This window comes from Elaeis guineensis, chromosome 1 (genome assembly GCF_000442705.2).
Source record: "Elaeis guineensis isolate ETL-2024a chromosome 1, EG11, whole genome shotgun sequence".
Taxonomy (NCBI): Eukaryota; Viridiplantae; Streptophyta; class Magnoliopsida; order Arecales; family Arecaceae; genus Elaeis; species Elaeis guineensis.
Window position 1 is genome coordinate 177,079,098 of NC_025993.2, and position 72,089 is coordinate 177,151,186.

The following is a 72,089-nucleotide window of genomic DNA, read 5'->3' on the forward strand; positions in this document are numbered from 1 at the left end:
CAAATTTAGCTTTATCTATATATATGAAACCGATGGAGCACCTTCTCAATATACTTCTCTTGGGACAACCACAACTTCTTGGACTTTCTGTCATAAATGATTCTTATACCAAGAATCTGCTTTGCTGGTCCTAAGTCTTTCATAGCAAATGACGTACTAAGCTCTTTCTTCAACCTGTCAATCCTAAAAGAGTTATGACTAATAATAAGTATGTCATCAATATAAAGTAAAAAAATGATGAAGTCATTATCAGAGAATCTCCACACAAAAATACAGTGATCAGAAGTAGTCTTCTTATAGCCTTATTAAACCATAACAGACTCAAATTTTTTGAACCACTGCCTGAGAGTTTGTTTCAAACCATACAAGCTCTTTTTCAACTTGCAAACATAGTTCTCTTTTCCTTTGACCTCAAAACCCTCGGACTGCTCTATGTAAATTTTTTCCTTCAAGTCACCATGAAGAAAGATCGTTTTCACATCCATCTGCTCAACCTCTAAATCAAGACTGACGACCAAATCCAAAATAACTTGGATGGAAGATATTTTCATAATTGGTGAGAAGATCTCCTTAAAGTCAATCTCCTTTTTCTGACAGAAGCCTTCAACAACTAATCTAGCTTTGTATCGTGGATGTGAAGTATTCTCTTCATTCTTCACCCTATAAACCCATCAATTTTTTAAAGCTCTCTTGCTCTTAGGCAACTTAACCAACTCAAAGGTATGGTTGTTAAGCAAAGACTTCATTTCATCTTTCATAGTTGCGACCCATTCTACCTTCTGTTCACTATCTATAGTCTCTTCATTGCATTCGGATTCTCCACCATCAGTCAAGAGTATATACTCATTAGGTGAGTAATGAGTAGAAGGAACTTAATCTCTGGTCGACCTCCTAAGTGGAGCTGTAGGTTGCTCATCAAGAACTTCTTGTTGATCATCAACAATCTCATTTGCTGGAGCATCTATCCCATCTACAACTTCATGGTCACCCAGAACTTGATCACTTTCAACATCATTCTGCACATCATTTTGAATGCCAATCTCAGCTACATCAGACGTATGTGTTACTGTAACTGGGTCCAAATCAATCAAACCACCATTACTTGAAGACTCTGACTTTTCTACTTTGTCAATATCTTCAATGGTTTGGTCCTCCATGAAAATTATATCATGACTTCTAATAAGTTTCTTTTCAACTGGATCATAAAACCTGTAGCCAAACTGATCTTGACTATAACCAATGAATATACACTATTTTATCTTAGCATCTAACTTGGACCTTTCATTTTTTAGCACATGTACAAAAGGTTTGCAGCCAAATACATGCAGGCGATCATAGGAAACATCCTTGCTATATCAAACTCTATTTGAAACATCAGCCTGCAATGCAACAGTAGGAGATAAATTAATCACATGTGCAACAGTATATAAAGCCTCACCCCAAAAAGATCTAAAAGCAACTTAACTTCTGAAAGAAAACATCTGACTCTCTCCATCAATGTCCTATGCATCCTTTCTACCAAGCCATTCAACTGAGGAGTCTTAAGAGGTGTCTTCTAATGTCTGATACTATGTTGTTTTCAATACTCATCAAATGGTCCAAGATATTCACCACTATTATCTGGATGGATGCATTTCAACTTTTTTTTTATTTATTTCTCAACAGAAACATGAAATTCTTTAAACACATCAAGTACTTGATCTTTTGATTTCAAGGCATAAACCCAAAGCTTCCTTGAATGATCATTAACAAAAATCACAAAGTAAAGTGCATCACCAAGTGACCTTATCTTTAATGGACCACAAATATCTGAGTGTACCAATTTAAGCAAATCTGACTTTCTGGAAGAAGGATGACTCTTGAAAGAGATCTTTTTCTATTTTCCAGCCAAGCAGTGGCTGCATTTTTTTAACTTTGCACCTTTCAACCCTGAGAGCAAATTCTTCTTGGCTAAACAATTAAGTCCGTTCTCACTCATATGGCTCAGTCTCTTGTACCGTAATTCTGACGAGCTATCACTCTCGACAACATTCATAGAATTAGTAGAAATTAAAATCTATATCAAGTACAATCTTGAACACTTCTTTTCCCGTGCCATAACTAAAGAGCATTTAGTGAGTTTCCAATGTCCATCACTAAAAGTATTACAATATCTATCATCATCAAGCCTTACTGCTGAAATCAAATGCAAACGAATATCTGGTATATGCCTGACATCTTTAAGTACCAACCTTGTTCCACTGTTGGTCTCCAAACTGACAGTTTCGATGCCTACTACCTTTGACAAGTCATTATTACCCATCTTCAAGTTCTCAAAATCACTGGGAGTATAAGATGAGAAGAATTCCTTCCTTGATGTTATATGAAAAGAGACACTGCTATCAATCACCCAATTTATCTCATGACAAGCAAGATTGATCGCATTTTTATCATAAATAATAAGAAGTTCATTTGAAGTGGTGGTGGCAACACGATCATCTTTGTCATTGTCATTCTTCTCCCTTTCCTATTTATAGCAATATTTCTTGATATGTCCTATTTTGCCACAATGGTGACATTCAAGATTCTTATATCTCGACTTTGATTTACTCCTGATTTTGCCTCTACCGTTCTGTTCTTAGCTCTTATTCTTGCTTCTCCCTCTATTTTCAGTAATCAAGATCTCAGATTGTGATGATGACATACCTTGAGTTCTCCATCTTATCTCCTCATCGAAGACATCATTTTTGACATATTCTATGGTCACAACACCATTAGGAGTAGAATTGGTTGAAGACATACGAAAATTTTTTCAAGAATCAAGTAGAGTATTCAGCAGCCAAAGTTTCTGAATTTCATCATCAAACTTCACACCCATTTCGGACAACTGATCAAAGCACCCTTGAATTTTATTCAAGTGATCAAATATGGAGCTCCCTTCCTTGTACCTCAATTGTATTGCTTGTTTAAGCAGAAATAATTTATTAGAAAGCTCCCTTCTTTATACCTCAACTGCAATGCTTGTTTAAGCAGAAATAATTTATTGATTCTAGTCTTCGAAGCATACAAGGTTTCTAGCTTCTCCCACAGAGTTTTAGCATGTGTCTCATTAACAATATGATTCAAGACATTATCTTCTACCCATTGCCAAATAAAGCCACATACTTGTTGATGCTCAAATTTTCATTCTTCATCATATTTAGACTCGGATTTTTAAGTCATGAACACCGATAGATGTAGCTTTTTTACAAATAGAAGATCTTTCATTTTTTTCTTTCACTTATGATAATTTATCCTATTCAAGCAAACTATTTTACTCAAATTCACCTCCATCTTTCAAACAAGCTCCACCCACAATAAATAAATGAACTACTCTAATACCAGACTATTGGAAAAGGAGGCGATGACAACCAAGATGGGCAACCATTTTCCACTTGAGTGAATCTGTGAGGAGTGAAAAAAATTTTTCAGCAACTAAAGTAAATATCCAACACACAAATATATCCAAAAATGCATAAAAAATCCACAAAAGAGAGCACATGATTTTTAATGTGAAAACATGCCCCCCCCTCCCCAATGTGAAGGATAAAAATCACGGGATCAAAGGTCCACCCAAAAAAGCTTCACTATAATTAATATAATATTTGCAACAGCCATAAATAACTACAAATAGCTCACAAACTTAGAGCTAAACTGCAATTCTAATAACTATGGAATAATAAAAAAGAAATAATAAGAGAGTGGAGAAAAGTCACCAAAATACAGCCTCTGTTTCAAGTCCTAAAAATCAGGTTTTCAGTTATCCAAATTACGATCAGCACCGTTGAAGTTTAAGAACCATGTCTTCTACGTGTTATCCAAAAATTAGCTCAATCAGACCATGAATGACCTTCCGATTATCAACTAGATCAGAACTATGCAGAGCTATCCAAAACCTATGAGATTATTTTTTTTTGTTCTCCCTTTCTCTCTCTTTTTCTTTCTTCAAGTGGCTGAACGCTCTCTCTCAAAATTAGGACAACAAGAGTTATATTTATATGATTCATAGTAGACTTAAGTATGGATCATATCCGCGAATGGACCTCAACCAAAATAAACTAAACTTTGGATTTTTCTCCGCATAAGAAGGGAACCTAAAAGCCCAATAAAAAGAATGACCGAGGGCAAGAACAGAGCAAGGAAATCGCGTAACCTCCTATAGCCTCCGATCCAACTGAAATAGAGAGAAAGGGGATGAGTGAGCCGCCCCCACCCCACCAAAAAAAACAAAAAAAATAAAACCTAAACCTGATCACACAAAGAGTACTTCGGCAGGCCAGAGAAGGAGCTGCATTGCAGATGGTAGCATCGCCATTCAGAACCCTAAGTGGGTGGTGCAGTAGAGGATAATGAGGCATGGGATGTTCAGAAAACTAGAGAAAGATTGAGAAAGAGAGAGGGGACTTGCTGGGGTTCTCGAGGGTTTGGGGGTGGGTAAAATCTGGTAACCCGTTCACCCAGCAGGAGCTGGATATATATATATATAGAGGGAGAGTATTAAAGGAGTATTGTTAGGATGAACCGCCTTATTAACAAAAAAAAAGAAGAAAAAGAGAGAGAGAGAGAGAGGGAAAAAGAATAGAGTATCGAGGGAGAGAGGATATTAGAGTACAAAATGCTTGAATTTTAAATATAAAAGGTCCAAAACAACTATAGCAAGACTTGAATTAGATTTGAACTTAGATCCAATCAAGTCAAAATATTATAATAAAGAACCTACATCAATAATCCAAGCCATTGAATATAATCTACTATCTCAAAACTGCTTGCACATAAAAAATCATATAATTTTAAGTTTCCTAGTCTATGCATCAAATAGTAAAAAATTAGATAGTCTTAATAAAATTGAATTTGATATATTTTTTGATCACTTGATGCAAAGACTAAGGATCTTCAAATCATATAATTTTTTATGTGTAAGTAGTTTTGAAGTAGTAGATTGCATCCAATAGCTTGCATCATCGATATAGGATCCCTATTGTCTAGTTTTAACTTGGTCGGATCTGAGCTCAAATATAGTTAATCTTATCCAAATCTATCCTATTTTAGAGCTGACATTAATTAAGTTCGATTTTCTTATATCTTGAATAATACTATTTACATATTATCTATGATAATGATAAAAAAAAATTGTAAGCATAATTATCATGGCCTTCCTTGCATATGTCCTGATTTTGTAGCCGATCTGAATCTTTAATACTTTATTTTTCATGCAAAAAGGTTATATAAAAATTAATTGATTTGAGTTTCATTATTCTTCTTTAATTATTTTATTTACTTTAATCTCTTTTGTCTTTATTATAATGAAATAATAAAGAAAATTTTTTTTCTATTGATCTCCTACATTTACCTATACCAGCAATACAACACATGCATAATGCATGCTGATGAAAACTAATAAGTTATAAAAATAATATTTATAAAAATTTTATATTTTCTTTATATGTTATCCGCAAACAAATGGATTAGGTTCCATATGAATTTGAATTAGAGAGAAAAAGACGATGCATGAAACTCACCAAAGTAGGGCTAAGGATCCAATTATTTTTCTTTCCTTGTCCAGAGAGTTTGGATTTTGTTTCTTTCTCCCTAGATTAGGAGAATTTATTTAAATAACTAAATTATTTAGATAGGTATTAGAATATTCATTAAAAAAAACTTGTAACAAAAATGGGAAAATATTTTCAATCAAAACATAAGAGACAGGCCAAAATAATACTCTTTGATATTCAAAGCTGTCACTTTGTTAATATAGTATAGATGATAAAAATATTAAGTTAGTGGGATAAAATTACTAGTCCATAAGCACATACAAGAGAAACTAATTTGAAAAGATAAATTTTATTAAAAATATAAAGTAATAATATATAAATAGAAATTATACATTAAAAAATATTTGGAGAAGGGGCTAAAATGACTATTTAATCCTCATCTTGCTGACATTTAAAATTCAAAAAATTTCTAAACCTGTTTACTTAATTATAAATTCGCATAACTAGGAAAGATTACATCAAGATCCATCAAATATAGGAAACTCCAAATTACTAAATCATTAAGAATGACTCCAACATCCGAAGGTATAATTTGAAACCAGTTGATCAACAATAAAATATTTAATGTCATGACAAAAATTAAGGTCTCAAGACATGAAAGCATGAATCATTTTTCTATATTTGGAGAACCATCATTAATTTTTCTCTTTCTATTTTTTTTAAAAAAATAGTTAGTCATTAATATCATTTAAGGTCTTCCTTTCTATTTGTAGTCCAATCAATAACATTAATTTCAAGATCTTTTTTGATGCCAAATCATATACATTACAAAGTATGAGAAGAAAACAAAGAATGTGCAGCTTTAACAAGCTATTTAGCTTTACGGCCGCACTGACACTAGCTTGATAGAACAAGGCACGCCCATTTCTAATGCCAGAAGAGGATTATGAACAGAATATGCCAAGCTACGATAACTTTCTGCTTAGCCTTCGGAAGAACAGAGCACTCTTCAATAAAATAGAATCAAAATTTTGAAGGAGCTAACACAATTCTCCATTCCAAAGTACTTCAGCCAGTTTTACATAAATAGAAACAGCAAACAGAGTAAGAATTCTTGGAGAAAAGAAAATTGGAAATGCAATTGAGAGTGTTCCGGTCCGCCAAAAGAAAACTGCCTCAGGCATTCAAATCTGCCTGTTATTGCATGAGGGTTTCACAAGAAGAAAATAATTTAACTCCAAAGTGAATAGGTATGTAGACCCCATTGTGCATGAAAGCCCCAAAAAGTCCTCACAGAACGGGAAATAATTCTGCATCATCCAAAACAACATTTGTTAGGGAATCTATCACAGGAGCTGCCGAGCTGGCATGCTGTCCTAATTTTAATCTATCCAGAAGTGTCATGATGTACCACCAACGTGGGGGCCTTCTCTCGAATGAATTTTAAAATACAATTTACACACATTTCAAGACTAGGTATCAGAAGAAATTTTGCTTCATGATCAGGTTAGAGAGCAAATATGAGAGTGGCGAACCAGAGCGCATGCTTGCGTTTGTGTTCATCAGAGAAAAGGTCAGTATTAGATATAAAATAGGTGATTGGAAAGAGAGCTGATTATTATTTTGGTCTCTTGAAGGTTTATTGTTATTTGTAACTACCATATGTTTTGGGGAAATCTGATCAAAATCACAGATTGCAAATTAATAAAGCTCAAGATATATGGGAACAGACCGTTTGATGTATTTCTCATAATCTTGAAATGATATTGCGCATCAGGCTTTCAGGGGCTGCACAGGAACAATAAGCAGGCAAAGTTATTTAAAGACAACGGACAATACAAGCTATCACACAGTTGTGGCAACAACTTACCTGCCAAACCTGTGAACAACTCAAATTGTCCCATTGCTTGCCTAATGAACATCTCCAGTCCACTAACAACAGCGGCTCCAGATTCTTCGGCTTCTCGCAAAAGTCTGGTCACTTTTGGCGTGTAGACCGCATCAAACACCACTGCATAAGACCTCAGAGCTTGCTGCAATTTTTTTACATGTTATGTCAATCAGTAAGGTTCAGTGCACCAAATACCAAAAATTAGAGTCATGCAGTAAACAACGGGAAAATATTATACAGAGTCATATAGTTGAAGGTTATATATGCTGTCTGATAGATCATGAGCAAATACCAACATATAGAGAGACTGTTTCCAGCTCCATGTAAAGTGAAAGGCATCATGATGCCCCAAAATGCTAGATATTCATTTACGACGTTAACAGAAAGTCAAGAGCAGTGCATCATAATGAGAATTTACTAAGCTGATTTGATCAAATAGAAGTAGAAAAATGAAGGTATACTTTCCACAGAAAGAAGCCCATTTAGGGTTTTTTTGTTGAGTACTACATAAGATTTAATTAGCATAAGCACTTTTTTCTTTTTTGTTTTTTTTTTTGAGAAATAGACTTGAAATCCACCTTCTGTGCACCTCGCTGCAGTGCATGTGCTGAAGAGATAGGCGCCAACCCGTGGACCCAGGTCCTGGTGGCAAGATTACTGCACATGTTGGGGTAGAACCCGATAATTTTGAGGTTTAAATTTTTCCCAAGGGTTGAACCAACACTCAGTTGCAGAAATTTGGAAATAAAGGCTTCTTTGTCATAACACAATGCTAATTGTATGCTATCATAAATATCACAAGAGTACCACAAACCTTAGACAAAGGGGTATCAATAACATTTGGATGCATTCCTATAGATGTTGTGTTTGCGAGAATCATCCCCTCCTCGGGATGGAAACTTTCCAATTCAGCAAGTGTAAGAGCACGTCCACCTATTAAGTTGGCAAGCTCTCTAGCTCGTTCTGGCAGTCAGAGAAGCACAAAATTTACAAGCTGCACAGTGATCTCTAGAAACATTCTTCATAAAAAAATAAGAAAACACTGAATTATTGGCAAATACGATGGGATAGTGAAAGGAAACTAAAAGCCATATGCAGAATATAGATTCAGATATATCTAGTGCATTACATGTCTTCAAATGAAAGATTGCTAAACTCAGCAAAGATGATCCTATCATTTGTTCCTCATTTTCATACAGAAATTTCTAATTGAAGCACTCAGAACTTTAAAATTTTATTTTTCAGGGTAAAGAAAAACTGAAGAATTTGCTGCCCAGGCAACTTGCTAATATCAAAGACAATATCATAAATCCAACAAGTTATGTAATTCACAGCACATGAACAGTGAATCACATGGACTGAATAGCAAGACATGAGTCCATCTGCAAACTCTAAATATCAGAGTAGACAAATTACTTTTGCTATTTTGTAAAATATGCACCTTCTCTGGTTCTTTTCATATCTAGACAATACACTGCCTAAAAAGTTTGGAAAGATCAAGAAGTTATGAGATTGAGCGCTACCATAAGTACGGTTTGCAATTACAATTCTTGCTCCCTTCTCCTTAGCACCATAAGCAAGAGCCTTGCCAGCGCCACCAGCACCAATGACAACAAAAAGTTTTCCAGCAAGAGGTGAAACAGCTGCGTCCTTTGCCCGTGAACCTGTTGAAAGTTACACCAAACACTTGAATGGAATTACAGATCTAAAAATACAAGCAATCTATTTCATTTAGATAAATCTTTAAACCAAAAGCTATTGAATATGCAATGCACCTCTTATCCCATCTTCAATAGCAGAAATTGCACCAATATAGTCAGTGTTGTAACCAACTAATTTTCCATCAGCTGGCCTCCTAATGATTGTATTTACGGCTCCTATAGACTGCAAAGATACAGAGAAGACAAAATAATATAGATCTTGAATTTTTAATATTATAGCATTTTTAAAGCTTGCGGTGGCTAAAAAGGCCCTATAGAACTAACTGAAAGAATGTTCTGATTTTATCATTTACCTTAGCAATGGGATCGACCTCATCACAACATCTAACTGCAGCCTCCTTGTGGGGAATTGTACAACTGCAACCCAGGTCAAAAAAAGGGATGTCTAACAGTTCAGAGAAAGTTGTCCAAAAGTCGTCCAGATAACCATCATAACTAAGGTTTTGAAAAGACTAGCATTTTGTTGTTTCAAGAAAAACAATGAACCTATAAAATTTAAAAGTCCTGTAAATGGGGTAGATAAAGAACATGTAGGCTGCAACATTTGCAGAATGACCATCAAAAAGAATAATTTCTTACAAGATGGCATACCAGCATTTCCATAATGTCATAACCATCCAATAATCAATGGATAACATGTGAATGTGGATCAACCAAACACATGACTAACCTGATAATCTACTTATTTTCAATGAGTGCCTTATAGAAAATATTATAGTAAGGTAGAAATTTACTAGGTGTTTTTTTTTTTTTTTTAAAATCTCAAATTACAATTGAGGGGCATTATTCCACATGAAATGAATAGGTGGCAATAGAAATTCACACAATTCACAATTTCACACATTCCTATCCTTCCTTTGGTTGGTGCCTGCCATCTTATGTGCACTTGCATGAAATGTTTGCAATCTGTGAGATCCATTAGAGAAAGGGAGATCCATCTTCTTTCTTGAGAAATTTAGGTCCATTTACAAGATGCAATATTTTAACATTTCAAGAGATAACCAGTGTCCTATTCCTGTACCAGTCCTGTTTTCCAGTTGGAAAGGTGTGGTACCAGCAGTACTATATTGAAGTGGCAATGTCTAAATCCTTGCTTTGGTGACATTCTATTTGTAGTTAACCAAAAAACCCTAAACTATTTCTCTACTACCATAACAATTGAAACGAGAGTCAGGCAGAGCTTCAGGATGCATAAAACTAGTGACAAGAGCAATACATAGCAAACAGGATTCGCCTCAGATGCTCCGGCTACTTAGATAAGGGCAGTGACTTGTTACACAAGGGTACACATAAATGTATGGCCACCAGATCAAAAGCCTGGAATAATGAGTATACTAATGATGTGCTGCCAAATTGGTTCAGAACTGTACACCTTCTGGTTAAAGAACATGACATAGGTTCACCAACATGTGTAGTTTAAGATAAACGGAAAAGTATCTCCATATTATGAAGACAATCAACTCGACTACTGTCATTGAGATCAAAGAACCCCTTAACTTCTGATGCTCCTCAGGGTGAACTTTAAAGTGTTCTTAAAAATTACAGTATTTAAAGTAACTATAAAAAAAAATACAATGGTAAGACAAACATCACTAAAACACATCCACCGTCTACTAAGCTATCCTTAAGAACAAGACGTACCTGAAACCAGCAAAATCTGGAGAACTGTAGGCACTGAGAAAATTAGCAAGGTCATCCACCAAAAGTGGAACATAAACAGCATTGAGGCCAACAGACTTAAATGCTGCATTATGTAGAATAGGACCTTTACTGTGGCCAACTGGCTTTCCAATAATCCCATAAACTTTTGTGTCTGCTGTGATCTTTCTGATATTGTAGACATTCAACAAATCTGATATAGTTGGCTGCCCAGGAGCCGATTCTTTTCCCACATCAAGTGAACCAAAAGTAAGATATCCACCAAACTTGGGGCAAAGCAACCGAAAGATCATTCCCCGCTCCCCCATAACCAATCCTATCACTGGGACCTGCTTTTCCTATCCATTAGTCAAATGCAGTATAACTCAAAATAGGTTTGATCCTATAGCAATCAAAAAAAATTCTGGATCATGTAGCTCACAACAAGTAACGTACAATAGTTAGCTCAAGTAAGAAAACACTCTGATACAGAACAAAAATAAAGAAAACAAGATGTGGTTCTAGCAGAAACTTATAAAATGTAACTTGTGACTTTCCTTTATTATCATGAGGTGTTAGTTTTCTGCTCTCAATTACCCATACTGTGATGTTAATCTAAGAGTTGATTAGTGATGTGCCCAGGCCTAAATAACTATCTTGTGTAGGTAAGAATAAAGGTTGGAGCACAGAAAAAGAGAAAAAAAAAAAAGAAACCTTTGAAATCTGATTGATAAGAAAATCGCCACAATCAGATCACAAAGAGGTAGAACGCCACACTCAAGAAAAGAAGAATGTGAGTGATAAGTTCTAGGATTTATAACTCGCCACTAACACACAGGGGTTAGATAAGAGAAATCAGCAACACTCATTTTCATTCATTGAAATCTGATTGAATACATAGGTCGCCTCCCTTTATATAGATAAAAGAGGGAACATAAGACATTCAGTAAATGAAAGGAAATAACAGAATTTGACTATCATAGAAATGATGATGGCTATATCTTGCTACAAAGAAAATGATAGTGGCCGTATCTTGTTACTATGGAAATGATGGTGGTTGGAGATCATGGTGAATTAGGAAGAACAAAATAACTTTGGCTGCATCTTGCTACTATGGAAATGATGGTGGCTGGAGATCATGGTGAATTAGGAAAAACAAAACAACCTTGATTACGTCTTGCTATTATGGAAATGATAGTGGCTGGAGATCATGGTGAATTAGGAAGAACAAAACAAGCTTCTAAACTCGACCCTTTTTTCAAGCAATAATTTCTTTCAAATTCTTGCCAAATCTGATTCGCACCGCATCATGCTTCTACGCACGTGAGCAAAATCATCAATTTGGCTCTTGGATCCATATATGGCATGTGATCATCTCTTTCTTCATGATGGTGCACATCATTTCCCCCTTGTTGAATAGGATTTGCCCTCAAATCCAAGTCTTCCTCATCATCCAAACTATCCTCCAAGTAAGGAGAAAGATCTCGAACATTGAATGTAGCGGACACATTGTAGTCACCAGGCAATTCAATTTTGTAAGCATTGTCATTCACTTTCTCAACAACTCGGAATGGACCATCAGCACGTGGCATGAGCTTAGATTTTCTTTGGTTTGAAAATCGTTCTTTGCGAAGATGTATCCAAACAAGATCACCTGGAGCCAAGCGAACTTATTTTCTTCCTCTGTTGGCTGCCTTCTCATAAGCCGCATTCTTCCTCTCAATCTGCTCCTTGATGCTCTTATGCATGGACTTAACCAACTCAGCTTTCTTCTTCCCATCCATACAAACTCTTTCGCTGATTGGAAGTGGTGCCAAATCAAGTGGGGTGATAGGATTAAACCCATAAACCACTTCAAAAGGAGAATGCTTAATAGTGCTATGAATACTACGATTGTAAGCAAACTCAACATAAGCCAAACACTCATCCCAATTCTTCATATTCTTGTTAACAACAGTGCGAAGCAAAGAAGAGAGGGTACGATTTACCACTTCGGTCTGATCATCGGTTTGCGGGTGGCAAGTGCTGAAAAGCAATCTAGTACCAAGCTTCTTCCACAAGGTCTTCCAAAAGTAACTCAAGAACTTGACATCTCGATCAGACACAATGCTCTTTGGTATATCATGCAGACGTACTATCTCTTTGAAAAATAATTCTGCAACATGTGAAGCATCATCGGTTCTGTGGCATGGCACAAAATGAGACATTTTTGAGAATCGATGCACAACCACCAAAATCGAATCCTTCCCCCTTTGTGTTCTTGACAGTCCAAGCACAAAATCCATACTCAAATCTATCCATGGTTGATCTGGTACAGATAGCGGCATATACAACCCTTGTGAAGTCTTTTTGCTCTTCGCCTTCTTACAGGTAACGCACCTCTTAATGACGTGATGCACATCACGAATCATAGCTGGCCAATAAAAGTGCTCTTTCACCATCTCCAATGTTTTCTTCTCTCCAAAATGACCCGTCAATCCGCCACCATGAGCTTCTCTCACCAAAAGCTCTCGAATAGAACTGTTAGGAATGCACAGCCGACCTGACTTAAACAAGTATCCGTCATGCCTGTAATAGCCATTTACAGCTCCTTTCTTGCACTCTTCATAAATATTTACAAATTTTGGATCGTCCTTGTATCGATCTATAATCAACTCAAATCCCATTAGTTTAGCATTAAGCAATGAAATCAAAGCATACCTCCTGGAAAGTGCATCAGCCACGATATTGACATTTCCTTTTTTGTATTTGATCACATAAGGAAAGGTTTCCAAGAATTCCATCCACTTGGCATGTCTACGATTCAGCTTGCTTTGTCCTTTCAAGTGCTTCAAAGACTCATGATCAGTATGGATGACGAACTCCTTTGGCAATAAATAATGTTGCCAAGTCTCCAAAGCCCAAATCAGAGCGTAGAACTCCTTGTCATAGACAGAGTAGCTCAAGCTTGCACCATTCAACTTCTCACTGAAATATGCTATGGGACGCCCTTCTTGCATCAGAACAGCTCCAATGCCCACACCGGAGGTATCACATTCTACCTCAAAAGTCTTGAAAAAGTCGGGTAGAGCTAGAATGGGTGCTGAACTCAACTTCTCCTTGATTAACTCGAAGCTCCTTTGGGCTGCTTCAGTCCATTTGAATTCTCCTCCTTTCTTGATGCATTCAGTGATAGGAGCAAGAATAGTGCTGAAGTTCCTCACAAACCTTCGATAAAAGGATGCTAGACCATGAAAACTTTTTACTTCAGATACATTAGTAGGAACAGGCCACTCCTTGATCGCTTTCACCTTTTCCTCATCAACTTCCACTCCATGTTGTGACACAACATAGCCAAGAAAGACTATGCGATCCTGACAAAAATGACACTTTTTGAGGTTGCCATATAGCTTCTCTTGTCGCAGAACCTCAAAAACACCCCTGAGGTGCTCCATATGCTCTTCCTGATTTCTACTAAAAATTAGAATATCATCAAAATATACAACCACAAAATCACCAATAAACTTACGTAGCACATGATTCATCAATCTCATGAATGTGCTTGGTGCGTTGGACAATCCAAATGGCATGACCGTCCACTCATACAATCCGAACTTGATCTTGAATGCGGTCTTCCATTCATCACCTTCCTTCATGCAAATCTGATGGTATCCGCTCCTCAGGTCTATTTTTGAGAAGACCTTAGCTCCATGCAACTCATCAAGCATATCGTCCAGTCGCGGGATTGGATAGCGATATTTTATTGTGATCTTGTTTATCGCCCTACTATCCACGCACATCCACATAGATCCATCCTTCTTTGGTACCAACAGAGCTGGTACTGAACATGGGCTCATAGACTCCCTCACATACCCTTCTCCAAAAGATCCGCAACTTGCCGCTGCAACTCCTTGGCCTCCTCGGGATTACATCTATAGGCTGGTCTATTTGGTAGGGCAAACCCTGGAATGAGATCAATCTGATGCTCGATCCCTCTGATTGGTGGCAATCTTTTTGGTAATTCTTTCGGAAACACATCTGTAAATTCCTCCAAGATCTCCTTCATTTGCGGTGGAAGGGAGATTTCTTCACTTGGAATCTGCTTAGCTACAAGAACAAAAATAATTTCATGGTTAGTCAAAACTCGCTTCACTTCCCCCTTGTTGGCAAATAAGTTCTCTTTCTTGCCCTTTTCAATCACAAGCTGATCCTTCTGGACCTGTTACGGGCTAAGTGGTGCCAACACTATATTCTTTCCATTCTTGGCAAATGAATAGGTGTTTTTGAAGCCGTCATGAATAGTCTTTCGATCGTACTGCCAAGGTCTTCCCAAAAGAAGATGGCTGGCTTTCATAGGAACCACATCACAAACAACCTCATCTTTGTAGGACTTGCCAATAGAGAAAGGTACTACAATCTGCTTTGTAACCTTCACATCACCATCGTCAGTAAGCCATTGCAATCTATAGGGACGGGGATGCTTCATAGTCACCAAATTAAATTTTTCTACCAAAATAGTAGAAGCCACATTAGTACAGCTACCTCCATCAATGATAACACCACATACCTTATCATGGATGGTGCACCTGGTATGGAAGATATTTTCGCGCTGCTCATCATCCACTTTGGCTTGTAGGTTCAGGTTGCGACGAATAACCAATAGCTCTCCTTCATCTGCAAACTCCACATAATCTTCTTTTACCTCTTCCAAAATAGCCTCATCTTCACTTTCAATTTCTTCTTGTGACTCCCGAATGAGCATCACCCTCTTGTTTGGACATTCAGAGGCTATATGACCGTAACCAAGACACTTGAAACACTTGATATCTCGACTTCGTCTGGAAGGTGAATTTCTCACCTCTTTTTCTTTGGCCGCATCTGTGACTTGCTTGCTAGAATCATCTTTTTCTACTTGTTTTGGCACCGCCTTAGGGACGGACCATGGTGATAAGGAAGATGAGTTGGTAGTCTTACTTGACTTACTTGCACCATGCTTGCGCTGTCTCTCCACCTTAACAGCAAGTTTGATCACATCGTCAAGGAACACATAAGATTGCAACTCCACCGTATCAGCAATCTCCTTATTCAAGCCTCCTAAGAACCTTGCAATGGTCTGTTCTTGAGGTTCTCGCAAATCGCATCTCATCATCAGCATCTCAAATTCTTTGACATAATCCTCAACACATCCCCCCTTGTCTCAAGCTTTGTAACTTGATGTACAGCTCCTGCTTATAATATTGAGGGACATCGCTTCTCCATGATCCGCTTCATAAGCCTCCAGTTTCGGATCTCCTCTTCTCCATCCCTCTTACGCTGAGCTTTCACATTCTCCCACCAAAGATTAGCATAATCAGTGAATTCAAGGGCAGCAAGTTTACATTTTTTTACCTCAGAATAGTCTTGACATTCAAAGACCTTCTCCACATGTTGCACCCATTCCAGATATTCTTCGGGTGAGCTAGTTCCTTTAAAGGATGGGATCCTCATCTTAATATTGTCTCCCAAACTTCTTTGCTGCCGCCTTTGCCATGGGTGTTCTTCTACACCATCATCATCCCGGGGTTCGTCATACTCCTCTTCATCATTGTGATCAACTCGTTGTGGTGCTGGATGGCCATGCCGCTGTGGTGGTGGGGGAAGTGTTGCCAACCGCTCAAACGCTTGTGTTAGACGATTGAGTTGCTCCATCATCTCTTCTTGACGCCGCTGGAGTCCTATAATCTGAGCTTGTTCCAAACTCATGCCTCTAGGAATGACAGGGGCCTCGTCTCCTCCAGACATGATTTGGATGTCAAACACTCCTTCAGGCTCTGATACCAAACTGATGTGCCCAGGCCTAAATAACTATCTTGTGTAGGTAAGAATAAAGGTTGGAGCACAGAAAAAGAGAAAAAAAAAGAAACCTTTGAAATCTGATTGATAAGAAAATCGCCACAATCAGATCACAAAGGGGTAAAACGCCACACTAAAGAAAAGAAGAATGTGAGTGATAAGTCCTAGAGTTTATAACTCGCCACTAACACACAGGGGTTAGATAAGAGAAATCAGCAACACTCATTTTCATTCATTGAAATCTGATTGAATACATAGGTCGCCTCCCTTTATATAGATAAGAGAGGGAACATAAGACATTCAGTAAATGGAAGGAAATAATAGAATTTGACTATCATAGAAATGATGGTGGCTATATCTTACTACAAAGAAAATGATAGTGGCCGTATCTTGCTACTATGGAAATGATGGTGGCTGGAGATCATGGTGAATTAGGAAGAACAAAATAACTTTGGCTGCATCTTGCTACTATGGAAATGATGGTGGCTGGAGATCATGGTGAATTAGGAAGAACAAAACAACCTTGATTACGTCTTGCTATTATGGAAATGATAGTGGCTGGAGATCATGATGAATTAGGAAGAACAAAACAAGCTTCTAAACTCGACCCTTTTTTCAAGCAATAATTTCTTTCAAATTCTTGCCAAATCTGATTCGCACCGCATCATGCTTCTACGCATGTGAGCAAAATCATCAATTTGGCTCTTGGATCCATATATGGCATGTGATCATCTCTTTCTTCATGATGGTGCACATCATTTAGTCCCTGACCGGGGAAAAAAATTAATATCTCTACAAGTCTCATTGTTTTAAGTCTGCTACACAAGATTAAAAGGCCCACCTTTACCTAAAATAAGTTATAACTACAAAGGTTTTTTCCCATGCCATTTACTACATCATTTCCTTATCTATACATTTATTAAGTCACTTAGGTTGAAAAAACAAAAATCACCTAAATAGTACTTCTAATCCAACAATGGCCGTGTCATCTTCAACCATCCAAGAGCTAAGACCTCATCAAACAATAAGATTCATCTGAATACAAATTTCACATGCAAGAACTATAATAGCTTTCTCCTTAACCATTAACTCACAAGTTAAGAGGTCCCTTTTTGTGGTTGGCCACTACAAGCACATATAAGAAGGTATGCATATGTGCACCTGCATGCATAAAAAGGAAACGAACCATTCCTGAAATCAACTTTTTATATAATATACAGCAAAAGATCCATATCTTGTAACTCAAAAAAGTGTATGTGACCAACACAACATTGTTAGTTGAAAAGGCTCTCTCTCTCTCTCTCTCTCACACACACACACACACAGTGACACGCACACTTGCGCATACACATTAAATAGAAAGAAAATAAAACAGGTATACATATACATAATACAAACAATACCAAATGTATCTTTGATGGAGTGATGAATTGATCATGAAAAGTAAAGGTGGACAAAGTTACCACCATTTGAAACTTTGAAAATTGCACTCAGAAAACTGCTCTAAAACATATATAGCTCCAAAGAACTATTAAACTTCAACCTCTCGATGTAACACGATAATATTTATCACTCACTTGACAATGGACGATCACTTGCAACATTCGTGTCACATCAACAATGTCCACAGCAGTTGTTACAATCTTCACAATATCAGCTCCAACGGCTTGTATTCTTGCCACAAGGCTACCAAGCTCCTCACTGGATGGAGTGCTCTGATAGTTATGAGAAGAAACAATGAGCTTAAAGTTCTCCGGTTTTTTTCCAGATATGAGTCTCACAAATTCCTCAGCCACCTGCAATTGAGAAGTGTCCAGGAACATGTCAAGAAAAGCAAACAAATTGATGGCTTATAAAAAATCCAAAGAAACCAATCTATGCATAAACTGAGACTAAAGCAGTTTTCAACGACTCAATTGGTAAGTATCACTTCTAGCAACTACAGAATTCTTCATAATAAAGCATGTCTGTTACTAGTCTTAAACTAGAAGATTGTTTTTCTTTCAGTAGCTGTCGAAAATAAATAGCATGCAACATACCCTATAACAACTGGACTCCAAAATCATGTTCGTTTGGTGAAAGTTCTGCTTCAGACCTGATAAGAAGAGTGTATGTTCACTATAACAGCTACTCCACAAGTTTCATGTTGTTTGAGTTTGGGTAAATGTCTTTTTCAAATAGGAATATCATTGAAGTGTTGGAGACATTGTGCGACTTGACAATCCCAGTGTACTGACTATTGAAAGCATTGATTTTAATAAGTGTGTCATGTTGGGTATCACTTGCCTTGACCTACAAATTTGTCTCATTGTGATTGAGTTAAAATGACCAATTATTAGCTGATGTTGAAAATGTCACTTGATTCCAAACAATACACAAGATTTGCACACAGTTTTCGTATAGGAGACAGAATATGATCATCATCGATAGTATCAAAGCCAAAATTGCTCGAATCATCTCCTGTGTCATCTTGATGGTGAATGATACAGTAGATTATTTGAAGTCATCCAAATTCAATCTCAGACATATTTCTCCTGAAGGCTACCAATAAAAGGTCCCTTTGGACCTTGCCCTTTTTGCAGTTGCCCCCAAGGACCTCATGACTTGGTATCAACTTTTATTATTGATTGTGTGACTGCAACCTCCCCTTCTCTTAAGCTCTTTCTTTTTTCTTAAGTTCTTTCCTCTGATTCTTGCTCCTTACTATACCATTCCTCTACTTCTTTTTCTACTATTCTTTTTTCTCTGTTGTTTACTTTTTTTTTTGGGTTAATAACTAAGATCACATCTAATAATGTTTGGACTTATCCTCGACCTTTTTTTGCACCCGTTTGATCAGTTAAGACTTTTAGAAGCCTTGTCATCAACTATTAACCCAGATAACCACTTTTGCCTTGTTCCCAGTTCATTATTTTCACTAGAAAATTTAGGTATCAATAAACAGTGACAGAGATTTGTGAACATATTTTTTTCAAATTTCTGATGACAAATCCCTTATAAATCCCTTCACAAGCCTTTACATTATTCATGGAAATTAATGTTCCAAAGAAGAATGATAAGGATGTTTAAAGATGGCAAAAACATGTAGGGATGTGTTTCCACAAAGAACAACATAAGTTCTATATTAGATTGGATTGCCACACATATCACCAAAAGAAAAGTCAAAATCTTGATCATAGAAAATAAACAGTATTCATTTTTTATATATTTGACCACCCGAACAATCAATGAATAAAGCTGATCATTCCGCTAGCATTAAGGATAATCATCATGGACTTAATGCAATTGCACAGAACATGTTATAGTAGTCCTTCATACACCAACCTTAAGTTCAATATCAACATATTCAGCTCCTAAATCCATTGCAATGCGAAGTGCCTCGAACCGCCGGTTATCATCACCTTCATATTCACCTCCTTCCCACTTTGGTCTATTAAGACAGTAGAAGTCAAAAGTAAAACATGTAAGCACTGCATAATCCCAAATAGCTAACATCATTAAACCAAAAAAAGGGAAAGAGTGAAGATATAGATATTTTGAAGAAAAAGCCTCAGCTTCAGTTATTGATGTCTTCAGTCATTTCAAGATACATAAGACCAAATTGTTGCTCTAAATCAAATTGATGACTGATAATAAGCATGATATTGCTACTTATGGTCCATTCCATGGTGATGTTGGTATGGTCAACTTGCAACCAGATTCTATACTAACAGTTGGTCTCTATACCACCTAGTGAACCATACCAAGTTTGTAAATACTATGGGACGGGAGGGTGTCCCACCATCCGAGTGCCAGGATAGGGGATAAGTCGGACAAGGATAGGATGGGATATCCACTGTCCAGAGTGTTAATATGCTGGGTGTCCTGTTCCACAAAAAAGGAGGTCCCACCTCATGGTATCTAAAATCTCGAACCATAAAACAAGCAACACATATCAAAATGCAGCTATGCTTTCTTTGACCTTAAGTGACTCATGGAGCATAGATTTTCATAAAATACATTTCTGCTCTTACACGAGATCACAGTTCATCAAGTGTCTATAACATGACCTGCTCCCCCTATATAAAGCAATAAACAACAGCAAAAATTCCTCGACTGCAAGAAGAAAGCATACCTAAACTTCTGTTTCAGTCGTGGAGATAACAAATTTATATATGCCACTCCCATTCTCACCCATCAGATACATCATCAATGCGAAGGAAAACAGTACAATCATTATTTTTCCTTGTTATTTAAATCTTGCATCATTGACTAATATAAGAAAGTTGAGGATGAAAACAGTGAGGTCTAAATAACCAAAATGGTGGAAAGTAGTACGATTCCTTGGAAATTGCTAATGGGCAAATGGCAATGCGGCAAGTGACCAAACTCAAAGATGACATTTCAGATAGAATGAGTAGATAAAATATATCCTCTTCATATATTCTATGTTTCAAGCAAAGAAGCCAATTGCACATACCTGCATTCTAACATCTAAAGAAGATTAAGATTTTTCCTTTTTTTTTTTTTTTTTTTTTCAGTGGTGGTGGGGGGTAGAGAAAAGAGGGTTATATAACTGAAAGGCAAAATGTAGTGGATCTACTGTTAACAAAAAAATCGAATGGGCTGCCCAAAAACACTCGGATGCAGCAAGTGGATTATCAGATCGCTCGCAGCTGCTGCTTTCTGAACACGAATTGATTAACCAATTGTTCAAAATCTTTCCTTTCCCACTAACCCTTCTAACTCCACATAAAGAAGAGACTAGTGATAGAATCCAAGGATACAGGATGGCTTCAAGGAAGAACGTTAAAAAAATTCTTCCTTGCTCACCAACCCTTCTAATTCCACAATAACAAAAGACTAGTGAACAAATCGCAAAAATATGGAGCATCAAAGAAGAGACGAATCAAAGCCAATAACTATTTCGCACTGAATCAGATGAAAAGATTGGGCGTTGGGGGTGAAGAGAGGGGAAAAATCCTTGGCATAAGACGTACCGGTAGGTGACGATAGCAGGCAGCGGGCGGCCTTTGAGCAAGAACTCGAGGTCCTCCCGGGGACGGAAGGTAGAAAGGTGGTCGACGCGGATCTCGACTAGGTCGGCGCCGGCGGCCTTCGCCGCTGCCATATCCGCTGCCATCTGCTCCACCGTCTTCGCCACCAGCGGCACGCACAGCAGCGTCGACCCCTCCATCGCCATCTCCCTCTCTCTCGCTCTCGCTCAGAGGAAGGAATATAGAAAGCGAAACGGGATAGCTCGGGGGGTTGTTGGCCGAGAGGTCCGTACCTACAGCAGCCGTGAACATCGACCCGTTGGATCGATATCGGACGGATGTAGACTCGGGAGTCCGTATGTGAGTTGACCCCGCCTGCCGGCCGGGGGAACGCTGGGGGTTGCAAGACAGATGTGCTAGAAGACAACTCCACCTGCTCTGGGAACCCAGAGTTGAACCTGGTGAGATGACAAGGAGCCCACGCTAAACTCTACTCTCGTTGAAGAGAGAGGGTGGCGTGCGGGTGCGAAACAGGGTGGTGGATCCGCAATTGAAGTGTCCCACCAAACCCCCCTGCTCAAAATCGGGCTACCATTTTAGAAATTAAAAAAAAAAACAAAAAGGGAAATTAAAATAGTTGGACCACGTGGGTGAACATGGACGTTTGGGTGGTAGGTGCCGGACCACCCCATTGTGCCCGAGATTCTGGCCGTTATCCTAATTCACGTTGGTGAAGTGTTATTAATATTGTCTGCCCAAATCTTGTTCCATTTCCTGCATCGATCTCAATCAGTGGATGATATCTAGATGGTATCATTAGGAGTACAAATTTTTACAAACTACTTGCAACAAACTCCTATGGCAATCTACATGGTAGACAAATTTTAATTGATTGTGAAACTTGGACCTGCATCTATTACACTGGGATGGTTGATTTTAAATTCAGAGAAAATTTTCACAAAAATCCCTTGGAACAAGTGACCTAGTTCATCTAAGCATTGTAACCGGGGCAATCAGTTTAACCTTCAAGTTTTCTGTCATCTCCTACATTTATTCAAAGGTCAACCCCACATTAATTCAAAGGTCAACCCGACAGATGATTAAATTGGATCGCGCTGTTGAAGCTAGCGTTAAAGGCAGGCAATGCTTTTGTTGTCTGCGGGCATCTCAGAGCAGCAAGAACTTTCCGCACGGTCCATAGATTGCAGGCGATACCTCGACAATTATTTCATAGCATAATTAACATCGCAATGCCCAATCTTTAAGAAATATGGCAAGTAATACGTCATAGCTATGGATCGCAAACTTTTGATAGCAGATCTGAGGACAACTTTATAATTTCAGACCTCCATCCATGATGATCAATAATTATTAAGCATGATTAAACCACGGAGAATGTATAGGTTTTAGGATTGACATCATTGCTGTATTTGCCCTCCATGCTACCAAGTTTCAATCTACTCACTTTACATGCTGAATGATGAATGGTGTTGTTAGCAATTCAGTATCTTAAACCACAAGACTGAAGATAATTTCTCATAACATACACACTAGAGACGCCATGATGACCAGATCTTGGCAAACTAAGCTACAATGAGGAACCAAAGAACAGATTCCTCAGCAGGCAAGGGATGAACCTCTTTTCACCTAAAAAGGTTCAGTACGTCCAGTTTACAATTTGAATTTCCCCATCTGTCTCATCACACCACAACAATCAAAACAATTCATGAAAATGATAAAATAGCAGTAGGTTTCATACAGACAAAATAATGTATCTGGCTACTTGCTCTCATAATGCCCAAGGGAAGAAAAAGAAACAGAAGCTTCCATTTCAACTTGCAACATTATATGCGCAAGATGTCTTCTTGCCTGCAGTTAATTCTTCTAGTTGTGTAGTGCTCAACTTCTTGACCTCTTCTTTGGGGTAAATGTACATCTTACGCACCATGGAGCAAAATTTCCTGCTTTCCAATGACAACTTAATCAGATTTCACAACATAATAATAATTAGAAAAAAACAGCATTTCTAAAAAGCTCAGCATACTTGGTACTCCAACAAACAGCCCTTTTTTCAATAATGTACTATACTAGAAGAATAAAGAAAAAATTGGCCCTGCAAAACCTGAAAATGGACTCAACATCATCCATTATCAATTTTTATTACCACTTCTGATGTAATGATCTAAGGATTGGGCATCTCTCTTTTTTATAGTAAAATCTAAGGATTGGTAATGATGACTTGGAAGACCTCAGACAAAATAAGTATACAAAATTGGCATAAATTTTAAAATATATAGGCCATGTTGTAAGAGAGAAAAACAGTAAGATACTTAACAGCCAAGGATAATCTCCAATCATCATGATGTCCCCTTCATCGTCTGCATAAATGACCTGCCAACCGCTGCTGCGGTCTGCCAAACCGCCCTGGAACTCAAACATCTGGTCAAGCTCAACAATTAGGCTCTCATAGCCGTCAAATCTTGATAGGTCAACAGATCTCCCAAGAGCAGTTCCCAGCTTGTGAACCTGAAAAGCAAAAAAAAAAATCAACCACTAGTAACAGCAACTAATACATCACCACAATATTAGAGGCATCGTTTCTGTAAAAACTTGTCATCAACCAAACAATTACCTTCGTGCAACTTCGAGCAGTAACAGGTTGACTTGTGGATGATTGTGCCAGGAAGCCATCAGAAACACTACATTCAGATGGCTTTGTACTCTTTGAGGGCTCAGAAAGCACGTAAGGTTCACTTAAAGCCATGTGTGGTACAGTAACAGGAAGTGCATTGTATGAGATTGGAAGCTCATCAGAATAGGCAACATGGGACAACATGGGACCAACATGGTTCTCAAATAGTTCAACACCAAAAAGCTTAATCATGGAAACCGGTTTTACTCCTGAAGGCTCTCCTGTTTCCAGGCACATACTTTGTTCCACTTCCTTGAACCTATTTGGAACATTATGTTCCTTGCGAAGGCTATTGGAGATTGGTATTGGTTCAGTTGTCGGATTATCTACTGTATCCCTGGACTTACAAATCTCCATTTCCTGAAATCTATTGGATTTGACTTGTGTTGCCCCGAGGTCAATCACAGTGGGAAGCCTTCGTTGCCAATAGCTATCAAGCCAGGAAGTCTCTGAGATTCCACTGGTTGCATAAGTATCATGATAACAAGGCCGAGGCCTCAGAGAGCATGTCCACTCCTCTAATCCCATCTTTCTCCGAGAATTGATCAATTCATTGCTTCTTCTAGCATCAGGACTGGATGGAGGCATTCGTTGGGAAGACAGAAGATTGTGAGCCGTCCCTTGTTCAAGATAGTCACTAATGGATCCTAGTGTTGGTACCATGTTTTCTTGACCTTGCAAGACCTCACATAATCTAGGAGCAGGTTCATTGGAGACTTTTAGCGGGCCTGGAGTATAGAATCAGTACAAGCAATTCAGATAATTGAATCGCATTGAGAAAGTGGATGAAGCATAAGCATTACTAGTCTGTGCACTGATAAAACAAATCAATGGAATATGGAAGTCATCACCAAAATTTTTTTGATAAAATAACAAAAAAAAATATATATAGAAAATTTAAAATCCTAATCCATTAAGAACTGTTATGGATAATGTTGCATTTTCAACACATTTCACATGATTCTGAGATAGAATAAAGATCCATCAGATTGTAACATTCTCAAGACATAACAGAGAAGAATAGTAGCCATCATTCCAGAAATATGTAATATTCAGAGGATAGATGACTAACTGACCATCCCTAACTGGGGCAGATGGATCAGGAGGTGATGACAGAGGTGTAGCACGCCTCTTGGGTGGCGGTATGAATGAAGGTGGTGCTGCTGCTGCTACAAATGGAAAAACATTCCATGGGGACACTCTCTGTGGGCGCATAATAGTGGAGGTGTCGTCCCAGTGGACCTAGTATTGAGATAACAAAGTTATCAGCTGTTGAGTTCAGCTCAAGAAATTAACTGTTCAAAAATTTACAGATTTTTGACAAATGTATTAAAAGAGTAATAAGAGACTTTTGAAGGGATGTGAAAACTCTTTTCAATCCTAAAAGCCAATTTTAGTGTCATTTATTTCTAAAATCTACTGGAAAAAAATCGATTATTTTGGAAGGCTCTTTTTTCAAACATAACAAAAGGGCTGCATTTAATTAATGGGCACCAGAACTTCTAGTCAATGTTATGCTAGCCATATAATGATCAGGCCCTCTGACAAAAAATTGAGTACCCACTTCCTTATTTTTATGGCAATCTAATTTTCAGAGGTTTTGTGTTTGAAAACAATAAAAATGCATATTGAAAGTACCACAAAACAAAGCTCAAGTGTGCATAATATTGAACTATAGATTGAAAAACATTTAATCAAAACATGCCGTGGCCCTGATCATTAAATGGCTGTCAACCATGGGGCCTGGGATTAATTTTCCCTTGACTAGTCCAACCACATCACTAAAAGGGAGAATCAATCAAATGCCTAAAAGCAAGCTGACAAAAGCAGACACATCCCATATGAAGCTAAAGGAATGAGCCGGCAAATATATGCATATTAAAAAAAAAAAGTCAAAAGCATCCAATATGATAAGAAATGATGTAGCTTTCAAGTCTGATTAACGATAAGTTAATAGGCGCAACACATGATAAAATTAAATGAAAGCACCAATACACCAGCTGTGCACCTGTTTGAAAGAAGAACCAACTCTGAGCAGACAACAATCTTTGGAAAGATAAGGCGTCCCAGAAGCACTTCAGCCTTAGGCATTAAAATACCTTCTAAAATAACAGTAGTAAACACTAATGTAATTTTTGTTACCTTGAAACACCTCCACTCTGAACCAGGCCACGTTGCTGGATCTGCATCTTCTATACTGATTATCGTCCCTGTAAATCTGGATAGCAAAAATATGTGATCAACAGAAACAGAGACAGATAGTGATGCAAGTAAAATGTTGGCTATCATGTAGGTTTCTAGGAAAAAAGGGAAAGAAAAAGAAAATACTCATCATGTCTAGATATCATGAGCAATCACCTTTCTTCTTGACCTTCTTCTCCTTCAAACTTCATTCGGACTTTCATTCCAATTGAATAGTTGTTCTTTGTAGATTCCACATACTGATTGTAGGGAATTATGAACTCTGGACTACGCCTGAGGAACAATTATAAATGGACATATTGGACATAAATTAAATAACCAGAAGCAAATGATAAAGCACTAGATGAAAAAAGAGAATTTAAAATTCAGAGAAGACCGAACTACATTCATCTCCAGAACCGGTGGGATTTAAGCTCAGATAAGAATACATGTGCAGGCTATGTGTAGTAACATGGAGCGGATTACAAAAAAGCCAAAAGGCCCAAAACATGGATGATTAATTTGTTAATATGGATATATTGAGTAGTTCATGAAAACAAGAAACTGATATACACAGTAACATGTAAAAAGCACATCATCGACTATTCCTTTACCTAGGCCAATAATAAACACTGAACATTGTCCCAGTGGTAATTGCATGTGATGCAGATGCAAGCAGACCAAGCTGCATGCTTTGACCTGATATGACCGATGCAGATGCACTGGCATGTTGCCTCATTGCCCGACGAACACCAACACGAAGTTCTCCATTTTCACCACTGCAGAAGGAACAGATATTTTGTGAATGATTTTGTCAGGATGATAAACATGATTTCTTGGCCGGTTTCATCTTCCCCATTTTGAGCTACAGGCCAAAAAATCACCAAAATCCATCACACATATCACATGTTAAAGGGCAAATTCTTGGACATCAAAGTGAACAATCCTGGGCATCCAAGGCTTATGGACCAGACTGCTAGGGAGACGGTACTATGAAGTGTTGGTACAAATAGATGTACCGTACTGACACTCATTACAGCTTATACCAGTAGGATGGCAGTCCAGGTACTGTAACTGATACCTGAAATCTTGCATGGGGCCCTTAATTCCTGCCTTATTTGGAGCAATCAATATGAAAATATAGAAACATGCACATATGTGCATGTGTATCCCTCTCTCTCTCTCTCTCTCTCTCTCTCTGACTCTCACGGGAGGGGAGGGTGAGAAGAGAGGACCTGAGGAAAATAAAAGCATCCCCTGCAACAAGCTTTTTTGCATTCACAAATGTACTCCAACCGGTTGTCAGCAAGTGCCGCTTCGGCTGACCTAGAATTTGTTAAGAACAAAATGGATATTAGAAGAATATATCATATTCAATTTTGTAAATTAGAATGAACTAAAAATACAATTACACATGCAACAGAAAAAGGAAACTAGCAAACATGATGAATATGACAATACAAGAGCAACTATTTAGGCCTTCAAGCTCCAATGATATCCTCTAAGGAGAAAATAAGGCCAATAGAATCACAAGTTTAAAAGGCAGATGCTTTATAAGAATGTTAAAACAGACAATCCCATTATCCCATGTGCACGCCTAATAGAACCATGCGAATAAAATGTAATAGAGAAGCAGAATTCAAATGCACAATCAACGATGAATATTTTAATTAAAAATTTATTAAAACTCAGTCTTTCACATGGTGCCTGATTCATCTTATTGACATCTTTATCCACATCACCATCGAGATAGTCATAATGCAGACATGCAAGTTTGGAGAAATCTAAGTTTCTTGTGAACCGGACTTGCCCCAGCGGTCGCACCCTCTGCTTAGCAACCAGAGGTTCTTGTATTGATTCTTGGGGTGTGCATCTCCACAAATTTGGGTCTGGGAATTATAACCCAGTGGGTCTCCCCACTCGCTTTGTATAAACAATAAAAAACAAAACAAAACAAAGTGAAAAAAGAAATATAATAGTCCAAACATCAAGAATCAAGATACATGAGTTGCATGATCGCATGTCCTAGTGTTTGCATGTTTATCAGCACTTTTGTTCAGAGTTTGCTTAAAAATATATGTAGATTGCATAACTACACACTAGTTTGACTTCTTTAAATGGCACGACTCATTGGGACATGACAAGGATAGTCTATTCAATTCAATATCAAATTTTACAATCACAAAGCATGGGTATCATGCTCCTGGGAACTCCACCAAAAAATATTATAGGTTATTTGCAAGACCATAGAATCAGCAGATTTTCTGCTACATGATGGAACTTATATCAGACACAATTGCCAAAGCATCTCCATTTATTGACTTATCAAGCCAACAACAAGGGAGCATGCCAGAATCATATTTGACCACAGAACATCTATAGAATTTCTAACTCATGTTCTCAATAAACTGCCCTCCCTATAGCCAAATAATCTAATTGTCTCAACCAGAAATATGTATGAAGTTGCCCTCTTTCTCATGAATCATCATTGGACTGCCTTATCAATTCTGGTCTATCTTTTATCCCCTTTTTTTCTGAAGAAAAATTTTTTAATGGTATTTTGTATGATAGTTCACATTTAAGAGAATATTATTGATTTTACAATAGATCTGTACCCAATCTGATTAGATTCAGTTTAATCTTGCCTCATTGATTTTTTTTTTAAAATTCCACACCATATCATGAAGAATACTCATTTTTCATTCCTGTACACCACTTGCACCCTTTTTTTTTTCTTTGGATATTTTTTGTGCTCTTAAAATCATTCAATATGATCACTTTTGGCACCTGATCTTTTCAATTTGATTCTCAAGTCATAGATACTGTTGACCATATCACAAAAAACTTGACCTTGTTTGTGCTCATTTTCACTTATTCAACAAGCATGGCTTTTTGTCCCAACAATGTTTAACTGATTACATGCTCATTAACATCTCATTTGTTTCTTTTTTTTTTTTTTTGAACAACTAAATTTTCATATTACTTGTTTACTTCTTTTTTTTTTTTTTGATTGCTTCACATTCCTCACCCCATAGCTGGACCCTTAGGCTGATATGAGTTGGACATGCCATAGTCCTTGTTTTCTTTTTTTTTTTTTTTCCAAGGTCCATTAAAGCAATCATGTGGGCCCTAAAGTAGCTTTAGGAGATCCATATCTTCTTTAGTCTCCAGTGACCATCTTCATTCTATAGTAGCCATCTTCCATATTTTTTCTTCTTTCCCCTTTTTACCATGCTGTTGAACAATTTTTATTTGTCATGAGAAATTTTCATGTTAATCGCATTGTGCAAAATATCTATTTTTGGGGGTCAATTAATTCTGCATTCATTTTCATCAGAATTTTTTTGCTCCTCACTTATATCTTGCTAACAGTGAATATTTTCTACCCAATTTGTACCCTTGGATTTTCATTCTTTCCTAAAAAAAACATGCTTCTTGATGCAAGTATGCATATTAATTTAGTCTTATCATTCCAAATAGGTTCATGTGACTGTAAGGTTCTCTTCCTCGTTGGCTTCTCATCAATGTCCTTTTTGTAGTTCTATTTCTTTCTTCAATCTAAATTCTCGGCCATCTCTCATGGGACATTTGCCTTTTTGCTTTGAACCAAGTTTTCATCTTTATGTCACAATGTTCGTCTTGACTGCTGGTGGATCCTTGCGACGGCAACAATAATTTGCCGTGTAGAAGACTTTCATACTATCCCTCCAAAGACTTGTATTGTCATGCCTAGATACTTGCCATCTGGCTCATGCACCATCATCATACTTTTTGACATCCTTTGGCAGCTTGTCTCCCATTTGCACGAATCTTCTGCAAATTTCCAGCCAAGATCCATGGAACCAATATCGGGATCCGTGCCAACACCGACAATTCAAGTCAATATGAGTTTGTATCGGACCGGACCAGCGCGAACCGACACAAAAGCGAAGAAAGGAATCGGGAAAGAGGAAAAGAGAGAAAGAGGGGAGGAAGAAGGGGAGAGGAAGGGAGAGGGTGGCCGGAGGAGACACTAACAGTGGCCACAGGCGGGCCGCCAAGGCCTCCACTTTCTTCGTCAAATCAATGCCAAGAGAGAGATAGATATAGAGAGAGAGGTGGAAAGGAAAAGAAAACGAGGGAAGGAAAGCCAGCAGAGAGGCTGCCGAAGGACTTCTGGCTGGCCATCGTGGCCATTGAATGACGAAATCATAGCCCGCGGCTCAGCAGGCGTGAAACAGGGGCGATCACAGACAATCGCCCCTGTTTCATGGATTTTTTTAAAAAAGGCCGACCCCACGGTGAAGAGGGGTGGTCGCCTTTGTTCCGTTGCCGCGGCTCCAACCGCTTCTTTTCCACCGTCCGATGGCCATGACAACTACCAGATGCTAGGACTAGAACTGGGCTAAGGCCGGCCCAATGGGCCTTTTCCGCCGTGCGATGGCCATAGCACCTACCCAGCGCTAAGACTGGAACTGGGCTCGGGCTAGCCCAACTTCGGATCGAGTTTCGCATTAAGCTCGAAACAATTCAGACCATGCTTGAGCTCAATTATAGAGCCCATTTGTATCTCAAACTGGGATCGATATACGTTTGGCCCGACCCGAGCCCGACCCGGGCCCGAGCCTAAAGTCCAGCCTAATTGGGAGCCGGGTCCGGGCCGAAAGTCCAACATGATTAGGAGGAAAGTCCCACAGTGAATAACACGCCACGTTACCCCTTGTGTTTCACAAATTCTCGATTGCACGCTATCCACCGTGCGTATGCTCCGAGATTTGCTCTCGTTCATGCAGACCTGGTGCTGTGGTGTGCTTCTTTCTTGTGAGTCATGATCCTTCAAGCCTCCTCCTCCGTGGCCTTCCGCACAGTTGCAGTGACCTCCAACCAGACTACCAGAGTCAGAGGCTCTCCCATCGGCTCCTCAAACGCCTTCCTCTCCCAATCTCCCTCCTGCACCACCGACGAAGATCAGGCCGAAGTACGCGGCAGTGGTGATGGCAATCATCACGAGCATGCAGCGGCTGGCAGAGCAAATGCGGCAAATCAGGAGGCTCAGGGAGAACAGGTGTGGGTGGGCACTCCAGCGACAGCAGATGGATGCGACGGTGGCCGTGCAAGCATGGCTCGGGGGATCGACAAGGGTGGTGGCCAATGGAAGGGATGCGAAAGAGGTTGGCACGGCGGCAGTCGTCGAAGGGGGGTGGGCACTCCAGCAGCAGCGAGTGGATGCGACGGCAGTCGTGCAGGTACGGCTAAGGGGATCAGTGTGGGTGGCGGCCAAGGGGACATGGAGGGGGTCAGCACAGTGACGATTGTCGGAGACGAACTTGAGGTGGAGCCTGCAGGAGCGCCTAGCGATTGCTGATGGAGCCGAGGGCGGTGTGGGCGGCAACACCGACGAGTTTCGAGTGGAGCTCAACGAAGCGAAGGAACAATGGGTTGGCCCAATCAAGCTCGGGCAAGGCTTGGGCCGATTTTTTTCCAAAATAATCGACCTAAGCCCGACTCGAAGCCCGAAAAATCTTTTCGGGCCGAGCTCGAGCAAGGGTATGGCCCAACCCGACCCAATTCCAACCCTATCCGGTGGCCTCTCCACCGACTGCGCCTCTCTTCAATACCCTCACTCCCCCTCTATCTCTCTCGATTAAACATCCTATCGAGCGACACAGAGCCACAGAGGCCTCCGTGGCCCTTTGACGACCTCGACAGGCCACCGCAGCCCTCCGACGGCATCATTCCCTCTGTCCCTTCCCTCTCTCTCTTCCTCTCTTTCCCTCTCTCGTCCAGTGTTCCAACTTGGAAGGCCAAACCATCATGATCTGCGGCCAATATGGCTTGAAACATCCGAAATCGCCTGGTTCAAGATAGTTCAACGAACCATGTTTCCAACATTATATCCCTACCAAATTGCAGTCCTATGCCAATCTGCCCTGCAAGATGATCTTTGTGCTAGTTAACATAACCACCAAAACCAACTTCATTTTGAATTCAACAAGTTGTGATCACTGCCAGCTTAAACTGCGAATCTAGTCAATATGCATCTTTTGATGGTTATGGTTCTAGAGGTTCTCTCAATCACTTGTTTATTGTGTGAGAATTTCTTTAGAGATTGAACTCTAATACTAAGGGCATATACTAGGTCTCATTTGTAGCAACATGTTGCTTTTATGTTTATTGATCACATGTAGCTCCTACCTAGTCTCTAGCTTAATCAAACAATGAACCTCACACGCCATAAAACAATACCATCAAACTTCAGCTAATAATTTGTATTTTTGCTTACCTAGCTTTTTAATCCTCATCAGTCCTACCTGTTAGTCAGTATCATATTCTCTACCATAAAAGTGTAGATAATGTATACCATAAAAGAATATAAATAATATTCTAAAATATTACCATATTTTCCTACCATAAAAGTGTAGGTAATGTATCCCATAAAAGTGTATGTAATATTCTCTAGAATATTATCATAGTTCTTACCATTTTTAGATTCACATATTTGTATATATAGGCCCTTGTACATTCTTTTGAACATAAGAAAAACTTCCTTTCTCTCTCGTGCAACGTTCTCCTTAATCTTCTACCTACCTCTAACATGTGTAGTGTGTGATGCTTTTCTACATGGTATCAGAGCAACAGATAAGCCATTACGTCTAGGCTTTCTCCTTCCATTATTCAATCTTTTTTCTTCTTCTTTTGCCGCATCTTGAACCTCTCTTCTGCCCTCATCTCTACATCTTGTCTTTCCTTGCTTTCTTATTCTTTCCTTTTCCTTCTCCCTTTCCTCTCAATCCAGCCCAACTTTTCTTGCGATCATTTTTGGATCTGAAGATACACTTTTATCCTTTAGGTATCAATAGCTCATTTAGTCTAATTTGGTTGCCTTTTCTCACTTCTAGTCTTTAATGGCTTCCTTTTCTCTCCCGCCACCCATGAATGCTTCTTTCCTCTCTCAGCTTGTTCCCGAGAAATTAACTTTCTCTAATTATCTTGTGTGGAAATGCCAAATTTCCCCATTCATTAAGAGCCTGGATCTTGCTGGGTACTTGGATGATACTGACCCAACACCATCTCAGCATTTAGAAGAAATACAAGGAGAATGTGAGAGCAAAAGGACTACCCTCATACCTAATCCTCTTTACCATGCGTAGGTGAAACAAGATAAGATATTGGTGGCCTATCTGTTGTCCACTTTATCTCAAGATGTTCTTCTTGGGATTGAGGATGAGCTTACTGCAAAAAGTTTATGAGAAAGCCTACGTGATCAGCTTTCTCAGATCACATCTTCCAAAGCCATGCAACTCAAGGCAGAATTTTAGAATTTGTAGAAGAATGATATGTCGGTAATGGAATACTGGAATAAGATGAAAGTGATAGCGGATGAGTTAGCTCTCATTGGCCAACCGATTTCAGATGTAGATAAAGTTCAGCAAATTTTGACAGAGCTTGAATCGGATTTTGACATGCTGATCATCTCCGTTGACTGTCAGCCTAAACTTCCATCCTATGAAGCATTGCATCCTATGCTGCTACAGTATGAGCAACATCATGTGGAGAAGCAAAAGAAAGCTGAGCAGACCGAATCTAATGGTAGCCATGCTGTGCTTAATGTTGATGCTGGACTTGGTAGAAATCAGAATAATCAGAGTGATGGACATGGAGGAAGACGTGGAAATTGGAATCCTAGGCATAACAAAGGAGGACGTGGGCTGCTACCCACACCCCAGAACGGTGGATAAGGAAATCAGCCATGGAATAATCGAAGAAATCATAATTCAGGAAGACAACAGCGGCGACCAGTATTTTGTCAGCTTTGTCAAAGAAAGGGATATACTGCTGCAAATTGTTGAGATTTACCTACTTATGGAGCTGGCTGCTACAGGGCGTAGGAATGCTGGAAATGCTAATTATGTGCATGCAAATGATGGTGGACAGCAACAAGTACAATTAGGACATGAAGCATTAGCTGCCACTTTATAGAGTTTAAGAATAAATGATGCTAATTGTCCTTGATTTTGGGGCAAGCAAGCAATCATATTATTGGTAATACAGATAAGATTTCTGATGCCAAACCTTTTGTGTCTCATGGCTATGTTACTACAAGAGATGGTACCCCTCACACCATCACACATATAGGCAATACTTTGCTTCCCGGTTCCACAAGTCATCCCACACCTCTTGTTTTGTCCGATACATTTTTAGTTCCTTGCATTTGAAAGAGTCTTCTTTTTATTTCCCAATTATGTGATCAACTAGATTCTTATGTTGTTTTTACTCCTGATTCTGTTTTTGTCAAGGATCTCCAAACGAACAAAACACTTGCTAAAGGTGTTCGTAAGGGGAGCCTATTTGTGTTGAAGGAAGGTCGTAGTCATCCATCCGAGTCTACTATCAATCTAAAGTCATCGTTGTTGCTATTCAGTGCTGCCAATGCCAAGAGAAAAGATGCCAGATTGTGGCATCGACGCCTTGCTCCTTGTGGTAGTCACTACTTAGAGTCCATCTTCAAGAAAGGTCTTTTGTCCTGTATCCCATGCAATAAAGATTCACTCAGTGAATCGTTATGTCCAAAGTGTCAAATTTGCAAGAGTCATTCCCTCCCTTTTCCGATAATAAATAAATGAGCTTCTTTTCTTTTTGAGATTATCTATTCAGATGTGTGGGGATCTGCCCCAATTCAAGCATTATTCAGGAAATCACTTTAATGTTATCTTCATTGATTGCTAGAGTTGTTTTACTTGAATATTTTTCATTAAACAAAAATCTGATGCGTTCTCCATATTTCAGCATTTTCATTCTTTCATCCAAAACAAGTATAGCATGTCTATCGTTAACTTCCTTAGGGATGGGGGTGGGGAGTACATTTTCCATCAATTTAAGAATTATTTGCATAGTCACGACATACATCATCAAAAGTCTTGCCCACATACGCCAGAACAAAATGTAGTGGAGCGAAAACATCGGCACATAGTTGAAAGTGGCATGAGCATGATGAGTAGAAATTGTGCCCGTTTTGGATTATGGACCGAAGCTTTCCACACCGCAGTCTATATCATTAATAGGTTGCCTATGAAATTTTTGGGACATAAGTCACCATACGAAATTCTTCATGGTGTGGTTCCCACGTATGACTCTATAAAAGTATGGGGATGAGGTGCTATGTTCATATTCCTGACACTCAAAGAAAAAAGTTTGCTCTTAAGGCTGATGTTTGTAGGTTTGTTGGATATACTGATGACTTCAAGGGATATCGTTGTTGAAATCCCCAAAAACGGAGCATAGTCATTTCAAGAAATGTCATATTTGATGAAAATAACTTTTGTTTGGATGATGAGCAGTGTCCAACTAAACCTGTGAAGGAAATAACTATCTCTAATGTAGATGATGACAGTATTAGCTTCCAGCCATGGTTTGATGATGCATTGAGACAAATGTAGGTTATAGAAGTTAATTGTGATCATTGCGATAGACATGAAGTTGCTATAAGGACAGACTCTTTGCCCATTAATACAGATGACATGCAGCATAGGAAAGATAGAATGTATGGACAGGTTTATCATAGGTGTGTTCCAATGAGTACTACTGAAGGAGATCATGCCAAACTTGAAAATGAGATAAGTGAGCAGTAACAGCAATAATTTCACACTCCACCTAACATTCAGCAAGAGCCTATTATAGAGATAGTTTTGCAGCATTCTAGCAGAGAGAAGCATCCGATTGACAGATGGGTCACATATAAAGCATTTGGTGTTGAGTATCGTCCGTATCTTTTTGTACTCCAGCATAAGCATGAACCGATTTCTTACAAGGAAGCTTCCAAAGACCATCGATGGATAGAGGCAATGAATGAAGAGATGGCTGCCCTGAATGAAAATTATACATGGAAGATCATGGATAGACCTATTGGAAAGAATGTTGTCGGTTGCAAATGGGTCTACAAAATTAAAAGACGAGCCGATGGGAGTGTTGAAAAATATAATACTAGATTGGTAGCAAAGGGATTACCCCAAGAGTATGGGCTGGATTACGATGAAACTTTTAGCCCAGTTATTAAGATGGAAACTATCAGACTTATTCTTGCTCTTGCTGTTACTCATGGTTGGCATCTGCATCAAATGGATGTAAAGAACGTATTTCTCTATGGGGATTTAAAGGAAGAATATATGGAGCATCCACCAGGATATGCTATGGATGAACCTGATAGGAAAGTATGTAGGCTCCTAAGAATGTTGTATGGGCTAAAGCAAACTCCCAAGGCTTGGTTCTGATGAGATTCGTAGCTTTGGATTCCAGCGCAATCAGATGGTTACTCCCTATTCGTTCATACAGGTACCCATGGGATCACTATGTTGCTTATATATGTTGATGACATTGTTATCACCGGATCATCTCAGGAACATATCAACATCATGAAGGATCATTTGTTGCAAACATTCCAGATGAAGGATCTTGGAGAGCCAAAATACTTTCTTGGTGTAGAAGATAGAAAATAAGAGACACTACGTTCCTATCACAGCAAATATATGCTTTAGATTTGCTTAGCAGAAGTGGGATGAGAGATTATAAGCCTGCGGCTACCCCAGCTGTTACAGATGAAAAACTTAAATTACATAGAGCAGCATATAGAGATCCACATGAATATTGTAGCATTATGGGAGCCTTACAATATTTGACATTCACTAGATCTGATATAGCGTATGCTGTAAACCAAGTATCACAATTCATGCATGATCCTCGAGATGGGCATATAGAGGCAGTAAAGAGAATCCTCAGATACATTAAGAGCACCATAGGAGATCGGCTGAAGTACATACGATCTATAGATAATCCCTTTGTTATTGTGGCTTTACAGATGCCAATTAGACTGGAGACCCAGATACACGGATATCAATTTCTGGATTTTGTATCTTCATTGAAAAAAATCTCATAGCCTTGAATAGTAGGAAGTAACGACAGTAGTAATGTCTAGTGTAGAGGCAGAGTACAGACCTATGGCCTCTCTTGCGGCAGAAATAACCTGATTAAGGCAAATTCTTCATATTTTAAGACAAAGCATTGGACGGTCAATCATTTATTGTGACAACTAGAGTGCCGTAAAAATTTCCTTTAATCCGATTCATCATGGTAAAACTAAAAACATCCAAATTGATCAGCACTTCATCAAAGAAAAGATAGAGGATGGGGAGATGGAGGCCCGTTTTTTTGGATCAAACAATCAAGTTGCAGATATATTCACCAAAGGATTGCCAAAGCCAAGATTTTGATTTCTAAAGGGCAAGCTATCCATGACTCAGACTCATGCACAGCTTGGGGGGGCTGTTAGTCAATACCATATTCCCTACCATAAAAGTGAGGGTAATGTATACCATAAAAGTGTGTAGATAATATTCTCTAGAATATTACCATATTTCCTACCATAAAAGTGTAGGTAATGTATACCATAAAAGTGTGTAGATAATATTCTCTAGAATATTACCATATTCCCTACCATAATAAGTATAGGTTATGTATACCATAAAAGTGTATGTAATATTCTCTAGAATATTACCATATTCTTTACCATTTTTAGATTCACATATTTGTATATAAAGGCCCTTGTACATTCTTTTGAATAAAAGAAATTTTTCTTCTCTCCCATGCAACCTCTTCCTTGATCTTCTACCTCTAACGTGTGTAGTGTGTGGTGCTTTTCTACACTACCATCCATGCATACTCAAATAGCATCTAGAGTCATTCTACGTGCCTCCTCGAGTCAAACTCATATCATCACAACACTATCTATTTTGCCTACTTACTTTCTTGGAAAAGGATTTGCTCGATAATATACAGTCAAATCACTCAGATTGTGGCAAACTCCTGATAGAAGATTTACCACCTTAGGTTTAAAGAAGGATGTACAAACCATAGGATGTAAAATCTTTTAATGAAAGACAATAATAAAATATGTTCACAACACTCATGAATAACCTTATTAGGATATAAAAGTAAACATGATTATAGAGATCTGGTCATGCTTATATGTTGGTTGCAATCATAGAACAATAAATAGGCATGCACATTCTGCTGTTATGTGTGTGGATTTGTGTACTGTTCATGCATAGAGATCAAGAAGTTATATAGATGTAGATAGAAAAAAAAAATATGGCAGATACATCCCCCCCTTCCCCAATGTGCATGATATGATGACTGGTGTATCTTTAATGTGATGCATACGTTGATATGAACATAAATGTTAGCCATGAAATTGCTTTTCAGTTCAAAAGTGCTAACATACTTACCACGAAAGATATGGCGAAAGCTCCATTCTACACCATGCAAATCCTTTGCCACAAGCTCTTGAACTGGGGGTTGCTGGGACATGTCCTACAAAAACAAGCACACAAATCAAATATAGAATAAAATACCCAATCAAAAGCACTGGATCTGGTTCAACTGAAATATATCATAACTCCATCAAAGCACATCACGTTCTACAACAGTAGAGCATGTAAGCGCAATGAATGATAATTCTTTGGATGGCAAATTCTAATGTGGGATCAATCAATAAGTACTTTTCCACAAAGGCTCCACGCAACTTGACAAATATCTAAAGTTTGCGAGGACACAACTGGCATTCATACTCTAACAGCTTAAGTAGAAAACTAACCAGTGGGGGGAGGCACTCATCAGCATGTCGCTTTAGAACAGAAAAACCTCCATGGGTGCTAGTATCAGAGGCAGTGAGAATCTTACAGAAGGAACGCACACACGGCTTTGTAATCGGAGTCGGCACAGCTTCATTCTTGGAAGTACCCTCATCCTGTTGCTTTGGGCATACAGGTTGTCAGATTCAACAGTTTTCATATAATCTGACAAGTATACAAACCCAGAATTTTTATTTGACTACAAGAAGTTATTTCACAAAGTTGCAACAGATTAGCATCCAACCTCATGTTCTGGAAGCAATGTCACATGCGCAAAGACTTCATCGGTATCTCGTTCTGCCTGCAGAATTATGTTGGACAACCAAATACACCAGAAAAAAAAATTAAGTAAAACCAATATGATGGACAGGAAAACCGTGTCACCCACAACTGAAGATTGAATCCTATAACAATGAAAGAATAAAAAACTAACAAGTGCATCGATCGAAAGAGAAAGACCTTTAACTGGACATTTACAACTCGGCAAAGTATTTTATAAGGCAAACCATAGATCGGCATTTGCCGGTTGGCCTCTTGATTTGTGTAAGCCTCAACCTGAAGAGGAGCAAAACTCAAAGCAGAGTGATAGCCAAACATGGGAATATACCTTCTAACTCATACCTTAACAATGTCTCAAAAGGTTAAAAGGGTTAATTGGAGTTAAATCAATTGGAAGGGAAGGGAAGACTGCTACACCTGTTCCATATGACCTTGAGGGAAGTAGAAGACCTTCTCCCCCACACGAGGAACGGTAACGAGCGGACCGGCACACGCACGCCATAGCTCGGTATCAATGTGGCCATCCCCATCTAAGAACACAACAACACATAAAACAACCAAACATCAAAGAATCACTCAAATAGCATCCATAGTTGTTAGAAGAGATTCCATATCTGTGCTCCCTAGAAGGAAATTAACCAAAAAGAACAGCAAAATCCCATTCAATCTACCAAAAGGAGAAACAAACTGGACTCATGACCGATAAAACCGAAACACACATTAAAAAAGTTCATAAACTAGAAGCTTTATAGTTCAATAACTAGTTCTATGGGGAGAAAGTTATAGCAAAACTTCAAAAAATATTTTGTTAGAATAATATTCTGAGATATTTAATCCATTAACAAAACCATACAAGAGTGGAGAAATAATTTTTTTGTTTAGGAAAAAAAAAAAAAAGAAACAGGGGACAGAAGTGAAACCCAAAAGTGGAGCATCACCCACAACAGAAGCATTGAAATAATCATTCATATGGTCACCAGAACCTCTTTTAATATCAAAAGTTAGATCAAAAAAAGAACTTCAGGGTATTAAAAAAAAAAAAAAGGAAAAAGAAAGAAAGTTGAGAGGAAAGGCAAACCTTCTCTTCCTTGGTCACCTGCACCAGAGCAGCAACTGCTCCCTCCCACGCCCACAGCCACCCCAAAAGACCCCATCATCCTCCCCTCTCCTCCTCCTCTTTTTCTCCCTTGAGGAGAATACAATCTCTGGAGTTCACAACAAGACCAACAACCCTTGTTAGCAAGAGAAAATAAATACCATTAAAATCTCTCTCCCCCCCTTTCTATATTTAGCACTGCATCCTCTCATGCTTTCTTTAGCCCCCACGAAAATGGCAAGTGATGGCAAGACACCAACAATTGTCTCTGCTGGTGGTGTTAGCATTGCTGCTGCCACCAGCCACCCCCACCCACCCAAAAAACATGGTGACAGACAAGGCAGCGAGAGAGATGAAAATTTCTCATGCTTCTCAACTTCAAAAAGCATTGGGAGAAGAAGAGCCTTTGGCTTTGAATTGAGGTTGCAGGACCCAGCGATAGCACCAAAGAGAAAGCTCCATGTCATGCGAAACACCCCCGTGAAACGTGGCAGTCTAATTCCTCTTGGGTATATAATTGGGTCTCCGTAGGCTGGGCCCATGGTTCAGTTAATAGGCAACAGCTACAGCTACGTGGCTTTTGGCCTCGGGTTTGCGTCAATGCCGGCTGATCTCGCCGGGATCATCGTCCGGACCCCGGATCATTCCGTTTTTATTTTTAATTTTTTTTGTCTTTCTGCCTTTTTCTCTCTCCCTCTCTCTCTCTCTCTCTCTCTACTCGATACAATATCCTCTGGTTTTGGGAAACAAGGAGTCGTCGAAGGACTAAATCTTGGGGAGACTGGAAGTGATGGGTGTGGGGCCCACGTGTGGTCACCATGTTGACAGTGTTTTGGAGCCAACTTTCGGAAGGAGATCCGGGTGCAGGAGATTGTGTCTCTCCCCGTTTGGGCAGATGCTGTTGAAGGCCTGGGGTGCAAGTCGGACCGGATGGGGCCCAGCTGATTTGGACGTGTTCCGGCCTAAGTTGGGTTTACATTAGGTCTAATTAATTTTATTTAAGCCGAGGTTTAGCTTTTGTTTTTCCTCAAATGCCATTCGGTAATCATTGTTATTACATGTAATGGCAATTACTGCATGAATCGAAACACTTCATGTTAGGCCTTTATTGTTAATATTATAGAGAATGTAACTTTTAAATGATGGCAAGGTTGGAGTTAATTATTAAGCTGGTCAGTTGTCCACTTAATTAATATGCAAAATAATATCTTTTTTTGAGTGTGGTGTGTGAGTCCGCATGTGGATTTTATATGCAAACATACGTTGTATATATATATTTATTAATGTATACATATACACAAACATTCATTAATGTATATATAATATATATTGCAAAAGCTTTGGCATGGTAATGCATGGCCAGGTGTGGATGTGGATTGTCTGGCATCCATAACAGCACGCGACCGCAAGCAACAAACAATGCTATGCATGCTTGGCTATGAAGGGAAAGAAATCATCTGACAGGTATGGTTGGGTATGGTTATTAATAACTCCAACAGTGATTTGAATCTTGATGATTAAAACTATTTTAAATTATAAAAATTTAATTTTAAAAATTCTTAGCTAATTTGATAGTACTATCTTGGTTGTAAAATTATGGTCTAGAAAGCATGAATTCTTTAAATACCATATTGTGTCCATATCATATTTGTACTGAATACCAATATTTACATTATATACCATATATTATATTATATATATATAACGTATATTCTATCCTCAAGATTTATCGTATCCATGTATTAGTATCTTCATCCTTCATATATCATAATAGAACGGATACATGGGTCAAGAAAAAAACTTGCTAAATATGTGTCCATCAAATGCCATGCTCCGAGCTGCAGCCTCGAAGGGAAGTGGACAATTAAAAGAGAGAAGCAAGAGGTCAGGCGAGGAGATCGACGGCCCCCGCCAGCGGAAACATCGTCGTAGAGATGCGGGTCCCACGGCTCGGATTCTCCGAGAGGTGGTAGAGATTTTAAATAAGCCAAAACAATTTTGTGGGGCGCCCATTACCACGCCCGGGATTCGATACTAGCCGGGTGGACATCATCGGCTGTGCCACGTGGTATAGGAGAGCAAGTGCAGCAATGGCAGGCGCCCCATTGAATGGCCCGGAGAAGAAAGTTTTTAAGATGATGGAGCTGAGAGGAAGATCGAAAGCGACGTGGCGTTGGATCTGGGTTGCTCGAGAAGGACAACGAATCAAGCGGTCACAGAGGGAGGGCTCGCCGAATTGGACGGGATTAATAAGGGGAGATGTAAGTTACGGTGGTGCCGTTGTCGCTTGTGGTCCCGGCTGACGCGACGGTCGATGACCCGAGAAATTATTGCATGGACTAGGTCCAACTGGACCACGACCAATCGTGGAGCATATGAACGGTGGATAACGCTCAATCGGGACTTCGTGAAAAATGCGAGGGGTAATGTGGCGTGCTATCGACCGTTGGATTTGGATTGGTGCATTGGACCTGGTTCAAGTAATGATTCGACCGATGAGCCGCATAAAATTTTTTTTTAGAGAAACAAGCTTCATGGGATACACCGTCATCTTTAAAAGTTGTGCTTGGAAGTATGATTATTAAAAGGGGGAAAAAAAAAAAAGCTTCCATTAAGAGTACTGTTGTTTTATACACATTACAAGACTTTCATGAATACGAGCTGCTGATTGTCCAAGGCCAGGTCCCTGGAAGAATTAAGCTTGTGGGATTGTGGGACGCAAAATTCTATAGAACTGCCGGTTAAAATAATATTTATACGGACCCGCCAGCATTTTTTTTTTTCTGATATAACACCAGCATTTTTTTTGGATTGATTATCTAACCTTTCATCTTAAAAAAAATAGTGGAATTTTCATTGAACCTTGAGACTATGAAATTTTATCTTACATGAAGCTATTATTCAATCATCCATTGGCTGCTTTGAGGTCAACATAGATTTAGATTGAAGCTCTTTGAGATTTGTGCAATAAATGATTTAATGGTGGATTTATATGTCAAAAGAGTGAATCTTTCTTTGGTATGAAAGGTATAATTTTGATTTTTTTTCATTGTACATGGAACAAATGTTTGATTTGGTTTGTATGATGAGTCAAATTTAAAATATAAAGTTAGACTTTTGTAACGACCTAAAATTTTATCTAAAAATCTGATCAAAAAATTTTTTTATATTTTTTTGACTCTAAACAAATATTCAAGAACTATCCAATACATGATTGACGTGTGATCAAATCCACACCAATACAAATCCTCGTATACTCTATATGTTTAACTTTAGATATCTTTGTCAAGCTAAAATTTAAATTTATTTAAATTCAATTATAAATATTATGACCACTTTCATAGTCAATCCAATTGAGCAATGATCCAATGTCTCTAATCCATATGGTCGTGGATCAAATCTATTTTAGTATCATTTATAATAACTATGATCTTATCAAAAAAAAATTAGTCAAAAAAATATTATTTAATTTTTTTGATATATATAAATATCTTAGACCTATCCTATATATATATATATATATATATATATATTAGCATATAAAAATATCTTAGATCCATCCTATATGTTTGTGACGTGGGATTAAATATATTTTTGTACGGTCTCCACATGCATCATAAAATCTTCATCAAATTCGGATGCAGTTGTTTTATCCGGTTGGATTTAATGACATGATCTCGTCAGAAAGCTCACAGTAAAAAAGATATATTTTATTTTGTATTGGTCCTTTTCTTGTACATGCCTCCGCTGTCTCACATGGTCAAGCACACATACAACAACTAACTACAACGACATAAATCCTAATAAATCCTGATGGCAATCTTGGCTGCCAAGTTTGGTTATAATGGACCCAAGCAGCTACGGGTTTGACGATTCAACTTCGGCTAACTCTATCTCCATGCCTGTCCAGTGACCCTTGTTCAAAAGGGCGAGGCCCACAGATTTCGTAATCGAAAGTAATGTGATAACTAAGGTTATATTTTTTAATTTTTAATTTTTAAAAATTATTTTTAATTTTTTAATTTTTTTATTATTAAATAAAAATAAAAAAATAAAAAATATGTTTGATAACTATATTTTTATAAAACAAAAAATAATATTTGGGAATGACGAATAAAGAGCTCCACGAGAAAGAAAGATTAAAGAGGGAGAAAGAGGTGGGGAGGTGAAGAGCTTGACAAAAGAGAAGGGTTCGGATTCTTTACTTTTTGATTTGAGATTTTAGATGTTTAGAAAAAAAAAAAAAAAATTTTGAAAAGTTAAAAATTTTTATTTTACATATAAAATAATTATTTTAATTTTTTATTTTTATTTTTATGATATTATTAAATATTATTTTTTGATTTTTATTTTTTAAAAATAAAAAATAAAAAAATTAATGATTAATCAAACGCACCCTAAAAGCTCAAAGTTTTGAATATAAGAGAACCTTCCTTACTTTTGAGATAAGGTCATCGGAAAACTTTTCAAATTAGCAGCACACTGCTATCACAGGAATGGCAAGTTGATGAGAAGGTAGTTTCTGTCAAAAAAAAAAAAAACTTTCAAAGTTAGATGATTCCTTGTGGCTTCAGATAGGCACCCCTCATCAAGTGAATGGAACACTTTTATGTTGATAGAAATCCCAAAGATTCTCCTTTGTGCACAAGAATAATGGTGGGAACACTACTTTGTCATTGGCATCCTTTTCAACACAAATGACACCAGTTATGGCATTAGTTAAGTTGTAGTTGTCATAATTATTGTTTGCAGTAGTTTTAGGAATGGCTTCTTTTTTCTAGGAATTAAATTGTTGAAATATTAGAGGAGTGCGGTTAATTAGCTTGAATGGGATCGGTTGCATTGGTAAATATCGCGTAATTCTTCATTCAGATTTGTTACAAATTATGAAAGAACATGCTTCCCTTTTTTCTTTGATAAATTACGCATGATTTAAATTAAATTAAAAAAATACATTCGGAAGATGAGCCATAGATGTCCATAAAGTGGATCCATATAATATTCCACATATATTGCCATCCAAGCAATAACGTTTTCATTTCTTTATAAATATGCTGGATGTCAAAAGATTATAAAGATTGTAATGGTCTCCAGCAATCCAATAAAATAGGATGACGTTCATGCTCATATTAAGTTGGATCTCAGCAGTCATGTAAAGAACATGCTTCCCTTCAAAATATAATTTTTATTTTTTTTCCTCCATAAGGCAGAAAATAAATGTTAAAAAAAAACTTTTCACTAAAAACATCACTTGTGCTTTGTATATATATATTCTTAGTTGCAAGTTAGAACTAGAGATAGAAATAGGTCAGACCAGACCATGCTTTAGCTTAAACAGACCAGGTCTGTATTGTAAAATACTAGCCTGAGCTTGACCTGTTGGACTGATTCAGGTTTAAAATGAGATTCGACCTGACCTGTTTTGCAAAATAAAAAAGTCTGACCTAACCTGAAAGCCTATTTAAAAAGATTCTTCCGTCTTCTTGATTCTCGAAAGGATTAAGATAATTGAATATTGATGGATAAGATCAATAATTAATTAATTATATATATTAATAAAATAATAATTTTTATTAAATTATATATATATAATTTATACAGGTCAGTCTGCAGGCTTTCAGGTCAGACTTTGGAATTTTAGGTCTGACCTATTTATTTAAACAGACCTTTTTAAAAGTCTATAACCGACTTATTTAGATAAATAGGTCAGACCAAATCAGACCGACAGTAGATCAGGTCGTAAGCTCTTGACAGACCGTCTAACCTATTTTTATCCCTAGTTAGAATGATACCGTGGTATAAAAACAGAATCATAAATAGCTGCCGAAAGAAAAATCATAAAAGATTATACTAGAAAGAAGCGAAACACTGGTTCGAGTGTTTGATGGACATGAGACTGTTCTCAAACACTGAGCTCAATGTTCGTGGTGTTCATTAATATTAACACCCAACTATATCGGACGCTAACAATTCTCCCTCTCTCTCTCTCTCTCTCTGCGTTTTGCTGGAATAATGATTCATGTTACGTCCTAGTAGCTGGTACAGTATGAAAAAGAAGTGCACGTTGAATCTGCCTTTGATGCTTAATATATAGTGGCATCAAAAGCTGGAAAAGAAGATGAGCAAGCTATTAATTAGTCTATAGCGATCTTTCCCAGCATACCGTGACAACAGCAGGTTGGATAATTGCATTGAGAGATATCTCGGGAACAATTATAAGTATTGTGAGCAAAACTGTGATAGCAATGTAGAAATCTTTTGGGATTCGTTTGGTACGTTTGATTGATCATAAAAAAAAATAATTTATTTTATCAAATATTTATTTTTTTAAAAATTATAATATTTATTATATTTGATTATATTTTTTATTCATGAATTCTATATAAATATTTATATAATATTTATATAAATATATTATTAATATAATATAATATAACATAATATCATAATAATTTTTTATATTAATACAACAATAATATATATACACGTTCATATGATATTAATATTTAATATAATACTAATATAAATATTAATATACTAATATAAACTAGCATAGTGGTCGGACGATGTCTGAGCCTGTTGATTTTGCAAATACAGAAGAATAGCCACCACAATAATAAATTTCAATATAAAGTAAATTATGAGCATAATAATTTAATTTGTAATTTAATTTGAGTAAATAGAAAATAAATTAAATATTATAAATAATAGTTTAGATCAAAATAAATTAGTATTTAGAATGTAGTAGGTATGGTGTATTATGAAGCATATAATACTTTGTTTCAGATCATTTAATCTTCATTAGAATATATAATTATGTTCTTTCTTATTTGTTTGAATGTAGTTTATGGTTGGCATTTCTGGATAATTTCATTAGTTATCTTTTCAAGATTAATCTCTTTTCAATAATTATAGTTAATATAGTCATTTCAGCTATTAATCATAGGATCGAGCAAATAACCGAAATCCGAAGAAACCTATCCAATCAGATCCGTATAAAATCGAACTCATATGAAACCAAACTTGAATCGGATTGAATCAAATTGTGATTCGTAAAAAATTAGATTAATTACGGTCGAATTCAGTTTCTGCATTTCTAATCCGTATGAAATCGAAGCCGATTGATCGATATAGTATTTTCAATACTTAAGTTATTTGGAGATTTAAAAATTGACAATTATGATATGTTATGTACTAACTTATAGATGTTATAAAATTATTATATCTTTATTTTTATATAAATTGAATGATATATTGGTTTGTGATATTTAAAAATAATATTGGATCAACATTGAAGTCCAAACCGATACAACACATCCGAATCTACTACAAACTGTTAACTTCGATTTTAAACGGTTTATGTATGATAAACGATCAGCAATAGATTGAATTTTTTTAATCTGATTAAATTTAATCGAATCAATTTTTTTTCTCAATTCAATCTAATTCAATCCATGCTCAGCCCTAATTAATCAGTTACGGTCCCAATAATCCAAGGTCGTGGGAGAGATGGACCGAGGATAGACCTAATCTTTTACTTTTATCTTCTTTTTGCATGATGCTGCCGTAGGTTTTGAATCCGTGCTATTGCATTAATTATAATTATTTATGTCTAAGGTTAAGATGAAGTGCAACCAGCTTGTCTTTCTAAATTCTCGCACCTAAAATTTACCTCACCCTGTGTATGTTGGGAGTTATCACCGTGACTCTTTAAGTTCTTTCCATGAATAGATAAAACCTACCTCTAAAGCTCCAGCTTTTAACTGGGAAATATTGTTGTAAGATTTTATTCTATGGTTTAGGGATAGCAGTATTAGTTTAGGTGGTTTAAAATTCTTGTCGTAATCCTTATCTTTTTATAATTTGGTCAACTTGTGTATACGATAAATACCCACACTAATGATTCAACATGTGTGGTTGTTTTCTCTCATTATCAGTATCAATATTTCCAATATATCAAGGGTTCTTTGCTCGAACAAACATTGATCCTAAAATTCTCCATCTAATTATGTCAACCATCACCTCTGAGTTTATCTCAGTTAACTCATCATCAAATATGTCTAATTTGATCGATATCAATGTTATTGCTGAGCTTCCTCTGAAACTTACTACAATAAATTTTCGGGCTTGATGTGCCCAACTGTATTATACCTTGATTGGTTATGATCTAATGAGTTATGTTGATGGCGCCTATCTTATTTATCAAAAACCATCTCAAGAGATGGCAAAGAAACTATCAACCTAGCCTATTTGCAATGGATTAGTCGAGATCAATTACTATTCAATGCCATCGCCTTGGTTTCCAAGTCCATCTCTTTCATTGTCTCTTCTATAATGCCTGAAGAAGCATAGCACAAACTCGAGCTTTTGTTTATGAATTACTCCAAGTTTTACATGATCCTTCTCAATGACAAATTGTCTAACATCGCCCGTGACTGTAAATTAGCTGCCGAATATCTTCAAATCCTAAAGGTTACATCCGATAAGCCAGCAATTATCAACTCATCGATTGATAAAGATGATCTAATCATTTATGCCTTGAATGGTCTTGGTCTAAAGTTCATGACTCTTTCGGTTATCATTCAAGCATACAAAAATTCAATCACATTAGAGGAGCTTTATGACAAGCTTAGTGGTTTCGGATAAACCTTTAAATGAGGTGAGTCTACAAAAGATGTTGCTACTGCCAATTATACATGAAAATCTAGAGGCAATCAATTAGATAAGGATAACAACTCATGTCAAGATTGGAATCCAACTTAACCATTACTATTCTCATAACAATTCCTTATATCATAATTTTTTTTGATCATAGCACTGTCGCACCAATAAATCCAACCAGCAAATCTCTTATTTTGCGACCAATTTGAGTAAACTCAAATAATCTCTTTGCCCGTCACCCCCAACCAACCGTGTTTCTTCCATTCATGGTTTCCAAAATACCTTTAACAAAAAAAAATCCGGAACCAATATGATCATGCCCACTAAAGGCACGTCTTTTTTTTATCAAAAAAAAAAAAGGACACATCCTTGCATATCTTTTCAAATAACATCAAATTTAATAAAAAAATTTATTTTAATTGTTCACTTGACCATACCGAAGCGATTAGAAGAAAATATGATCTAGTCACAAAAATTTGCACTCATGTTCTCCTATCACATTAAAAGAAATCCATTTGCATACGGAATAATGTCATGGAGGATAATAAATTAATGACATAGCATAATAAAGAGTGTCCAACCTAATAAGAAATTAGTCATATACAACATTAATAGTGGATGATGGTAGATTGCCCTAGAAATCAAACCGCATAGAAATCATAAATTCAGATCATGCTTTAATGACCTCCAAAATCCTAACCTGCAATCAAGAAAGGACCCTCATGTCACGAAGATATTGAAATCTATAATTTTTTTTCCTCAATTTTTTGGACTCAATACCATCGCAAATAAAACAAGCAGGATTTCAAACGATCTCTTCAATGCAACCCAATATACAAACAAATTCATCACCATTATCAACTTTCAGGTGGATGTCATAAATGATAATTGAATCTGGGTTATAAAATGTTGAGAGGCCCTAAAACATAATCCATGTCCAAGGGGACAAAAACCCTAGCAACCTTAGATGAAACACAAACACTGTGAGAACAAAAGAAAACCCCAAGAAAAAAAAAATTGAAAAGAAATCAACGATTAACCCTAAAGAAGTCAGGCAACAAAGGTCAAAAGGAAAGAAGACAAGAAATTAAAATAAAAAATAAATAAAAAAATATAGAACTTCTAATTATAGGCCAGTCTGGGATTGGTGACTGTGGGACCTATTCAACAATCTTGTGACACGTGCCCGGCCTAAAGCGAGCTTTTCCCGTCAGAGTCGAAGCCGGATTAACTCGGGCCGGCGGTTCGAAATGAACCCGCATGAGTGCCGGTTCAAGGTCAAGTGCATTGCACGTGACCATAACAAGGTGCCAGCAGGAGGATATATAGATAAATAACTGAGGGATAAAAAGTCCCCCCTTTTTTGTGTTCGCCGGTTAAACCTCCCGCGTTCCCTGCCTCTTCTCTCTCCTCCTCCTCCTCTTCTGATGGTGGCTATGGCCACAGTTGTAGCCTCGCCTTCTTGCTCTTCCCCCTCTTTCTCCTTTACCCACTCCATTTCCTCGTCTCGGAGGTCGACGTTCGCCTGCTGCCATCGACTTCCGCGGTCCCGAAAGCAATGTCTTCGAAGTGGCGCTTCTTCCCGAGGAAACGGCGATGAGGTAATCGAAAAAAGAGAAAAATAATCTATTCTTGATAGCATCTTGTTTATAGATGTCCTGGCATAGGTGATTTCTTGGAAGGGTTTGATTTTTCTTGAGATTCTTGGCGGTATTTTGTTCTTTTGGGAGGGTAGCCTGAAGGGGTTTTTCACAAGAGATATCCAGAGAGAGGGAACGATGAGAGGGCGTATCTGCTGCCTGATGGGGGTGGAGGAAAGGTGGTGTTCGAATCGGCCGGAGTGCAGAAGAAGGACAAGGGTCTGGTGTATAATCTCAAGGAACATCAGGCATGGTTTAAACTCTTACAAACTTTAGCTGCTGTTGCATTTGCTTTTTCAGCATTGCATTTATGAGTTTATGGTGTTTACTTTGAATGTCTGATTTATCCAACTGCATATTGAGTATCGGACTCTCCATGAGATTAATGATATTGTGAAGGACCACTACATTTTGTTTCTTTTTCTTAATTTACATCTTACTGTGATGAAAATGATCGCTATTGTTTTATTAGTTTTACGGGTCTGTGTTTTGGTAAGGCTCGTTGGTTTATACTTTGTGCATTATAGATGGATGTATTTCATGTATCAATAGCTATTCTTCTGCCCTTGTGCCTAGATTTAGATGATGTCTAGGGGATTTGTAGAGGATTGCTTCTTGTTGGCATTAGCTTAAGCTGTGAGACTGGCAAGTTGGGTTTTACTTCCAATTGGAGACGGAAGAAATTTCACCCTCTAATCTTGTCTGCTCAAATGTTCAACAATAAGAATGAAGTTTTTTTTGCCTGTTTTGAACCATAAAATATATAATAAAATTGTTCGTTCATTTTACTAAACAGTTTCAACCTAATTAAGAAGAATGGCTGACTAATAGTGGCTCATAACTTGGTTATTTTTGTTTTCTTGTAATAAATTTGTTTTTTTTTTTTTTGAAAAACTGCTTTGTTTTAGTGCCAGAAATATTTTGATATATCCCTTCTCTCTATTAGAAAAAGGAGAAATTTTGATATAAAGAAAGCCAAAAGTGAATTTTTTTCTATTTGGTTCATCTTTCAGTGAATCATGGTTAATTGTGAAATTTTGGCCTCCCTAGTCATGAGTCTGGAGCTACTAAGAAATAACAGGTTCCCTCTGACATGATTCAAATCTGTTATCCTGCCTGACATAGATAGCAAGCATCAGATTCAGATTTGCCCATTCTTTGCCCCATCTCTTTCTCGGTGATCACCGCCCATGAAAACCCTAACCCTAATTGTGGATCCCCCTCTTCTATACCCCTCTCCCTTCAATTCCTCTCCCTTGAGCATCTATTTCTTGCCTTCATTTTATGGTTTCTCTCTAGTGCCAAGCCGCAAGTTAGAAGGCATGCGTCTCTCCTCTATCCTTCTCCTTTTCCTTCTTCTTTTTGTCGGTCTCTTCTTTGCCTTCTGGAATACTTTTGACATTCTTCTACAACCGTAAGCGAGATGGTAGGTAGGGACCCATGGATCCACCATGAAATTCCTTTTTTAGGCTCCAGAATTGGAGCCTCAGATGCTAATTAGCACCATCTAATTGGACCCATCCAGCTTTATTATAGATGACAATTATGCTCTTTTGCTAAATAACTCCGTGCTGATCTCAATACACACTAGAACCAAAAAGAAAGAGGGAAAAAGTTTTTTTCTCCTGTTTTTCTATTTTTCTTTTCTTTTCTTTTCTTTTTTTTGGGTTCCCCTCCTTGAGCAAATCTTCTATCAAAAACTAATCTTGAAGTGTTAAAATAATCTTAGTACTTCAAGACTTAATGAATTTGTCTTTTCCCCTTATGATTGTGAGCAGATGGTCCAAAATTGGAGATGGAACAAGAAGAGGATTGATGATGAGGGGGTTGCGGCATTAATACAAGCACTGGGCCAGGAAAAGATGCCTGAAGTTGCTCCGAAACTCCTCATTGATTTGAAGTCCAAAGGTTTCGTGCCTGGCCGTGCCACCCTTTCATCTTTGGTGCTTTGTTATGCAAAAAATGGTCTCTTTCGACAAGCTAAGGCCATGTGGAGCGAGATCATAAATAGTTCATTCGTACCCAGCATTGAGGTTGTTTCAGGTCTAATGGATGCCTATGCTATGATGGGGCACTTTGATGAGATATCCACAATTGTTCATGAGACTGCCTCCCGACAAGATTTTGACTTCTCAAATGAGGTTTATTCATTAGCAGTCTCTTGCTTTGGGAAATCTGGACAACTTGAATTGATGGAGGCGATGGTAAAAGAGATGGTTTTGAGGGGTTTTAAGGTTGATTCCATGACCGGGAATGCTTTTGTCAAGTACTATAGTTTGTTTGGTTCGATAGAAGAGATGGAAGCCGCATATGGGCGCATGAAGAAGTCAAGAATTCTTATAGAGAAAGAAGCAATACGGGCGATGGCATCTGCTTATATAAGTGAGAGGAGGTTTTACAAATTAGGTGAGTTTTTGAGGGGTGTGGGTCTTGGCAGACGTAATGTGGGCAATCTTCTGTGGAACCTACTCTTGTTGTCTTATGCTGCCAATTTCAAAATGAAAAGCCTGCAGCGAGAATTTATAAGCATGGTGGGTGCTGGCTTTTCACCTGATCTCACTACCTTCAATATACGAGCTTTGGCATATTCAAGGATGTGCATGTTCTGGGATCTCCATCTAAGCATTGAACACATGAAGCATGAGGGTGTCATCCCGGATCTTGTGACATATGGTTGCCTTGTTGATGCTTACTTGGAGAGAAGGCTTGGAAGGAACCTATCTTTTGCTTTAGACAAAATGAATGCTGAGAGTGCTCCAGTGATGTTAACTGATCCGCTGGTGTTTGAGGCCCTTGGGAAGGGGGATTTCCATTCAAGCTCAGAGGCCCTGCTAGAGTCCACAAGGCAGAGGGGATGGACTTATTCCAACCTAGTATCGATATACCTGAGAAAACAATATAGGAGCAACCAAATCTTTTGGAATTACTGATTATTTGCATGCCTTCACGGACTTCAGCATGGGAAAAGAAAAGAACAATAATACTGAAGAAGGGAACATGCACGATTCTTGTGATGGCTAATTTGAAATTGTGGCATTATAACAAACACCTAGGTTTTGTAAGACTCCATACTCTGACATTGGAACTCTCTGCGAGATAGGATGAAGAGCTTTCTTGAACTCCTGCAACTTAGGTATTTCTCATTCTACACATGTACCATCATAATAAGGGGTAATTTAATATAGCCATTTTCAGTGGGTATGCTCATTTGGGTTGTACTATATCTTATTTAATAGTAATTGTTGGTGAAATGGTGTAGACCTAATGAAGAATTTCTATGTTTCTCAATACAAGCACACTGAGCATATGCATTCCACATGGAAGTAAAATAGGTTTATTTTAATATATTTTAAGATAAATTTATAGAATATACTCTAGAGTGGCTTAAACTAAAGAACTAGGATCGTGAAACTGGGACCAGGGATACCTGTGGGATACCAGTACTCTTGAAAGAGGATGTCCTGACCTTCCTAGGTGTCCCGACACTTGGGATGCACCATGATGGTTGGGTTAGATTGGGACAGATATGGAGACAGTTCTTTCTTTCTTTTTTATTTTTATTTTTTTTCTTTTTATTACTAACTGTTTTAGTATGTCTTGACCTAGTACCATACCATCCCAGAAGTGAGGCATGATGCTGAGATTTAAACCCTTGATTTAAATGCTTTAGTCAGGCACTGTATCTCTATGATAAAATGCGTGTTTCTGACCTTCTTAATTTGAAAATCTGTGATTATTTTATATGTGTTCAGGTGTGGTGTTGCTCAGGCTCTTAAGCATATTAATATTTTGGATCATCGGGTTTTCTAATGATTTAGCGGAGCTTGGTATAATTCAAGAAGGATTCTACATGAAAGTTAAGACTGTTTTGCAACCACTGGTGCATCTAGTGAGTAGCTGGAGTCTTACTTTACCTCCAAACCGACTTGATGTTTTCTTGGCTATTTACGATCCATTTCTTCTCTAGTTACCAAAAATCCTGTTTTTTTTTCACCTTTTAAGGTACCATATCACATTGAAGTGGGCAGGCTTCAGGTCTTGTGTGCCTTCCACTGTCAGGACCATTTATAGAGTAAGTAGTTAATTTGCCAAAATCCTCGGTTACTAATTAGTAATTGTTTTTATGGTGATCTGCTTGTAAACCTTGATACACTAAGAATCAAGGTTAAAATTTAGTTTCTCATGCTTCTGACATTTGAAAATTAATGATTGTGATCAAGCACTTTTTATGCTACCTTGTTACATCAGTAGAGGTGCTTGTCCATGGTCAGCTAATACTACTGGCTAAGGCACGCTACTCTTTAGCAAGGTTAAAAGGAGAAGAGGTGCTAATTTTATCACAGGTTAGCTAATGCTTTTTCAGATGAAAATCTTTCTGTTGTTGCATAGCATGTTGATATTGGAGCACCTTAGAAAACCTGAATGGGAGCTGGAGTAAGAGTTGGAAGGGAAGTTCTGTCTTGGAGGATGTCTCAGCTTTTTCCATTTACAGATATTTTCCCAAGAAAAACAGAACCTTAATGTTTCTTCTTGATGGTTAGATCTTGTTCATTTATGGTAAACCTAGTGATTTTATAATTGAGAAATAGAAAATACAGTATCTCATCCCACCAAACAGGTTTCCACCTTAAGCCAACTGATTCTCTGTAATTGAAGGACTTAGCTATCCCTGCCATCCTCAAGCTTCACTTGCTTATATATCATAGCACCACTGCAGCAGCATTCACAACACCATTAGTACTCCGGGCAGCAAGCCGATACCTGAGTCAGATTGTACTTATATGATAGGATGTGAAAAGGGAACATACTTTAATTGGACCGTAAAGACTAGGTTGCAGGTACATCGTAGTCACCAAAATGTTAAGACCAGGATCGAGTTGTAAATTGTAGAATGGTCGGATTGGGTTGCGGATCAATCGTAATTGATTAGTTTTTTTTCTTTTTTAATGATTTCTTTCAAAACCTTTTAAATATAAAAAGACGTGAGATTGAGATATGAGTCAATTATAAAGTAGATGAAACGGCAAATAGAAAGCTATATATAAAAATAGTCTAATTTTCAGCAATTTAGGCCATATATAGCATGTCTCATGGAACAAATAATTTGTTTGTTATTGAAGGAATTCATAAACTATCTATCAATTTAATTACCGATTTAGATAGATTATAGGGGGAAAAAGACAATACTTTAATATATGGCTATAAAAATATAAAAACATTGCATTTTGTTTTTAACTCTATGAACTTCAATAACAGGCTTGCTAATTTTACTACTTGAGAATCACTATTGGTAAGTAATCTAAAAGCCGCATTGTCACATAAATTGTAGAAAATGGACGTGCCTATGATTTAGTATGTAATTGGTGTAATCAAGTTCATAATGTATAGTCCATCATATGGATCTGAATCTTCTAACTCTATACCGATCCTAACCCATGCTTGGATGGGATCCAGAATGTTTAGGGCCATTTTATCATTTGTATTGTGAATTGTGATATTTTAAGAGCAATGTTAGTCACAATCATGTGATCTCCTCCCTTGTGCCCCTGTGGTAACTGACCTGTAGGGTGGGGCTACTGGGTGCAGATAGAACCTTGCTGGGCCTAAAGCAGGTTACTGCGTACTTCCCTTACCATGCAGGACTGTCATTATGTGTACATAGAGAAGGCCACATGGTGATGGCCAGAGGATCTAGGCTTGTCTTAGTATGCATGTTTTCATTTTCATGTTCTTTTCTATTTTTTAACCATATGCTGGATCTCATATCTAGTCATCCTTGCCAAAATGTACATGTTTATAATCACCTAATGGTACAGTCTGAAATCTTTACCTTCTTTGCAGGGATATTGTTTCTTTCTTCCTACAAAAAATCAACTCCATGATTTTTGATTATTCTTCTTTCCTTGTATGTTCTACGGCTTAGCAAATGTGGCGAATATTGAATATGAAGATATCGGCAATCAACAAGTAAACCTCTCTCAATTTCATTAGTTGCTGCACTACTGATCAATTATCATATCATCTACTGTAATATGAGTGAACTAATGATCGCTATAGGTTTTGCGGCTTAATGGAACTCGAATAAAGAATATCCGGCATCTCGCTCATCTTGCTGGCTATGAGTGCCATCGTGTTATATGTTAAAAGGTTTTTTTTTACCCTCTGTTTGGTATGAAGGATGGATTGAAGGAAGGATAGATGGATTTTCAATCCATCCACTTATATGTTTGGTGAAATATGGAAGGATGGGTGAAAATGATTATTCCTCTGTTTGATACAGGAGAAATAAGAGGAAGGATAGATGATACTTGTATAATATTTTACTAAATTATCATTTGATAAAAATATTATTATTATCAATTTATAACTATTATTTATACTAAAGAAATAAACAATCTATAAACTTATAATCTTTATAATATATAATTATATTTAAAATTATATAAATATTTAATTTAATATATGATTTCATAAATAAACACTACAACAAAATAGGTTATTAGCGACGAAAAATTTTCGTTGCTAATAACCGATTTTCGTCGCTAATACATATTAGGGACGAAATTTTGGTCGCTAATATTTCGTTGCAAATAATCTCGTTGTTGATAATATTTTACGATGAAAAAAAAAATTCATCGCTAATAAAAGATATTTGCGATGAATATTTTTCGATGTTAAAAAAAATCGAAAAAATTTAATCTAAAAAAAGATATTTACGACGAAAAAACCATCGGTGATAAATAAAAAATTAATAGCAACGAAAATATTTTCGTCGCTATTATTTTCAAAAATTTTAGTGATGAAAAATTTACATCGCAAAAAATATTTTTTGCAATGAAAATAATTCATCGCTATTAATTTAATAAAAAAATTTTTAGAAAAAAAATTTAAATAATATTAGCGATTAAAATTTTCGTCGCAAATAAGATAATTTCTGATGAAAATTTACGTTGCTAATAATTATTTACGATGAATAATTTTTCGTCACTGTTAATTATATATTTATTGATAAATTAAATTATGTTAGTAAAATATTTTTGACGATGAATATTTCATCGAAAATAATTTCGTTGCTAATAATTTAGTCATAATTTTTTTAAAAATTTTATGAATATATATTTTAAATTTATATGTATAATATTTTTTATAAATTAAAAAAATTAAAATAAAAAATTTACACAATAAACTGACAAATAAATTTTATTATTTTATTATATTTAATTAAAATTATAAGATATTTAAAATAAAAAAGTATATCAATAAGTTGTCAAATATTGACATTTGGAGAATGACCTGGGGATGGGGAGTGCTCGATGGAGCTCGGATCGGCCTGTTGCTGCCTCATCAGTTGTATCGTCTGCTCCATCTGTTCCATCTGCTCCATCATCTGGATGTGGAAGTGTTGATAGTCGTCGATGCGTGCAGTCAACTCCCGAGTTCGCTGTCGATCCTCGACAGTCTGTCTCTGCATTTCTGTCAGTCGAGCTTCGCACGTAGAATGGATGTTCGTCCTAGATAAGCGTGAGGATGAGGGAGCAGTGATCTCATTCCCTAGACCCCTAACATAACAGGATCTCATACCGAGCACTCGATCATAGATCTCATCATCTATTAGTATGGTTGAGCCCTCAGGGATAGGTTGGGATCTCGTGTCCGTCATACGATTCTGAAAATTAAAATTATAGTTATTTTAATTTTGTAATAAAAATTAGATTGTAAATAAAAAAATAATTAAAAAAACTTACAAAAAGCTTCTGGCTCCCCATCGTCCACTCCTCCGACTGTCATTGGTGGATCCGCTGGTAGATATCGATCATACTAGGAAGCTCGCCACTCTCAACATCTTTCTGTAATTTGAGAATTAATTAAAAAATTTTTAAATAACTAGAGAATTATATGCTAATTAAAAATTAAAAATTACCTACCATGTGCTCTATGTGACGAGCAAACGATCTTGAATCCCCACAATGTGGCACGATCTATCTTGCCCAGTTCACCACATTCTGGGCACATCGTCTTTGTAAAATTATCAATAAAATTAGTAGATAAAAAATTTAATTTAAGAATAAATGATTAAGTTATTAAACTCTAAAAAAAATTTAGATGTGTAATCTGATATGTCGGATCCTCGTAATGCCAGCATATGGTAGTCCAATCATCCATGATAATGCTGTCATAGGGCTGTTGCCGTGCTGCCTCCTCCCCATGATCCTGCACCATCCGATACCAATGCTGATGCATGTGATGGCGATAGTCCTTGAAACGCAACGATAACTGAGTGTCGATGGCTCGCCTCACACGATCCTCCTCAAAATCAGCGATATCAAATACACCCTGCCAATAACAAATATTAGAAGAATACTATGCAAATTAAATATTCATAATATAATTTATTTTATCTGTAAGTGGGTGTAAAAAATTTCTCTCTGAGCTGGTAGAATATGATGTCAATCGAAGAATGTCACGGAGGCATAACTGTGGCATATGATGCCCAGCTCAGTCTACCATGGCTCACACCATCTCCTAATGGGTCTGGCATAGCCGGTCGGTATCTCGATCCAGAAACGTTGTCCCAGGTGCTCGCATCTCCAATGCTCCAGAGTGAGGTTCTTCGATGGACCTCGCCCTCGCCTCACCACCGATGAGGACTCACCTGAAACAATAATAAATAAATCATTAATATGATCCAAATAAAAGAATTAAATTTTATTATATATAAAGTGTAATAATTAATACCACTGAGATCCGTCTCACTGCGACTCGGCTCACTGGGACCTGCCGGTGAAGGATCCTCTGACAGTGGAGCCGGTGCGGCAATGGAGATCGGTGGAGGTGCCTCAACCTTCGAGGTATCTGCAGCGAGCTATGAATGCGAACATTGTCGTCTGTCTCCTGGTGCCATATCTGCAGGAATTGAGATATAAATAAATATAATTTTGAATAATAATAATAGAAATCAAATAATATTCTAATGAATATAATTATATCGCATACCATTATTGGAAGATAAAATTGAATGAAGAATATAGATTTACTCATCAATATTCGTATCTTTCTCGATATATAGATCGTCGTCCGAATCACAGTAATCGATATATGTGTCGTCTTCTATCTCATCGTTATTTATGAACTGATCATCGCCCTCCGACTCATCAAGATTAAATATAAAATCAGCTTCAACTTCATTGGACGGGAGATCTGTCCTATTCAAAGGTGCTGTTATAAGTTCGTCATCAACCAAAAGCTTGGATAATATTTGTTCTTCTTGCTGAAAAGCTTCTTCTTCATGTAAATCCGAATTTTCAACCATCTCTAATCGAGTTGGTATGTCATATATGTCTCTAGATGTTATTTTTTATACAACATGTCAATTACCTCGATACTTTAGATCTTTCAAATATATTACTTGTTTCGCTTGGGTTGCTAATATATATGGCTCATTTTGGTACCATATTCGTGCAAGATTTATATTGATAAATTGTAAATCGATATGAATACCGATCTTTTTATTACTAATATCCCACCATCACAATAAAATAAAAATATAAAATTATTAGATTCATACTTCAGTTCTATGATATCTATTAATATACCATAATAATCAATTTCTTCATCTCCTTCATATTCTGTTGTAGCAATTCTATTATTTTGGGTTTGTCGTTACATTTCAAGCTTCCTTGTATGAAATCTCATTTTTTTCAATGATACATGATGTGTAGTGATTAATCCTTTGATCGGGATCACATGCTAAATCATGCAACTCATCGGTCGCACTCATTTTTTTATTGAAATACTTATATTTCATCTATATCATAAGATAAAAATTATGTTGGTTCAAATAATATTATTTATAAGTAAATAAATAACGTATCACTAATGCAACTTACAAGAGCACCAAATTATTTTGTAAATTTTCTGTTATGTCGATCATCGGCATCCATATTATTCTCTTTGCATAGTATACTCTTATGCTCATTGTAAGAAATTATAATTTTTAATTTTATATCGATATAAATTTTTTTTTTAATTATTAAACAGTATGATAAGATGATACTTACTCAATAAAATCTTCAATTTCTTCACAATTATTTAGAACGTAAAAGTGTGTTTTGGATAGCTCGTTCACGTCCATAAATTCATCTCCTTGCATCAGTAGGTCGAACCATTTGTTTAAATATAGACAACGTCAGTTCATTGTCACCCCATTCACGGTCTACGTTACGATCTGCACGATTAAATCTTGTTTCGATATCATCAAGATACATCGAGCAGAATGTGACACACTCGGTAGCTACATATGCTTCCGTTATAGATCCTTCAGGCCTTGCTTTATTGCGCACATATTTTTTTAAGGTGCACAAGAATCTACAAAAAAAAATAAATTTAAATTTTAAAAATTTATTTACATCTTATAATTGATATGACAAAGTACGTATAATTTCTTTACCTTTCAATAGGATACATTCATCGATAATGTACCGGTACGATCAAAAGAGCTTCCTTTGGAAGATGAACAGCCAGATGCACCATAATATCAAAAAATAATGATGATTTTTTTTTTAAATTTATAAAGAATGGGTACGATATCCTTCTCTGATCTCTCAAGTAAGTTAATCTTCAATTTTTGACAATACAATTCTCGGAAGAACACTCCCAGCTCAATCAATGCAGTTTGACCATCACCATCCAAATAGCCACGCATGACCACAGGAAGCAAATATTGCATTATCACATGGGAGTCATGACTTTTCATGTCGGAGATATTGCCGTCATTGTTTACAACACACCGCGATACGTTTGAAGCATGTGCATCAGGAAATTTTACGGTTTTGAACCATCCACAAAAATTCTTTTTTTCCTCTCCAAACAGCGAATAACATGCGGGTGGCATAAAAAATCTCTCACTTTGACGAACGGATTTTCATTTCTTGCAAATCAAGATGAGCTTTTGTACTATCTTTTATTTTTTCTGAAATATTTAATACAGTATCGATGATATTATCATAAATAGTCTTTTCAATGTGCATTACATCTAAATTATGATGAAGTAGTAGCTGCTTCCAATATGGCAGTTCGAAAAAGATACTTCACTTCGTCCAATTCAGCACAGCTTCAGTATGCTTTCGCTTGTGAATATCCGATGTTTTTTCAAATTGAACGTTTTCAATGACTTCAAGTTATTTAAAAATTTCTGCTCCACTTAATTTCTTAGGTGGCGGACGTCGATCGGACTTACCATCAAAATATTGATTATAACAGATCCTCCAAGAATGATTAGCAGGAAGAAACCATCGATGACTTATGAAACATATTTTCTGTCTGTGCTTTAAATGTAAGGAGGATACATCCCTATTGCATATTGGACATGCAAGATATCCTTTGGTGCTCCATCCAGATAAATTTTCATATGTCGGAAAATTATTTATGATTCATAGAATCGAAGCATGCAACTTAAAATTACTTCGACTCACAGAATCATATGACTGTACCTCATTTTTTCATAACTCCTTCAGATCATCAATTAAAGGTCGTAGATATACATCAATTTCATTACCTAGTACTTTTGGATCCAGAATCAACAGTGACATAAAAATAAATGGTTCTTTCATATACTTTCAAAGTGACACATTATATACAACTAGTATCACAGGCCACATACTGTAAGAGGTACTCAGATTGTCAAAGGGATTAAATCTATTTGTCGCTAGATCAAGCCGGATATTGTGCAGGTCACTCACAAAGTGCGGATGCTTTGCATCGAAGTCTTTCCACACTAAAGAGTCAGTCGGGTGGCTAAGTATGTTCTCCTCCGGAACCCGCTGCTCATAATGCCATCTCATTTCTTCAGCTGTCTTTGTAGACATATACAACTTTTGAAGTCTTGGAATCAATAAAAAATATCTCAAAATCTTTTGAAGCATGTTCTTTGCTTTCCTAATATCGATTTTATATCTAGGCTCACCGTATTTCGGACATTCAGTTGCTTGTTCGTTATCCTTATAAAATAATATGCAATCATTTATGCAGGCATGTATAGGAGTATAGCCAAGTCTCATTTTCCGCATGTATATTTTTGCTTCAGAATATGATTTTGGAAGTCTCTCTCTATCGGGCAGAGCTGCTTTAATCAATGTTAAAATTTGATCAAATGACTTCTGACTCCATCGATTCACAGTTTTAATATGAAGCAATTTTATCAAAAATTCTAACTTGAAAAATTTTGTATAATTTAGATAGAGTGGCTCTCGTGAATCCCTTACAAGCTTTGCAAATTATTTAGAAGTCCCTTCTACCTCAAGCCTGATATTATGTTCATAATCAGAATTGCTTTCAGATGCAGCAATATTCATGCGTACATTTGAACAAGTACTTTGATGTAAATCATCTAACAATTCTTCAATACCATTATGTTCGACAGGTCTAGCAGTATCACTATCATCTTCAGTATCGTCATCATCGCGCACCACTTCATTCGGATCACCCTCCCCATGCCATATCCAACAAGTATACTTCTTATTCATACCATATTGTAGCAGATGTTCTTTAATAAGTGTTATGTGACAATATACCATATTGACACATCTCTTACATGGATACTTTATCCGACTAGCACTGTCAGCCTTATGCCGTGCAAAGTCAATGAAATCTCAAACTCTTTTTCGATATTCAGGCAAAAAAAATACCTCTAGCATTCATCCAACTTTTGTTGATATTCATCTAACAACAAACACAAAATCATTAACAACCAAAAAAAAGTTCAGTGGTATTCTAGATCCCGATATGAATTTCGGACTGAATCGCGTTTCGAATTCCAGCCAAAATCCCTATCCGAATCCAGATCTGGATCACTTGATACAAAATAACATATATTAAAAAATATATGCAGATTGAATATTAACACAGAAAATGTGTTTACAACAACTTAATGAAGTAAAAATGTATGATCCTATCTTTTTCAAATCATTACTAACAGGTGTGGTCCTATCCTTTTTAGAAAAGTAATAATCTTATTATTATTATTAGTGGATATTTCATCTCATTTTCATAAAAATTTTGGTAGTATTTCTTCTTGATTCTTCAAATATACGATGTGGATATGGTGCCTATGCATCCTATCCACCATATATCTGGAGAACAATAGACAGATAACTACTGAATACCATATAATGAAATGAAATATCAACTATTAACAACAATAATATTATTATTTTTTTAAAAAGTTCGAATACGAGATATCCAAATTTCGATTTCGATGAAGATCGAAACTTGAACGGAAATCTACGACTTAATGTAATTTAAGTATCATTTTTGAACGTGCATTCGAAGATGGATTTCTAATTTATCAAAAAAGAATAATTTCGTATTAAATTTTCTTCATCAGAAATTTCAATAGAATTTTCTCTAAAATAAAAATATTTTTTTTTATAATTTCAGCAGCATGCAAAACAGTACATAAAATAATTTAATTGTAATAAGTAATAGCAATGTACATTATGTTAGTAAAAAAATAATTAATCAAATAATTAAATAATTTCAGTAGTAATACTAAAAAATAATATACAACAATTATAATAATTTCAGTCTGGTTCGATCAGGTCCGATTCGAAATCGACCCAATCCGACCTCGGCCTGTCCCGACTCCAACCAGTCCCGGCCCCACTCGACCTGTCGGACCACCCCGACCCTGTCCCCGAACCCATCCCCGAAGGCCCCGGTTCGATCCGGAGTTGATCCGACTCGGACCCGACCCGAAACCGACTCGACCCAGCCCGAACCCGACCCGACCTGGCCTGCCCTGCCTCGACCCGGCCCCACCCGACTTGCCCTATCCTCGAACCCATCCCCGAAGGCCCCGGCTCGGAACTGACCCGACCCGAACCCTACCAGACCCGACCCGCCCCAGCCCGACCTGGCCCGGACCGGAACCGATCCGACCCACCCCGGCTCCACTCGACCCGGCCCAGCCGACTCGATCCAACCCTGTCACGGACCTGGCCCAGCTCGGACCCGACCCAGCCTTGGCTCGGACCCGGACCCAGCCCGGCCACGGCCTAGCCCGGACCTGCAGGCCCCCATCTCCGGCCCATCGATGTCGGACCGCCGTCCCCATCCCTGGCCTCGGCCTGTCGACTTGGCCCGCAGGCCTCGCGGCCCCAGACTGCTGTCCCCACTGCCCTAGACCGCTGTCCCCGGCCTCGGACCGCCGTCCTCATCCCTGGCCCTGGCCTGCCGGACCCGTCCTCATCCTTGACCCTGGCCCGCCGGACCCGTCCCAGGCCCCGGGCCGTCGGATATGACTCGCAAGACCCGTCCCAAGCCCCAGGCCGTCAAACCCAGCCCGTAGGCCCTGCGGCCCTGGCCCACAGGTCCCACGGGCCCGACCCGCGGTCCTCGACGCAGTCCCCATCCCCGGCCCGAACCCCCAAAAAAAAGTAATAAAACTCACCTCGACAGTGGTGTTGGCGACGGCTTTGCGGACGGCGACGGCGGCCGGACAGGGGGAGAGACACAGGACGCCGGGGGGAGCACGAGAGAATGCCGAGTGAGGGCGGGGGGGCAACAAAGAAGAAAATGGGTTTCAGATGGGACATGACGAGACGCGGGGTATTAGCGATGAAAATTTTTGTCGCTAATAATTAATTTTCATCGTCAGTAATTTAAACGAAAAATAAATTTACGACAAAAACTAAATTTTTCATCGCTAATAAGCTTATTAGTGACGAATAAAATTTTCGTCGCTAATAGTTCTCGTCAAAAAAAAATTTCTTCGTTGGAAAATTTTTTTTCTCAAAAAATATTATTTACGATGAAAATATAGGATTTCATCGTTAATAGTTCCTGCCAAAAATTTTTCAATAAAAAAATTTTATTTACGATGATTATTTTCATCGCTAATTACGTTATTAGCGACGAAAATTATCTTTCATCACTAATAATTACTAAATTTTTTTTTTATTTATAAATTTTTTATAAGTAATTATATGATGCTCGCATGATAAAATTTTTTCATATCCAATTGACAAGATAGACGGCAGGACCACATTGATTCACTGAAAGCAAGTTCAAGGATTTGACTGTAAATTTTTTAATTAACTTAGGGTTTCATGCGAAAAATGATGATATTTGAGAGGTCAAAAAAATACCTTGCTTATTTCTTCTCTGATGTTGTTGTTTAGAAAGTATGTGACCAAGTTCATCTGGTCCTCTTTCATGGCCCACACAGTTGGGACCATATCTATCTTTAAATTTTCATTGAATGTTAATACTTCCATGGCCTGTTTCCCAGGCATCACATATTTTGTCCGACTTATTTAGATTTTGTAGAATTCGTATTATGTTTAGATTTAATGAGAACTATATAAAAAATGAGCTAAATTTGAGTCTGATCATGTCTAAAAGACTTAATGGAGCCTTCGGCAAATAGAACCAGGCCTCTTTAGCATCAGAGCCCAGATATGGGGTGCAAAATTTTTCCTTGATCTACTGCCATGTCACCTTTTTTATTTTTTTATTTATTAATTAAAATGGATGGAAGATCAATCAAAGTCGAGCAGAAGCATGATTCAAACTAGAGGTGTCAATGGGTTAAATTGTGTTTGGTTTACATACAGGTTAAAGTAGGTTCAATCCATACCCCACATATACTTTTCCTTCATCCATATCAGCTCATCAACCTTTTTAAATTTTTATTTATTACTTATGTGTATAACTAAGAAATAAAACAAAATGAGATTTTCAAAGATCACAAGCAACAAAATCAAAATTTTTCTTTAAATATGTCATTATAAATATAATATATATAAAATTTAATATATATGATAATTATGAACTAACTAATGATAAAATTAGATAAAATGCAGTCACATATTCTAAAATATTTTGGCCCACTCTATCCATCATTCTTGTAAATTTTTAATTTTAATATTTACTATTTTTTATAAGTTATTTATAATTTTTTTATGATAAAAATTTTTATTATTTTTTTTCAAATTACATATGGTATTTTAAGTATGATTCCAACAATTTTCTTATATTACTACATATTCATCTTAATATTTTACATACTTTTATTTTGCATATATTATTTTCTAAAACTATTTTATATTTTTTATAAATATAAAAAAATTGCTATAATATATATCCTTCAATAGAAAATTTTTTTAAATTTTTAAAATTTTTAAACCATTAGCGACGAAATTTTTCATCGTTAAAAACTATTTTAACGATGGAAATTTTTTTTATCGTCGCTAATAGTTTAGTTTTTGAAATTTAAATTTTTTTATTTTTCAAATATTTGCGATGAAAGATATACGTCGTAAATAAGTAACGATTTTGCGATGGTAATTTGATTTATCATTATAAATAGTTGATTATTTACGACGAATAAGTTCCATCGTAAATTATCTTTTACTTTTAAATTTTTAAAATATATTTATTTATGACGGAATATACATTTTTGTCGCAAATAAGCAATATTAGCGACGAAACATGTTTCACTGTAAATATTCTATAATTTTTAAATTTTTAATTTTTTTAATTATTTGTGATGAATTATTTTTTTGTAAAAAATCGCTTATTGGCGACGAAAATTTTTGCTAGGTTGCAAATACCTTACTTTTTGAAATTTTTTTTTATTTTTCAGATATTAGCGATGAAAAATTTCATCGTAAATGGTTGATAATTTGCGATGGAAAAAAAGCTTTCCATCGTAAATATTTTAATTATCTACGACATTTATTTTTTCATCGTAAATAATCTTTATGTTTTAAATTTTTAAATTATTTAACTTTTTAAAGTATTAACGATGAAAATTTTTGTCGTTAATAATCATTATTTGCGACACAACATGTATTTTCATCGCAAATAATTAAATTATTTACTACTGAGACTTACGTCACAAATAATCAAAAATATTTAATTTTTTATTTTTCTTTAAATATTAGTGATGAAAATTTTTAGTCGTAAATAAGAATAATTGATGATGGAATCGATCTTTTCATCGTAAAAAATTTAACTATTACCGATAAAAGATTTATCGTCGCTAATATTTAGATATTTATAATTTAAAAAAAAATATTTATGACAAAAATATTCTTCGAAAATAAGCTCTTTATTATGACAAAAAAAAATTTTCGTCGCTAATATTTTTTATTTACGATAAAAATTTATAATCATCGTAAATATTTATTTATTACCGACGAAAATTTTTTTACATCGTTGATACGATTATTTGCGACTTTAATATTTTCCATCGCAAATGAATTCATCGCTGAAACTCTCTTTCCTTATAGTGAAATTATGTAAATAACTAACTAATTTATAATTTAATTTTAATAGTTAATTAATATTATACAAATAGTTAATTAAAAATAGTAAATATAATAGAGAAATAGAAGATAATTTAATTTTTAATTATAATTATGAAAATTATATATGAAAATTAAAACAATGACTAATAAAATTTAATAATATATGATTAATAGTATATATAAAAATATGTATATAAATATTAATGAAAAGTGAAGAAGTATTATATTTTTATCAAAAAAATTAATAAAAAATAATTTTATCAATGTTAAAGTCCATCCTTCGATGCTCCATCTATCCATCATTCATCCTTCCAATTTGGAAAGATGCAAAATGGTGGGCTGGGGGGATGGATAATTTACCTTTTTCATCCATCTCCCTGTAACTTTTTGAATCAAACAGTGGATGGAGGCTATCTATCCTTTCAATCCCATCGATCTATTCTCTTATGATCTCAACCAAATACAGCATTAGTATTTGCACCTTTTACATTCTTAAATTCTCAATGTTCAAAACTTGGGTAGCTTGCTCAAACAGGTACTTGGTATTCGAATTTGAAGATAAATTTCTCACTGTTTTGGAAAGAGAGGCTGCTGCCGCTGCCTCACCCCATACCCTGAAGGACTGGAATTCCATGTGGAAGATTGTCTGATTTGTTGGAGCCATACATAGGCTTCTCTGAAGATAACCAAGTACCAAATCAAGATATCGAGGACAGCCCTGAATGAAATTTGGATATCGGATATCATGGTCTTCTACGGGCATGAAGTGGATGATCTTACAAAAAGAGTAATGCTCCAGTCGGCATCATATTACATTGGCAAGGTGAGTCCAAACTGATCAAAACATGCCATTTCACCTTGGCTTTGATACCACTTTCCAAAATTTTTGACTGCACAAGCACATGCAGAATTGATTGCAGCTAAGTCCGGGAAGGTGTTATATTTTTATTTTCTGAAATTAAGATTATGTTCTCTATATTCGTTTTCTTTTTTCTTTTCCCATAAGTGAAAATTTCTCCCTTTTATTTTTTGATGACTTAACATTTTATGTAAATTATCAACCTCCTATTATGCATCAAGTTTTGTTGTTAATGCAAATGGTTGGTTTGATATGCTTTTACAGCTCTTTTGTGGGAAATAGAGGCAGCTCCCAAAATCTGGGTTGCACTAAAGAAAAAAAAAAAAAAAAGGTAAATGGCGCTACTGGCTCTTGTGAGCTGATACAGAAATTTAATATATTTTACTATTTGAGTTAAAATTGTAGCTAGTTTTAAGATTATAACCAATAAAATGCTCTCTAGATATATGGTGTAGTTGAGTGGGTTCAAGGACTCGAGGTGTTCTTCCTGGAGTACTTTCGTTTTTTAAACATCTCTCCCCTTTTATAGGACACGTCTGCTGTTGGACGACAATTACCGTACGTAAATATTTGGACTAAAAACCAGATGGGAAAAGTCCCTCTACATTCCACTGTAGAACATGATTCCCAGGAGGCACTGTTTAGGACAATTTTGGACAACAGCATGGCTGTAACTAGTGGATGCGGAGACGGCTATCACATCGGCGAAACCGGTAATTATTCTCGTCAATTCTTGATAAATTCACTCTTAAATTTGAACGAGGGGAAGCGCTTGGATGGACGGGGGCGATCACATCTGATGACAGTAATATCCTTGTGATAAATGCCCTCTCATTACCAAATAGGGGCAATACATTCTCTCTTTCAACAAATTATAATGAAAAGAACAACCTCTCAGACAAGCACCGAAAGCTAAATAGATAAAGCTTAGCCAATTTGTGTTCGTAATGATAGAAATGATGTGCCCCTGATATCTCTATTAATTGACGATCAATCCTGCCAACCAAAGCATGCCATGTAACTTCCACCATACCGCTGGTTGTTTTAAAATCCGTACCGCTAGTGAGACCGTAGTTTTGGAAGGCACGTAACCGAAGATCCACGGTTCAAAGCAGTCAACCCTCATACGCCACAACCAAAAATAATGGGAATTAGCAAGCTTAAATAGAAGGCCCCAGCATGGCTTGATGCAATGTCCAGTAGGAAGACTTATTGGGTCCCACCTGCCGCCGGGCACTCTCTGGGAACAAGCTAGGAACATCACCAAACCAGGATGGAGATCTGCCGACAAAAAGCGACCCGTGTTCGCGCCGTTTAGCTACTTCACACACACCAGAGTTTATACTGTTTAATGTATAGTTCCGCATACCCATCTTTTTTACAAAAAGTAAATGGATGAGCTCAACAACCAGCCGCTGACGCAAAAAAAAAAAAAAGAAAAAAAAGAAAAAAAGCCAAAACTTGGCATATCGATTGATGCTATACCATATCGGACGTACGTACATTTTGGTGTCTCTATCGTAATAAAATAATACTGATATCAGATCCAATACGAGACAACGAAGCTTGCTAACTGAGTGACAAAATGCAACCTTTGCCGAGTGGTAATCATACAATATACTTGCCTAGGAACAACATATATAGAAGGTGACAGCACAACAAATGCTACAGCATGCGGGTCCAAAAACTACATTCTTTCTTATTTAGCAATCGCGCTGATGTTTTCCTACAAACTTAGAAAAGGAAACATGCCGTTGACTTGTGGTACATAGGCCCTCTCACATCACAAACTTACCCTGAAAATGCAGATCAAGTAACTTATCCTTGCAGACCGATAACGCCTGGAAAATAATAAAAAAGACTCCATAAGTCAAGAAGGCAATGTGGTTGATTAAAGACTACAAACTCATCAGGGTAGGAACTGTAGAACAAGCAGTGAAATACACAATTTAGTTTGAACCATCGTACAAAATATAAAGTTCAGAAAACCCACCACATGCAACCCTTCCACCAGCATTTCCAGTGCTTTTGCTAAGCTCATGACCACCTGAAAAGGAGCAAAGTTGTTTCAGCCTTTATCTGCCCAGATGAACTCAGAGAAATGGAGGGCAGAAAATGCGTGTACGGGCGTGCATGCGCGAGAGAGAGAGAGAGAGGGCGTTGGTGTGTGCTTTTTTTTTTTTTCGGTGGGGGTGGGAGTGGTAAATATGATTAGAACTCAAATTCTCCTAACCCAAGTCTCAAAACACAAATTTCAGACACCTCTGACACGAGTGAGGAAACATGCACCAGGTGTAGGAGACATCACCAGAATATGGTAACAAAGATTTTGTAAGAACCACGACAAAGATTTCGTAAGAACCAAGACCCAGACCCAAGCCGACCCGATAGCACACCTATTTACAATCAGACACACGAGCTTTACACATAAAACTGCTTAAAAATTACGGACATAACTTACCAGGGTTTGAATGGATAGGGTTGGGTAGTTGGATGAAGGCAGGTTGCCTACAATATGGAGAATATTTGCTTCTACTTCAATTCAACATGATAATCAATTCCAATGTTATCAAGGGAGGTCAGTCTTTTTCAATATTTCTCAACCTCAGTTTTGTTAGTTGTGATTTTCAGCCAGAACCCAGAGAACCAAAGCCGAGTTTCAAAGTCTTCACAAGGAAACCAAATGTAACTAAAGCTGACAAGAGCTCATATTTTGGAATGAAGGAATACTAGTTTCTTTTAAAGCAGGAATACAAGAATATGGAAGAAAAAACAAAACTTGTGGGTAATGGAAAGACACCCAATAAATGGTGACACCATAAGTAGCATGCCTACTTTATCCTGAGGAACAGAATTTAATCAAAATCCTTTGTTAAATTATCTCATCAATATATTAATATAATAAAATTCAATCAAAACCAATATCTAATCCTTTAGAAGATGCTTTCTGATGCAAAGAGGAAGAGAATTAGGATTTGTGCCCGTCAAATGGTTTAACTTTCAGCCGATACTCACAAAAACAGAGCTGAACATTTTTACATTTTCCCCAAAATATGATCAATAAGTAACAATGGTTATGTAGTTTCAGCTGAAACTGGCCTATAGAGTCATTTCTTATATGAGCAAGTTATTCTTTTGTAACCATTTAGTAATTCAGTTGATT

General features: G+C 37.1%; 4 protein-coding genes across 20 annotated transcripts in view; 1 reads left to right on the forward strand and 3 right to left on the reverse strand.

Moving 5' to 3' along the window:
- Nucleotides 1–6,539: 6,539 nt before the first annotated feature.
- Nucleotides 6,540–21,861, reverse strand: LOC105039821 (bifunctional 3-dehydroquinate dehydratase/shikimate dehydrogenase, chloroplastic). Of its 2 annotated transcripts, none has more exons than XM_010916105.4 (11): nt 21,551–21,861; nt 19,896–20,001; nt 18,149–18,367; nt 10,764–11,110; nt 9,416–9,479; nt 9,177–9,285; nt 8,925–9,065; nt 8,216–8,364; nt 7,381–7,543; nt 7,243–7,298; nt 6,540–6,820 (listed from the first exon to the last, which is right to left on the reverse strand). In XM_010916105.4, the coding sequence occupies exons 1-10, from the start codon at nt 21,751–21,753 to the stop codon at nt 7,258–7,260; spliced, it is 1,542 nt and encodes a 513-aa protein (XP_010914407.1). In that variant the 5' UTR covers nt 21,754–21,861; the 3' UTR covers nt 6,540–6,820; nt 7,243–7,257. The 2 variants fall into 2 exon arrangements, with proteins under 2 accessions (XP_010914407.1, XP_010914406.1); XM_010916104.4 differs by having other exon boundaries at nt 10,764–11,119.
- Nucleotides 21,862–23,056: 1,195 nt separating this feature from the next.
- Nucleotides 23,057–41,111, reverse strand: LOC105039822 (auxin response factor 23). Of its 3 annotated transcripts, none has more exons than XM_073249799.1 (15): nt 40,835–41,111; nt 40,440–40,566; nt 39,779–39,891; nt 39,542–39,637; nt 39,327–39,383; nt 39,046–39,198; nt 38,678–38,762; nt 27,656–27,746; nt 27,035–27,199; nt 26,598–26,714; nt 26,382–26,457; nt 25,316–25,481; nt 24,180–24,967; nt 23,883–24,073; nt 23,057–23,508 (listed from the first exon to the last, which is right to left on the reverse strand). In XM_073249799.1, the coding sequence occupies exons 1-15, from the start codon at nt 40,997–40,999 to the stop codon at nt 23,379–23,381; spliced, it is 2,520 nt and encodes an 839-aa protein (XP_073105900.1). In that variant the 5' UTR covers nt 41,000–41,111; the 3' UTR covers nt 23,057–23,378. The 3 variants fall into 3 exon arrangements, with proteins under 3 accessions (XP_073105900.1, XP_073105897.1, XP_010914408.1); XM_073249796.1 differs by having other exon boundaries at nt 39,046–39,204; nt 40,835–41,109; XM_010916106.4 differs by having other exon boundaries at nt 39,046–39,204; nt 40,440–40,906.
- Nucleotides 41,112–50,475: 9,364 nt separating this feature from the next.
- On the forward strand, nt 50,476–69,323 carry LOC105039823 (pentatricopeptide repeat-containing protein At3g42630). Of its 13 annotated transcripts, XR_012137397.1 has the most exons (9): nt 50,476–50,719; nt 50,854–51,006; nt 52,537–53,891; nt 54,511–54,647; nt 54,761–54,830; nt 56,600–56,725; nt 56,816–56,905; nt 68,590–68,890; nt 69,191–69,323. XR_012137397.1 is itself a non-coding variant. In XM_010916109.4 (3 exons), the coding sequence occupies exons 1-3, from the start codon at nt 50,546–50,548 to the stop codon at nt 53,686–53,688; spliced, it is 1,479 nt and encodes a 492-aa protein (XP_010914411.1). In that variant the 5' UTR covers nt 50,476–50,545; the 3' UTR covers nt 53,689–54,016. The 13 variants fall into 13 exon arrangements, 1 of the variants encoding a protein (XP_010914411.1); XR_012137404.1 differs by lacking the exon at nt 69,191–69,323 and having other exon boundaries at nt 50,786–51,006; nt 68,590–69,179; XR_012137394.1 differs by lacking the exon at nt 69,191–69,323 and having other exon boundaries at nt 68,590–69,179.
- Nucleotides 69,324–70,500: 1,177 nt separating this feature from the next.
- Nucleotides 70,501–72,089, reverse strand: part of LOC105036933 (superoxide dismutase [Cu-Zn]) — a 4,867-nt gene continuing 3,278 nt past the window's right edge. For both annotated transcript variants that reach the window (XM_073249825.1, XM_073249831.1), the window contains exons 7-8: nt 70,920–70,973; nt 70,501–70,767 (exon numbers count right to left, since the gene is read on the reverse strand). In XM_073249825.1, the coding sequence (XP_073105926.1) occupies nt 70,745–70,767; nt 70,920–70,973 (77 nt within the window). In that variant the 3' untranslated portion in view covers nt 70,501–70,744. The remainder of the gene's footprint in view (nt 70,768–70,919; nt 70,974–72,089) is intronic.

Bases quoted from the DNA above. Each gene is read 5' to 3' on its own strand.
- LOC105039821 (XM_010916104.4), bottom strand. From the start codon at position 21,753: ATGGCGATGGAGGGGTCGACGCTGCTGTGCGTGCCGCTGGTGGCGAAG. The intron at 20,002-21,550 runs GTACGTCTTATG...CTGTCTTAATAG, and splicing joins CCTGCTATCGTCACCTACCG to ACCAAAGTGGGAAGGAGGTG. The intron at 9,480-10,763 runs GTACGTCTTGTT...CCTGGGTTGCAG, and splicing joins CCAGATTTTGCTGGTTTCAG to TTGTACAATTCCCCACAAGG.
- LOC105039822 (XM_073249796.1), bottom strand. From the start codon at position 40,999: ATGGGCCCAGCCTACGGAGACCCAATTATATACCCAAGAGGAATTAGA. The intron at 39,638-39,778 runs GTGTAGCAGTCT...GCTCCTCTTCAG, and splicing joins CTCAAGGTCATATGGAACAG to GTTGAGGCTTACACAAATCA. The intron at 24,074-24,179 runs GTAATTGTTTGG...TTTGCTTTTCAG, and splicing joins CTGCTCGAAGTTGCACGAAG to GTTCACAAGCTGGGAACTGC.
- LOC105039823 (XM_010916109.4), top strand. From the start codon at position 50,546: ATGGTGGCTATGGCCACAGTTGTAGCCTCGCCTTCTTGCTCTTCCCCC. The intron at 50,720-50,853 runs GTAATCGAAAAA...TTGGGAGGGTAG, and splicing joins CCCGAGGAAACGGCGATGAG to CCTGAAGGGGTTTTTCACAA. The intron at 51,007-52,536 runs GCATGGTTTAAA...GATTGTGAGCAG, and splicing joins ATAATCTCAAGGAACATCAG to ATGGTCCAAAATTGGAGATG.